A 72,089-nucleotide genomic window follows, 5' to 3' on the forward strand; every position below is an offset into this window, starting at 1 on the left:
TGAGTTGTCCCGACACACTTTCAGGCCTCACCTGCTGCCTCCCGTTCACCCACACACAGACTCAGGCTACATCCACACGAATACATTTGAAGACATCAGTCACAACGTGTCGTTTTCTTGATTCGTTAGGCCCCGATCACATCGCCCATTTCATGAAGAAAACCAACCAAATCGGCCTTGACTGGTTAATCCAACATGGGACGACGGGTTCCAGGTGTTGCCGACCCTTTTTCAATGCTAGATGCTGTCGTGCAGTTAAATTCTGCATTTTATAAGTAGTAGAAGTAGCATTTTGCCATTGGAGCCCCTTGGCTTTACAATGACCTGCCTGAGGAGATAAGGAAACAGTAATCTCTTTTAAAATCACTTCTTAAAACCTAATAAAGACTGTGTTTCATGTGATGTTGTCTTTTTACTGTTTTAGTTTATTATTGGTGTTTATCATTGTTTTAAATTAAGTGTATTTCTTAATTCTTATCGTATTGATTTGTTTTATTGTTTCATCTATTATCCTGTTTTATCAGGGTTTTAAATTTGAGCTTAGTTTGTCTTATGTTGTGCCTCACTGTGGAGCTTTCTCTTGTTTTATTGCTTTGCTTTGTCTGTCAAAGCCCTTTGCAAACTCTGTTTTTAAAAAGGTACAATATAAATAAAGTTATTGTTATTTGATGTGCAGGAAGCGAGCTATCATTGAAGCAACTAGCGACTATTCTCGTGTCTATCCGTTTCCGAAATTTTCCCCGAGCAAACACGACGGCTCAAGCACAGATTCAGGAGTTATAGGATGTGCAATGTGTTTTGTGAGCAAGTTAGTGGAGCTTTATTTGCTACACTTTCATAGAAAAATTAAAAAAAACAGGTCTACTCAACCAGATGTGGGCATATTCTGCACTACTTGATCAGCGGATTACTTTTCTGGAAAATGTCAGAGCAATGGAATGCAGCAGGAAGAAATTCTGCAACACTAACGGATCGTTCGTTGGAAATGAATATTCCAGGATTGGCAAATCACCCATCATGTTCCTCCGCTATGATGTCATGCCTTTTTGGAAGTCAATGGTTTATAACTACAGTTTAGATTGCTTGCACAGTTGTTATATCAGGCTGTCTGTCAGGTATCTTGTTCTGCATGAGACGTTCTGTTTCAAATAAGTCTTCTAAGTCTTCAGTGGGGAAGATTTTATTAAACCCCATTTAAAAAGGGGCTACTCTAGCAATTATTGATGATACTTCCAGAAAGTTGGGGGATTTGTGAGGCTGATGAAAAAACCTCAACAGCACAACATCTGTGTGTGTACTTGTTTACGCATTTCAAGCTTTTTGGGTGTTGCACTGTTATATTTAGGCAACAACGCTACGGTGACAGCCGCAGTTGGGTTTAGGAAGAACATGCAAATGGAAGCACGTGACAGTAGAATACGTGACAAATGTCACTAATGTAACTTCAGAAAACAAAACAAAAACACCATCATTATGATACATTGTTGGGAACGTAAAGGAGTGTGTTTGGGTTATCAGCATTTAAGAAACTGAATTCTTGACATCAATAGAATTATTGATGTATGTAACAATTATTAATGATTATTAATAACAACGGGGCACCACCCTGCGAACAGGGACCAATAACCAAACGATAAAACTAAGTCTCATAATTAGTGTCACTCATAATGTCAATAGTCTGCGTATGACTATACATTCAGTGACAGTGAAGGTTTTTAAGTTCAAGCACAGGCTACTACATACAGTCTTATCAAATACATATGCACAAGTAATCACAGACGACTGCTCCTTAAAGTATAACAGAGTTTATTAAATCAAAATAATAAATGATCAAATCAATTAATATTGCAACCAACAAACGATATCATACAATTTTATATGCCTAAACTAAAGAATGAATAAAATGGATGAGGGTGTATGTCTGTGTGTGTGTGTGTGTGTGTGTGTGTGTGTGGGTCTGTGGGTGAAAAGGAAGGGGAGTCTTACAGCTATTGCTAAAGACTACAAAGATGGCGGCGTCGAGTGACGCGGCCAAAAGGGGAGGGGCCTTAAGATACTACAGCTATAGACTACAAAGATGGCGGAGTCGAGTGACGCGGGCCAAAATGGCAGTGAGACTGCTGTATGTAATCACGTGTGTGTGTGAGGCCATCGATTGAACGGGGTTTCCCCCAGGGGCAGAGATAGGAGCTGTGTGTGCGTGTTACGTGAGAGGAGGAAGAAAGGGAAAAAGGAGCGAGAACTCAACGTGCATCACACTTCGGCGTGCAATGTTGTAGGGAGCCTGAGTTTGCTGGTTCTATCACGCATAAGTATACCGCTGTCGTCTTTGAACTGCTGGTAACTTATGGCGTGATAAGCCACGCACCTCAGCTCACTCACAGAGTCGAGTTAATGAAGAGAGAACTCCCACACGGAGTGGAATACAATGAATGAAAAGAATCCCCAAATAAACAGTCATAGCAGTTAATACACAAATACAGCGGAGCTTCTGTGGCCCGTAATGATTGCGTAAATACCTCCGTATAATGTGACAGTGTCTTAACACAAAACAGAATACGGGAATGCACCATAGAGCGGATTTTCTGATCCGCGAGGGATTGCGCAATGCCTCGATATCACGTGACCGTAACTTAAACACACAAAAACACGGGAATATCAACATATAAATGAATGGCCTGAATTAAACTTAAGTTAATTTAAGCTAAGCTATGCCCAGATATCAAGAATCTTACTTGTCGATGCTTCGTTGCAACGTTGGAGTGTGTTCGTGGCAAAGTGGTCCCTTTTCCTCGTCAGGAAGGGGGAGCAGGGGGAGCTTTCAGCGCGGCCTTGTAGCGGGCGCTGTGTGTCGCACGGCTTTTGCTGGTGCGGCTTCGGTCCGTTGGCGTGGCTCTGGAGCAAACGCAGGTCCGATCTGTACTCGCTGCAGGGAGGACAGTTAACTTCGGATGAGACAGCGTGTCTGCGCGTCTTACCGGGAATCGTCGGTCACGAGAGGAGCGAGGTTTCATCGGGCTCCTCTGTGCCGGTTTGTGCACAAAAAAGGGGGGAAAAGCAAAAAGCGGAGAACGGATCGCGGATGCGGATTCGTTACGCGGGCTGAGTGGAGCCTTACTCAAAGTGGAGCACTGTCTGTTTCATCCAGGCGAAATGGCTCGTGACCTGTCAGGGTTTAAGGAGGGGAGAAGGCCGTTGCTTCCTCGTGGCCTCCGTCGTGCTGGAGGGGGGAGGAGAGGCCGATGTGTCTTCATGTGTCCAGGACGAAGGTCCGGGTGAAGAGAGCGTTGTGTGCTCCCTGTTCGACGGAGGTCGAAGGGAAAAAGCAATGAGGTGTGATCTGCAGGCAGTTTTGTTGAACAGTGGTTGAACCACAGGGGTCCTGGGGTCTCTTGGCCCTCGGCCAATGAGATTGCAGCGGTGCATTCAGGTGACTTCAGGAACCATAGTTTTTTGGGGGGGGAACTACAAATCAGGATGAAACCTTTGCTTGAAAAAGTGAAGGCCTGATTCTCTTTGTTCACAGCACATGTTGAAGCCATATGGTCAGACCCCAACAATATATATATATACTGTGTGTGTATATATATATAAAGAAATGCCTTTGAAAATATGACATGTCTGGTATCTGCAAGAAGTGATAAGCAGGACTGAACTAAAGAGAGCGAACTAAAGAGAGCTGAAATGTGACTTTGTTGAAACAGACAAGGGGTTCTTTTACCTCTATGGGCAGGGACCATTTCCTCTCCCCCCTCTCCCTCCCTCCCTCCCTCCCTCATTTTAGGGTTTTATATCTTTCCTCTCCTTCCTCCCGTACTTCTCTATGCCATCTGTCTCTCGCTCGCTCGCTGTCTCTGTGTGACACATCTCTCCCGCGCTGACTCCCTCTTCAGGATTCTGGCAAAGGAACTGACAGTGTGTGTGTTTAATCCACAGGTCCTCTCTCTCTCTCTCTCTCTCTCTCTCTCTCTCTCTCTTTGTGTGTGTGTGTGTGTGTGTGTGTGTGTGTGTGTGTGTGTGTGTGTGTGTGTGTGTGTGTGTGTGTGTGTGTGTTAGCCAGAAGTCCTGTGGTCGCTGTGACTTCAAAGCTGAAACCAGAGTCTCTGCACAGTCTGCAGCTTCCCTATAAATCAGACGAACCGTACTGCAGGGGAGACGCACATACACGTATACACAGCCACAACAGAGAGCAGGGGAGAGACGAATGAGAGTGAAAGCAATAAAAAAAGAAGTGAGTAATAAAAACACTGACAGGTACACATGGAAGATGTGGAGAGAAAGGAAGATGAACTCAATGTGACCTTTCAATTTAGGGGTCAAAGTGGACTGTAATGAAATAAAGATTTTGGACCAGACGGTTTTAAAAGAGTTGAGTAACAGCAGAGGAGGGCCAGCCTTTCATTGGTTTTGCCATAGAATAAACAGGGTGTTGCCAGCCAAGCCCTAAGTGAATTTATTTTTGTAACTAGATTCTTTCTCCTGTTATATATGCAACTACGCAGTTGAATCCAATTATTTCTCTTGTGTACAGTAACCAAAGACTGAATCGTGATGTCTGGAAGGGGTTTTGCTTTTTGTTTCCTAAGATTTTATTATTTTTCTCGTAAAAGGTGATTCATGTCTTTTTCACAGCAGCTCCCTGCATCACTGTAGTTCAGACCCCATATATGGCCGTTGGACCTGGAGATGCCGTCACATGATGTACATCTCATCAAGCTTGAAACCCGCGCAGAACGTTCGGCAAACCCCCAAGTAGAAAAAAAAGAACCCCTCCGAAATTGTCTTTTGCCCTTTGCCCAGCTAGTTCTGGACAGAGGTGCACCACCGTCCTAATATAATGAAGGCGTATCTTTCAAATGATGGTTAGGTCGTTGGTCCAAAGTTAGAGTGGAGTTAGGAGACGGTATGTTAGAGTCTTACCTAGAAGAAAGATGACGCTACCATCATCGGACGGATTACAAACAAAGATGAGACTTCAGAGGAAATCAACAAACTTGCAGAGGGTTGCTCAGAGGCAAAATCTGCCGAATGCCAGTAAAACCAAGGAGCTGACGGTTGATTTTAGAAAAAAAGGAGGGGAAGACACACCCTGTCTACATCAATGGAGCTGAGGTGGAGCAAGTTGAAGGTTCTCTGAATCAGCATCACAAACAATCTGACACGGTCCTCTCACATCTCCATCCCGGTGAAGAAAGTTCATAAACGGCTGTATTTCTTAAGGAAACTTAAGACGGCAAAATTCCCGTTCCAAGTTCTTGATAACTTTTACAAAGGAGGAATAGAAAGCATCCTGACTGGAACCATTACAAATTGGCATGGGTTGTGTATGGCCCAGGACAGGAGGGCTCTACAACGCGTGATTAAAACCAAACAGAACAACTTTGGTACCCATCCATTGAGCATCAGTGATATTGGTGACAAGAGGTGCCTGCAAGGAGCTGAAAGGATATTACACTCTTCCACCCTGCACATATATTTATTTTTTGGGTTTTTTAGTGATGTTGCAAAATGAGACCACAATCTGCATTTCCGTGTTGTACAATGACAATAAAATAACCTCGTAACCTTGTCTTCACATTGAAATTTTTCTACCTTTGTAGTTGGAGTTCATCGGATCTCAACTTTTATCTGTTTTTGCCAAACAACCTTTTAAAACTCAAACACGTTGGACAAAATCTTAGCTGAAATTCTCCAGTTGTAAAACCTTTGACACTTAAAAGATAACCTTGGTGACCTAAACTAGCCCCAAACTAAGATGCTTAGTTCAGTCTTTTTGAAGCGGATTAACAATTGTTAAACTAGACGTGAGTCAGGAATAGGTTTTTCCCAATAATCTCGTGATTCTGCCCTGCTATCCTGCTCGAGGGCCAACAGTGACGGTGTAGCATCTGGTTTTTGAGTCCTCTCCAAATTTATTTTAAAAGATGAAGCTCATGCTTGTTTTTGTAGTTTGTAGATAAGAGCTAAGCTTGTTTATTTGTAGGAAATGTATGGCCATGAGCACAGCCAGTAGTCATTTGTGTAATTGGTGACCAGATCTTGAGAGTGGGGTGAACATTAAACAGTGGCACAGCCTCTCCTTTCATACTGTTATATAAATAATAAAACAACCCCAAAAACGCTTTTCTCCACCATCAACAAACTCCTCAAGCCCATGGACACCATCCCCACCTCCTTCACCACCAGCAAATGCAACTCATTTCTATCCAACGACAAAATCATTGCAATACACAACCAGCTGGCAGCCCCCTCCCCCCCTCTACCACCCCCACAAGCCCTCAACATGACTCTCCCCTACTTCCAAGCCACTCACTCTCATCCTTCAGTTCAATCACTGAAATGGACCTCTCCTCCATACTCTCCAGCATGAAGACCTCCACCTGTGCCCTTGACCCCCTCCCCTCTTCCATAGTCAAGGCCTGCCTCCCCTCACTCTCCCCTCTCATCACCAACATTATCAACTCCTCACTGTCTTCTGATCTCATACCCCTCACACTCAAGATCACTGCTGTCACCCCCGTGCTGAAAAAACCTGGTCTTGACCCCGACATCCCCAACAACTACTGGCCCATCTCCAACCTCCCCTACCTGTCCAAAGTCCTTGAGAGAGCTGTTGCATCACAACTCAAGTCCCACCTCAATCTCTATAATCTCTACGAACCCTTCCAATCCGGCTTCCGTTCAAAACACAGCACAGAAACCGCCCTACTGAAAAAATCACAAATGACATACTTCTCTCTGCTGACTCTGGCTTCCTCACCATCCTCATCCTCCTTGACCTCAGCGCCGCCTTCGACACCATCAACCACTCCATCCTCCTCTCACGTCTCCAGTACTCCCTTGGCATAACTGGCACTGCCCTCTCCTGGTTCACCTCATATCTCTCAGACCGACATCAATTCAATAAACAACTGTAAATTCTCTACCTCCCCAGTCACCCACGGTGTCCCCTAAGGTTCCGTGCTTGGTCCCCTCCTCTTCATCATTTACATCCTTCCCCTTGGACAAATCATCCGTCGTCATGGTCTCAACTTCCACTGCTACGCTGACAACACCCAACTCTACTTCTCCTCCAAGACCATCACCTCCGTCACCCACTCCACTCTCACAACCTGTCTCACTGATATAAAATCATGGATGCAACATAACTTTCTCAAACTCAACTGCAACAAATCTGAAATACTCATCGGCCCCAACTCCCTCACCCGTTCAGCCCAGCCCTTCTCCCTCAACATTGATGGCTCCATTGTCACCCCCTCCACCCAGGTCCGCACCTCGGTATCATCTTCGACCCCACCCTCTCTTTTCTACCCCACGCCGACCACATCACCAAAACTGCCTTCTTTCACCTCAGGAACATTGCACGCCTCCGACCCTCCCTGTCCTCTGCCACCACCGAAATTCTCATCCGTGCCCTCATAACCTCCAGACTCGACTACTGCAACAGCATCCTCTATGGTTCTCCTAACAAAATCCTCAATAAACTCCAATATGTTCAGAACTCTGCCGCTCGACTGCTCACTTCCACCCGCCGCTATGATCACATCACCTCCTTCGGTCCTTCGCAACCTCCACTGGCTCCCGGTCAAATACAGAATAGACTTCAAAATATTACTCACCACCTACAAAGCCCTAAACAACCTTTCAGACCTCCTCCCCCTCTACGGCCCAACCCGTTGCCTCAGGTCCGCCGGTGCAAACACTCTGAAGACCATCAGGACCAAGTGCCGGACCTGGGGTGACAGGGCCTTCTCAGCTGCTGCACCTCCCCTCGGGAACGCCCTCCCCATCCACATCCGTGAGGCTCACGATCAAACAAGCCCTCAAAACCCACCTCTTCAAACTCGCCTTCACCTGCTAACCCCTGCACCCTACCCTCCACTACATGACCCATTCCGCACAGCTTCTCCAGATATTTATTTTTTATTTTTTTTATTTTACCAAAATATTCTGTTTTTTGTTTGTTCTGTTTGTCTCTGCCCTGTAAAGCGTCATTGGGTATTTTGAAAAGCGCTATATAAAATGTATGTATTATTATTATTATTATTATAAAAGCTTCCCTTTATTTATTTATTCATTTTTAAAGAGTTGTCCCTTGGGATCTGGATCATTATTCTTACTCTGTAATAACACATTTGGGAACAGCCCAGCACATGGCTCTGAAGGAGCCGGTAGCATTGCAGTTGGCGCTTGTAAATGATGTCAGCTTGTCCAACAACCACAAAAGGGATTTTGACAGAAAAGCAGGTAAAATACTCTAATAAACTGAAGAATGTACACATTCCAGCCAGTTTTGTAAACTTTAAATTGGACAAGCATTCAGTGCATTTTGAAGAATATATGTATTGAATTTGTATTTCTGCCATCTAGGCAGCAAGCCTACATAGCTGACAACAACTTGACTGTGGAGATTTGGCTCAATCGGCCGTCCGTTATTTAAATTACGAACGACCTGACCTGGAATTTGGTTTGGACAACCTTGTCTTGGACTTGTGCAGACTAGCGGACCTCCAGCTGCCACCGTGGCTCGAACATGCAGCTCTTTAGAGTCGATTGTCTCTAACGTGGAGTTTTAAGGGCTCATTTTCTTCACACAATGCCTGAGAACCGCCGCAGTCAGCACAGCGTCACAATGGGTGGTAGATCCACATCCTCCCCTCAGCCATTAAAACAAATAGCTCTTTATCCAAGAATGTGTGTGTGTGTGTTAGAGCCTACAGGGGAGTGTGTGTCTAAGAGCAGACATGCATGTGTTTACTACTTACCTGATGATACGAGTGCACACACTCAACTGACAACATACTTATACTTAAAATGACTAAAGAGCTAACTGACATTGTTATGCCATGTCAGCGGCAAATGTTGGGATGGATGTTGGTCTGTTCACCAGTTTGGTCCAGACTTAGCCCTCTCAGCAGGCGTCCATGGTCAACAATTATGCTTCAATGCTTCACTATTATTTGGGTTTCTGAGGAAGGACCACGACAACAGTGTGTTATGATTAAAAACACAATACGCAGAAAGTAACACTCCGTAAGATGTAAATGAATAGTAAACTAAATCTGGGCAAATAGAGACACATTGAATATCTTTTACAGTCACTCGCTGTGTTTCCATTCTGTTGTCAAGCTAATTGGAAGAAAACTTTTAAACTGGAGCTAAAAAAGAAATGCTAAGAGGGCACGTTTCCATCAACTGGTTTGGAGTGAATGAACTCTGCTGTAGCGTTGTTAGGTCAGAACATATAGCCAAAGTACAGGTTTTTAAACCCGAAACAATACAAGTGTCTCTATGGCACTCCTCGGCCAGCCAAATACGGACGTTCATGGGTTGCAAAAAACACCAACCCAGCGATGGTTGTAATCCAAGATTGCCAACTCGAGGCTTCAAAACATCAGTCCACAAACCAGCAGATGACATCACGATGACTACGTGCACTTCTTATATACAATCAATGGTTTACACCCAATAAGGCTACTTTTGATTAAAATGGGCCGGGTGTAGAGTTGGGCTGGTAGATGCAATTTGTGCTGCTTTTGTGGGCATTTGGCTGGGTCTGAAAGTACTGAGAAAACAATATTACCAAACAACCAATGACTTTATGGTTAAACAGATTTATATTTTTGACATGTTTCATTCAATCGTTCCCTTGACGTCATCATCCCTGACATGGGAATTTGTATTTGGTCGTCTAACTGCACCCTTTGTGGGTTGCGATAGCCTATTTATCTGACATTTTATCTTCAGTTATTGGATGCAAATCTGAAGCTTTGTAGCTTATGATGTTTTCTATTGCACTGTACTGCTTTTATGTTTTCACACAGCGTTCTGGCAAGGTTGTCATTGGGGCTGTCTTTTATTGAATTGGGCTGGTTTAAGGTTGTGGTTGGGCTGGACTGCTCTGTGACCTACTTGTTCAGGGTTAGGAAGAGATCATGGCTTAGGTTAAACTTAACCCTTTCTGGCAGAAAGCCCTGAAAGCGACTATGTATTCGCGTTAGATATTCGCCACGTCAGAATTTATTCCATTTAAAGCAACAACTATTTTTCCACAAAGGCAAAAAAACACTTCAAGTGAATGTAAAAACTTTGTTTCTCACAATTGAGGAAGTTTAGATGAATTTTGCTGTTTTATGTCCAGTTTTTTTTTTAATGCGATGCTTCAAAATGCAAATAAAAAGATGGGAATAGAAATCCAGCTCATGAGACTATATTCTCATGGTATATTACTTCTGTTTATAACGCTACATGTGATACATCCAATACTGTAAATACACTACATTGTGTGGAACTATATTCATACAGATGCAGGCATGGACAGAAGTAAACGCGTCGCAGATGGACCTAGACGACAAAGCGAATACAGACTTGGATGTTGACGAACATCTGCAAAATCAAATTGACATCTGCAGACACGATCGCTTGCAAGGAAGAAGCGGACGCAGAGATACAGGAAACAGAAGGAGACAGCGTGAGATAGAGAGAGGGATGCAGAGCAGGAATGAAGAAAAACAGAAAGACAGAGAGAGGAAGAGAAACAGAGGGAGGGAGAGAGTGTGTGAGGGTTACCGCAACCATGCCACTGAGTGGTGTTTACATGGTACCACACCACTGGCTTTGAACCGCAGACGTGGCACCGCTCAGTGTGTGTGTGTGTGTGTGGCTGCAAGCGTATTCTCAGTTACTGAAAGGCCGACCGCATGCATGCCTGTGGGACGAGATTCAATATGTAAACCTGTGATTTTACGATGCAAACTTAGTTTCAATGAAATCCCCGACTAATTCAGTTTAGCTGACAGGTGAAATGTGAACCAAAATCCTTTGTACGCCCGTGCCAATACCCATTGAATGACACAATTATGGATTCCTTTACTTTTTTCTTTAACGGTATTTACTTATAGGTTGCAATTTTGACTGCCTCAGTAAACGCTAAACTCACATTCTTACACTCCACGCAGTAGGATAGCTGATCGTGTTTCAAAACTGTACATGTCAGAGTTAAGAGGTCTAGCTGAAAGGCTTTATAACAAACAAAACAAAGAGACAAAAATACAACCCTGGACACTGTGATAATTGCAGGCTAGTTGCATGTTGCAAAGGGTCTGCATGCATGAGGTTTGCGTGTATGAGTGCTCAAAGTCAGATTCACCGAGCTCCCTTAACTGCACAGGCTTCACGAGAAACACTCTTTTTGACTTGATGAATGCCACCTGTTCATGAGGAGGTGCACATTTGGCGAGAATAAATATTGTCCTGCATTGGGCTACCTGATCCACTTTTTGTTGGTGGCCAAGTTACTTTCACGGACGGGAGAAGACATTCCTGTCGTAAATCAGCAGATGAAAACGGAACAGATTTAGCAGTGTCAGCAGTGGTCTGTACATGACTCCTCAAATGGCTCATTTTATGGGAAAATGCTGAAATAAAAGAAAATCTGCTAATGCCACGGATTATTCTAAGTCACTCTTACGCACCACTTAGAAACAAATCCGTTCACTAGAGATGTTCTTGCATGAATCTGTGTGACGCTGTGTGGCATTCATTTTCCGACGTGTCAAATTGTGCAATGCATGGTGAATCATATTGCCACATTGTCAATAATTGCAAGTACAGAGCGTCTTCTTTGCCAACGTCCATGATGCCTTCTAGAGCCACTGTTATAGACTGACGAACACATTTCATAGTATATGTCTGTTATATGTCCTTATTTGCCGATTTGAGATGAAAATCTCTTCTCTGCTGCAGGCGTAGTCACTGATTTAAATACTCAGTGAAATAAAAAATTACATTTTCCTCATTTTAAATCATGTGTCTCTATGTTAGTTTACTTGTCTCTAAAATACATGAAACGGATTCAAATGTTTGATGACTCGTCCTCCACTCAGGGCGTTCGAAATACAATCGTCCAATCAAATGAGACTTAGGGCTTGGCTGGCAACACCCTGTTTATTCTATGGCAAAAATGTATTTATGAACTTATTTCCAAATCAATGTAGCTGAGTTCTCATTCATTCAATCGAAACTATGCCAATTTCATCTGCATGTACTGCAGTGACAGGGAGTCACATTTTCCTTTTCATTTCTCCCTCGTCCTCCTGATCTGACAACAGGTGAGGGAGGCGTGTGTGTTTGTGTGTGTGTGTGTGTGTGTGAGTGTTTGTGTGTGTGTGTGTGGAGCCAACAGTCCTCCAGCTCGATATCGCACGAAACTCTAAGCCCGCCCACGTTTTGCTGGTCCAATCAAATTAGAAGAATTTGATTGAAAACCTTCCTATAACAGCTCAAATATTCCATTTACACAGCGCAAATAATGCTCTAACTTCCGTTCCACTGGGACTTACCTTGTCCATAGTTTGGAGTGTAACTGTAAGGAGAGAGAAAGGATAAAGAGGAGACAAAGGTACCTTGCAGAGGGAGCAAGAGGGTTGGAGGTGGGTGGAGGGATGCTAACAAGGGACGGGGATTGGAAAGAGAAACATAAGTGTGGTGCAGAAAGAGCCGGGCACCGGGGCAAGAAAAGGTTATGAGAGTGAGAAATTCTGTGAAGAAAAAAAAAAAGTTAGAGAGAGACCATATGAAAGTAAGGTTAGTGGGCAGGAAAGGGTGGAGGAGAGACGAGTGAAACCAGATAGAGAGCGAGACAGGAAGGAAAAGGAGGGTTAGCTGAAGAGTGAGCTGCCAGCGAGCGGGAGAAGGAGAAAGAGAGGGAGGAATAAAGGAAGAGAGGAAAGTGCTGGCTTTGGAGGGGAGGGGGGCACCGGAGAAGGTAGAGGCGGTGGGGGGGGGTTTCTTCAGCTGCTTTTTTTTGTTTTTTAGTAAAGCAGTTGAAAGTAATTGGTTCCTGATGTGAAGCTGAGCTTAGTTCTCCAAATAAAAGGCCTTTCTGTCAGCTGTAATGGCTTTTTTATGCTCCGGTGGGGGGCGGGGGGTCTACATTAGCATCCTAGCTCAGTCACGACCTGCTTTGAATTACTAGGTACGCAAAAAAAAAATCCAAATGCACCAACTGACTCGGGCCCCGATCGGCATCAGAGGTCAGAGACAGGTTTGAAAGAGAAGTTTCTGTGACAGCAGCATCGAATCTACTGGAGGCAGGATAAGAACCCTGAAGCTGTGCAGCAGTGTGCATGACTGCTGAGCATTTTCACTTCACAGCAGCATCCAAGCACACAGCTAACAGACAACCAAGTCTTAACTGACAGCATGTTGTCACATTACTGCACACTTTATCACTAATTAGAGGTGGTGTGTAATTTGTTGGGAAATTAGCTTCCTCACTTTCTCGCAGAGAGTTGGGTGCACAGATGGATAACACTCCGAGAAAGGCTAAAGGTAATAAGAGCACTTCCCAAAACTATTCCTAAAAAAAAGGCTGGAAACTGCTGACTTTGTGCTGATGCAAGTTCAAGGAAGAGGACAAAGATACAGTTTTAAATTCAACTACGTTACCGGGGACAATCACACACACAGACACACACACCTACACACACACACACACACACACACACACACACCCACACACACACACACACACACACACACACACACACACACAGACCCTGATGGGAGTCTGAGCCACTACAAACACCAGACCTCACTGACCTCACAGACTCAATAACAAACAGCTGTCACATAAGAGCCCTATGGTGTGTGTGTGTGTGTGTGTGCGTGTGTGTGTGTGTGTGTGTGTGTGTGTGCATTTACGTACATACTTACTTGCCTGATTGCTTCTTTTTTCCGTGTGAGTGACTGTGTGATTGTGTGTTTGCTTACCTGGTTGCATGACAGCATTCATTTGAGTGTGTGTGTGCGGGTGCGTGTGTGTGTGCGTGTGGGTGCGTACACAAGTTACACACGTGATGGAGTAGGGCCTCAAAGTCTGCGCATGGTGTGCGTGGTTTCTTTAAACACGGGGAAAACCTGCTAAAACTAAGCGATAGACTCTTTTCCCGTTGGCAGTGAGCCAGCAGGAGACTGTTATAGAGGCCTCGTATGCACGACTTTGTAAGCGAGCTGCGACGTGTTTACTGAAGTTTCCAGGAATGGCGGAGTCCGCGGAAGTTCATTTTTGTTGCACGATAAGATAATATATATCATTTTATAAAGATGAACTGATTTTTTCTTTGTAATCTCATAATAGGTGTGTGGAAAATATTGATATTCCCCAATGACCTTATCTTTTTCCCTCTGTCATCGAGCCTTTTGTATTTCCCACGGGGCGTTACACGCTCGCTAGCTCGCTACATTGTAAGCCTCTGTGACTTGCAGCGTGGACGTTGACGGCATGCGTCCATGTTGCGGCGATGTTCTCGCGACTTGAACCACTTCAACGCCGACCACATTACGTACATGACTTCCCACTTTGTAACCATGAGCTCCATTGAGTCTCTTTTAAACCAGAGTTTGTGATTGCTGTAGCAGTGCAGAGACGAACCAAGACGTCTTTGACGAGATTCATTTTGGTTCCGTCGCCTTCGAATGAAGTGTGTTTCGGTGATCGGCGAGGTAAAATGATTGACCGGAGACTGGCGGCTTTGAGAACTACATATAGATTGTATGTTTCGTATGTTAATGAATTATATAAATTATCCTCACATAGCATCACGCTGTTGGACAGTGAAAAGCTAGCTGCGTAACTGCCAAACATCTTATTAAGCTGTCATGTTGAGTGGCTAAGTGAAGGCTATGAGTTACCTTAAGAGCTCTCTTGGAAACAGTGTTCCAGTGTATGTGTCTTGGGCTTTTATTGTGAAGGCTAAAACGGAAGTAGAGGGAGAGAAAAAAAAAGGTTCTCCGCACGTGTGTGAAAAATAAATAAAGTTGTTGCCATCTTGGTGCAGACTACGGAGCCCTGTGTGATTATTGTATCAGTATTATAATAGGCGCAACATAAGTCTTGGCTACATTAACATTATATTTGAATCTGACTCAACTCAACCGGACGTTGCGAAATTCCTTTTTTTCACAATGACAGCCTGGCAATGATGTCAACAGTGTCCTTTTCAGACCCAGTGATTGCAGGGGAGGCTGTATACCAGTACACAAGAGTCCATTACAAAAAGGATACTTCATCACTAGAAGCCCATTAGCCTGCGTCACCAGCTGAGACAAAGCAGGTCACCATGGCTAATCTGTCATCTCCATCTCATAGGTCTTCCCCGCTCTGACCAACAACTGAGAGCGATGCTGACTGGAACACACGCAGGCACTGTGACAAAGTCAGTCTTACTGTCATCGTGTGCATCCGGTCCGCGTAATCTGAGACCGTCGGATAGTAACGGTGACAAAATAAAGTCTCTGAGCCAGAGGAGCAACGTGAGGAAGAAGAGAGGAAAGGTCGAAGTTCAGAGAGGTTTACTACATTTGGCAAAAAGGGGTTTCAAACATTTTTGATATACTTTTATTCATCAATAAAAAGGGGCAAAGTCTCCTCCTATGGACAGGGAGTCCTCTCTGTCAACACTTGTAAACTATCCATTTTGTTGCTTAGCACCAAAATGAATGAAGAACAATAAAGTTCTGCGGAAACTGCGCATTGAGCAATAGACCGTAGTTAATTTCGGTCCGTGACTTTCTTTCTCATCATTGTCGTGTTGCATGCATATGGAGGTTTTGTTCTTTCGTATCCAAGCTTATATCTACATCAACAAGATCTCATAATCACCTCTTTTCACGCACCTCGCTAAGAGTTTTGTTTATTTTGTGATGTAATTCGTCTCCCTGCTCCCAGGCTGTTTATGTAGCCTTTTCTCCCCACCCCCCACCCCCTTTCTACTTTTTTCTTCCATTTCCTCTATCTCACCCGACCTAACCCCTCGGCCCCTTTCACTCTCTGGCTCCACTGCTGAAATTGAGCTGTGCTTTCGAAAAAGCCCTGTGCCTCCTTCTCCCTTCTCTCTAGCTGTCATACGTCCAAAACCTCTATCGAATTCAAACCTCCGATCGTCTGATCCTCTCTCACCACTGACGTGGCGGCGATTGTCTGTCGGGCTGATCCTTACCTCCTTTGAAAACGCTGAAAGATCTAGAAGGAGTTTTGTATTGCGAGACAGAGCTGGGGTTGTGGCACTGCAGTCCGTGATCAAGAAGAGGTCCTTTGTTTGCTTAAATACACAAATTCAAAGCTTCAAGCCTCCCTTATCTACATGACTAAATGTCACATGGACACAAACATGGAGTTTGCTCCAGGCAAATACAACATTTCTCTCCCAGCGGCTTACAGTGTTGAACAGCTCCGCCAAATTACAATATATATTCTTTTTAATTTGTCATATTTAATAAAACAGACTGGCCACTCGAGTGAGGCTGTACTTAGCTCAATGCTAATGCAAGCATGCTAACATGCTCACAATACTAACAGGCTGATGTGAAGCGGGTATACTATTAGTTTAGCATGTTAGCATGCTAATGTGCTAATTAGCACTAAACACAAACGTCGGATTGAAATATCATTCGTTTTGCAGGTATTTTTTTTTTTGCCTTTCTGTGTAAAATATCTTTAAAAAAACTACTTCAAACAACCTTGCAGGTAGTTAGGGTGCAGAGAAAACACCCAGGCCGGATATTTACTAGTTTTGACAATTTTTTTTAACAGTTTCCAAACTGATTTTGAAAAGTTTTTCTTTCTTACTATATAACATCCTCATCAAAGAGCAACTGGGCAAATGCTGAACAAATGGTACGTGAATTTCCCTAAACAGACTCCTGATTAACATACAAATGTTGTATTATGCGTTTGCTTTCTATAGCACTATTTATTTTACTGCATATCATTTGATGGTTAGATGCAGAAAAAAATGTCCAAGTAAAAAACAGGAAAAGTGATCAGAATGCAAGCCCGGAGATACACAGTTGTGTAGTCTCTGGTCTTCCCTTCCCTTCCTACACTTAAGTTGGTTTGTTTATACGAACACTTCAGTAAATACTACCAGATGGAGCACAAGCCTGGGGGTGTGACCAATTAAAAACAAGATTTGTGGATTGTGCTTACTTAAACTACCTGGTGAAGCAAAAATTAATGTTTTCTGAGTTTGTCACACCACAAAAATAAATGTGTTATTAATCACCCAGCTAAATTGTGTTAGATCCTGGGATACTTCTGGCCCGATACGGGGCTACTTACTGACTCAGCTCTCTATTAAAAGATTGTCGAGCTGGTGTTCTGGCGAGGGAACTCGCCTGGCTCTTCTAACTGCCGTTACTCCCAACGTCTACCCTGCTTCCTCCGGTCTGATCGCTCTCGGCCGAGAGACCAGTCCTGACCCCGGGCGCTCCCACCAGTCGCGTCGGTTATGGCAGCTTCCCTCTTATGGATCCGTGCTCTTGGTAAATGCCAGGTTAGGTTTTAACGGCTAGGATTACTTCTTTCTAAAACCGTAAGGGATTGTTAAGTGGATTCGGTCTCTAGGATAACCTTTCAGAACTCAGTTGTTAGACATACAATGGATTTAACTTTTTACTGCCACGAGGAACTTTTTACTACTTGAGCAAATAAATGCACTTGAGAAATTTACTTTAAATGCAGATTAGATATTTATTGCAGGTTATATTTAGTTAGTTTGCAAGGGTTAAGCTACAGCTCACATAAAATGTCACTACACTTGATTCGTTACTTTAATTTTCTTCTTCGATTATACTCATTAGTTTTAGATGCCGAGACGGCTCGGTTGGAGCTGGATCTTCAAAGGTGCGATGAAAAGGTTCTTTTGGAGGCGTTAGGAGCGAAGGTCTGGCCGGACCCTCAGTCCTCCTGCTCCGCAGCAGAGTCCGTTCAACAGTCTTCAAAACTCAGTACAAAGTCTTTCTAGGGCTGCTGCGTCTTCTCCGTTGTCCAGTTGTTAGGCGCGAGCAGTGGGGAGAGGTAATTGCTCTGCGCGTGTCTGGGTGTTCAACATCTGTTGCACTTCACCTTTTCCTACACTCACACATTTCTAACACAGATTAGTTATCCTAATCACAGTTACAGTTTTTATAATCAGTTACAGTTGTTAATCACTTTACTTAGTACACATTTGCTTATAAAATGATTATTGATCTCATCCTTCATCATTATTGTGCTTTGTGTCTTTTCTTCTCAACCATCATTATTTCCCCATCCCTTGAAGCAAACACCCTGCTTACTTCCTCTTTCTCCGTACTTTCTACACTCAGACTGCACTATACTCAGATACACTTATTATTATTATCAGGTTTACATTTGTTAAATCACTCTATGTATTAAATATTTGTTATGTAACGATCATACACTTTATCTTTCGATTACACTTTAACTATTGATTTCTGAGTATATGCTTTATGCTTTTTATATCCTGACCTTCCCCTGATCGTGTATGCATGTTTTCGAGGAAGCTCTCGTGAGGTCAACTCTTCTCGACAATTGGAATGATTGAAAAATTGGTAGTATATAAAATTTGGTTTCAACATCGTGAAAAAAAACCTCTGCTTAGAAATGCTGGGGGGCGTGTCCTCTGCAGGCTCTGAAACCACAGCCAATCATGGGTGAGGGTTGATTCCAAATGTGCACGGTTCAGCCCTACGCTAACTTGAATGGGCATAACAGGAGACAGACTGCCCACTGATGCGGTGGCCAACTGGGATTTGTAACTGTAGGCCAGATGGCCAGGACACAACTGCTAGTTAGCAAACAGTAGGCTGTGTCAAGTAAGTGTTGTACCTGGCGATTGAGTAGAACCACTGATGCCATGTCTTCTAGTTTGTCTAATTGGCTCCAGTGTGTCGCCACAATTGACCTACAGCACAGTATTGACCCAATCCTAGCTCAGTTACAACAAAAGATATGGTCCAAACCTCACCAAGGCTGAAAAAACTGTGACGGGAACCACGTGCAAGGACCTTGCCGATAACCCTCTGAGCTTTTACCCTCCCGCACAGATATTTTGACGGGCACAAGTGACATGACAAAAGTCTCGCATTTGTGTCAAAAAAATTCTACAACGAACACTTTGTGCATCATAGCGACATGAAAAAGGCAACAGGAGATGCACATGGCAGAGATATTATATCAAAAAGGTGATGTAGTGATCTCTAATATGGTAAGTGGCTGTGCCTGGAAAGTGGTTGCTTAAAAGTATGTTTTGGTTGAAGTCACACGATAAGATCTTCAAAGTAGATCATTAACAAGTAGCATATATACAAACAAACAGCCGTCTGCCAGCGGCCATGTAAGCCTGAGTCTCCCCTTCGTACAGTAGGTGGGATTCTCCTTTGGCCAACCGGTAGATGTTTGCTTTCCATTGTGGGACACCACGGTTTAAATTTGGTCTGTCAGACTCCTGTGAAATAGAGGAGCTTCTATCACAACAAGAGCACAAATGCATCATGGCGGTTGTGAAAGTATTTTGGACAAACTCAAAGCAAACAGATTTCCCCAATGCTGGTTTTCTGTGTGGTTCCTCTCATTCCTGTCCTGTTTTGGAGTCCGCCCGCCTCTACAAGTGAAGACGAACCACGAGGTTGCGTGGGAATCAGCCCCTATGAATATCAGTGTGGGTGGCAGAGAAACCAGATACTGAAGTCTGGCTAAATTCTATGGTTGTAATAGAGATGTGAGTGATTTTTAGATCATCAGCACTTTACATGTCAGACTCTGCGTTGAACACCCACCAATCCAACTCGCCGCTTGGTCAGTGCCCCTGAGGCCTCTGATACCGAGCTACTGAGGGTCCTTTTAGGAGGCTTTCAACTGACTACAATGTAAACCCATCAGACCAACTGATGTAGTATGAACAGAGAGAAAGACTGCGTATGATGGACGGGTCAAACAAACACAGGACTTTCAACCAGGTGACCGCTGTTTGTGTCCCGTGTGAAATCAAGTCAACGTAATGAAGTATTTTACCTTACTTCTGTTACATAACGTCATACTTAACTTGCACCAGTTCCGTGACAAGCGTACTTGTTTTACGTAACAAATGAGGAATACAATATGTCTTTGAATCCCTCAGTGTGGGGTCGCTCTCTCTTTTTTTTACTCTGCTTCACTCCACCCCTCTCTCTCTCTCTCTCTTCCTGTCTCTCTCTTAACAAGTTGCTGAAAAAAGAAATGTGTTTCCAATTAGGCACTGAGGGGAAAAAGAACAACTGTCGACTACAAATGCCTCAAGAAATGTCTCGGGGAAAGAGGGCATATACATCATGAGATGTCATTTATTTCCTATGATGAGTGGGAGGAAACATGAATGGGTGGACTAAATGCACTTGTAAGTTTCACCTGTCTTCTATGTTGGGAACTTAAAAATCCACCAGTTTCAGGAAAGCATCTGGTGTTTTTTATTATTAGTTTGCTGTGAAATGCTGTAACATCTTTTGAAAAAAAAGCTTTCTAGGAGCAAAATAAGATGTCCAGCAAATTTCAATGCCACTCTTCATTCATTAGTATTACTTGCTGTGTGTTTGTGTGCATGTGAGTGAGAGAGTGACGTCACGTGCAGACAAAGGTCTTCTACTATAGAGTGTGTGTGGCAGTCGGTCAGAGAGAGAGAGAGAGAGAGAGAGAGAGAGAGAGAGAGAGAGAGAGAGAGAGAGAGAGAGAGAGAGAGAGAGAGAGAGAGAGAGAGAGAGAGAGAGAGAGAGAGAGAGAGAGCTTGAGCTTGGCGGACCCACCGAGCCAGCGCAGAGAGGCACGGAGACGCAGCAGAGAGCATCAAGGCGACTTCATCTGGGAACGAATCAATAAAACAAGTTGGAAAAACAGGGATACACGGAGGAAAACAACAACAAAAAAGCACATCGGAAGAGGTATTTTCTGCACGGACATAAAATGAAAGGGTTACCTGGCTGCATTTTGGATTTGGAGTCTTTTATTGCACCGCTGCGACTTTGACACAAGAGTTGCGCAGTCTCTCTCGGAGTTGTCTGTTGGGCAGGACTTTCAGGCAACACTAAATCAAACTTGAGTTGGACCTCAAGGAACATTGGAAAGGAAGACACAGTAAGTATTTCACCGCATAATCCTCATTGAACGAATCTTTATAAATTAGCAAAAAACGTTTTTTCTTTTTTATCTGGCACTTGAAGCGCGTCTTCTCACGCACGCACGGACGTGTGGGCATCTTTACATAATCAAAAGTATACCTGCCACGTAGACGCGGCTAGAAAGCGATCGGTTGAGATAAAAAAAAGGCTTCGATGGCATGAGGAGATGACTGAAAATGCGCCGTGTGCACCGTTATATCGACGGGGAGACGCTCGGTTGTGCGCGCGTCTGGAAAGAAGGACTTGATTGCGCCAGAGCTGGGCGCCTTTATTGAAGAATATTTGTAGAAGGGAGTGAGCGGATAAAAAAAAAGAAATGAAAAAAACAAGTTCGGACATCTGTTTGGATTTTCCACGCTGATCTGATGTTAAGAGAATGCGTTTGGAATTTTTTTGTTTGTGTGTGTGTTTTCTTCATTGAACGTTTTCATCTCTCCGTAACCCCATTCCGAAAAAAAAAGAGTTATCCACAAACCAGCACCAGTAGTTCTCCAACAGGAACTGCACGTCAGCACGTGTAGGTGTAGGTAATTGCTCAAACATGATGAAGAGGCCAGCAGCGGACTGATGGTCCTTAATTTCTTGCGGGCGTTGGCATCTTCCCAAAGTATACGCCTTGATGCTGTCTACCACCGGCAGGAGTCGATGCACCGCGCTGTGCTCTGGCCTCGTAACACAACAACACTTTCATGAACTGCATTGACTTCACTTCTCGCTGAACTCTGTCAAAAGATGGCAAAATGTGATTCAGGGTTTCGGTCCTGCCACTAAAGGTCTGACTCTCAAGCAGACAGGCAACGTTAACCCGCCTCACCTGCCACCAGGATGGAGGTGAACAATGTGTGTTGTGTGCTCATTCTTCTGCAGTGACAGATTATATCAAGACATCATATCGTCAGAATGTTAATATTTCAACGACTACCATTACTGATCATTCCTGCCTTCTCTGGCCGGGTGCTTCCTGTTGTTCTTGCAGGAGTAGAGTCACAGAATGTCCTGCATATAGTATTTATTCATTCACACATGGTACATATGAAGAGGATTATCAGCAGAGCATTTACAGGAATGTGCATTGCTGCAGAGTGCAGGGTGTGAAATGAAATCGAAGCTGTGCATCCTGGATAATGAAGCACATTCAGAGGCCACTAAAGCTTAGACTCTTAACTGAAGATCGGCATCTTTAACACATTTTTTTTTTTGCCCAACAAGTAATAGTCGATGAAGCTGTCCCAACATTTTGTCCCAAAGCAGAATATCTCAATAACTGCCGGCCAGGCTGCTGTGAAACTCTGTATCTGTGTCCCCAGAGGATGATTGTTTAACTTCTCGTGCGACTCTTGACATTTCATTCAGAGCCGGTCAGCATCATGACTCGGCCAGCGACGTAGTCTGTTAGAACATAACAAATGATTAACATGCAGTTTGTGTTCATTTGTCACGTTCAGAGGACGGATTTGAATACTTTTGGTGACTCCTTGACCTTTTCCCTCCAGTTCCATCAGCGTTTAGTAGCGAGATAAGAGAAGGCCTCTGTACATTTAGGTCATGAGCTTTCATTTGCTCCCGCTTTTATGAAAAACTAATTGGTGGATCATGCTAAATTTTCTCTGGACGGTCTTTATCTCCATATATTTGGTGGTCCTATAGCTTTTCCTTTTCACCTACATTAGAACACACACCCATGCAGCAATGTTTCTAATTCATTAGGTTTTCTTAACTGACTGTAAAAAAAACAAAAACTAAAGCGGCCATATGCTCCCTGCATGCTGTCCTTGCCCTTTGATGGAACCCAATTAAGGCTGATCTGAGGCTCAAATGGTTCGCGTTAGTGTGTGTCTGTGAGTGTGTTTATTTGTGTATTCCCAAGAGATGGTGAGAAGACTGTTTACCTCCCACCCACCGCCACAGACCTCAGGGGGTCTTTGATGGTAAAGTGGAGGGTGAGAAGCATTCACACTTCTGTAGATCGGCTTTGAAGCTGTTTTTAATTATGGAACCCACATTCTCCAAGTCACATTTGTTGACTTAATACTTTGCGATACTTTCCTGGTAAAAATATGGGAACTTTTTTGAACTTTCACCCTCTGAGGAATCTCCTGTATATGCTGACTTTAAACCAGCCGGTGACACATCCAACAGCAGTCAGGAGGTGAGATAAGGCCACTAGAGCAAAGGGTCTTCAGCATTTCCAGCCCTATGCTGAAAATAAGACAATTTGGCCTTTGGACATGAGGAATAATTATTACTTGTTATCGCTAAATTGCTCAGAAATAGGGCTGCAGCACTCTAGTGTCCTGACCTATTTGTTTATTGAACCGAGGCCAGTTCTGTTGCTTGCGGATCTCAATTTGGTCATTCTTGGTTGAAAAAAAGAAAAGAGAAGAACATCTTGTGCGATTTAAAGAGAATGTGGAGTCATCAAACGTTCTTTAGATGGATGGGTTTCGGACACGTGACAAATAAGCTTCAATTCTCTTAGCAAAATAAGCAAAATAAGCTAACAACATTACCTTTTACCTTTCTTTTTAGTTTGGAACAGCTTTCAGATAGCAAGACAAATGAAAATAAAAAAGTTTCTTTTTTCTGAATGCCTTTGCATAGAGAGTAATCTGCAAGAGATAATGGCTTGAGAAAGGTTAAGCTCCTGTCCTCCTCCTGAAGACCTCTCACTGGTTAATCATACTATGTCACCCTGGATGTGACACACCAGCCCTCAAAATATGGGGACGGGATGGTTCTCGGGAGCTCAGTGGTTTCCTTAGTAACCAGGGAGGCAGCGCCGGCTATTAGTCCCGGTCGATCGATTTGACAGGATTGCAAAAACCCACTCATCCGAAAGTCGTTCCGCAACTTGTGAGATGCTGAAAAGCTTTAAAAACGGGGATAAGCTGATGCTTCTGACATCTGACCTTCTCGTTCAAACTAAACAACCCCCCGTCCCCGTCCCCTGCAAAGATGACTGTTTTATGTTTCCCCGCATGAGCTCTGACATCCGTCAAAAAGAGAGGGTCCTTAAAACATCTGTGTTGTGATTACCAAAGGCACGATCCCTCCTCCCCCTCCTCCTCGTCCACGGACCTGCATTCCACCCATTCTTTCTCCCAACGTCCAGATTGTTTCCACATTCATGCAGGTAACAAGAGTCACCATTTGTTTTTGAGCCACTGTGGCGGGAAGGAAATTCCCCTCCAGGTCGTGTGAGCAAGGAAATGATTTGAGAGAATGAGAGTTCCAACAGCTAAAAGAATATTCAAGATCCAGAGACTAGTTAGACGGATTTGATGAGCGTCCTTATACATGTTGTTGTGGCGCTTCTCAGTGCAACCATTGCCTTCTAATCTATTAAGCCCATTAAGCACCTTTGTTATGGGAATTGTGGGAAGGAGGTTGCAGATGTTTCTTCGTCAGTTTCTCCTCCAGCTTGTGTGTGACTCTGTGGTCAGACTGCCACTTCTTCTTCAACCGCTGATTACGATCGAGACAGCGATCAACACTTGCGGTTGCACCCAAAGCTCTGGTCCTGATCACGCCTTTGGGGTCTGCGGTGACATGGGGACTTGTTGGGGAAACACATCAGCTGCATTCAAAAACAGTAAGAACAGTGATGCTAAAAACCTACTTCGAAGTTCCGAGTGTGTCCCACTCATGCTTGACACTTTTTGTTTACAATATTGCAAAATGTTCTGTGGTGTCAAATAGCTCTGGGTGGTCAGCGGCAACTAATGCGTGGCGGTCTTTGTTTTTAATAATTCACATTGGGTTTGAATATCAGATCAGAGCGGACATTGTTGTGGATTAGAAAGTGAAATACTTGCATTAATGTGTGTATAGTGCTGAGACGTTCAGTCAAGTATCTACTAAAATATGGCTCTGTGGGTGAGCAGAGTGGCTTCCAAGTACTAGAGAGCATCCTGGCCATCAGAGACTTGCTGCTGCTTCTGCTTATTAAAAAGGAGATGTAAATGTTTTCTTCAAACTCATCTGTTATTTCGTCCTTTTACCAGCTAAAACTGTGGTTTTCACAGGAAGCCATACTTGTCAGTTTGAAGCCGTCACTGCCATTGTGTCCCATGTGAAACAAAAAGTCAACACTGTCTTATTTGTTCAGGTCAGTCACGTGACTCGTTAGTCATTCGTCTGGTGGTTTTACTTCCTAAGCCTAATTTCCTGTGACGACGGGAATTAATTTTTTACATAACGTCATGTGACATAACGGCTCAACCACTACCACCCACCAGCGGACTGTCTTGCTTTTTAAACGTTTAAACGTTTGAAACGCTTTTTATGTCCATTATTCTGAGTGTCTAATAATGACCCGGATGGGTTTACATTGGAGTTAGTTGAAAGCCCGGTGCGTCTCAATCAGATGCTACGGGGCGCCTTGTGCTCGGTATCAAGACTCCGTCGGGCACTGCCCAAGCTCGTTTTTTTGACGCCCTGGCAGTGACGCCAGGCTACCTTCAGGGTATTTAACATATCCAGATGACTCGGGGGGGAAATGAAGACGAACACTAGAAAAATATAAAAAGATGATGAGACAAAGTCAAACAGAGACCCCATGAGAGAAAGGCAGGCATGCACATACCTGCTTGCCCACAGGCTAGTAGTGGTACACAAGTTTGTTTCTAAGGTCTCAGCGTACCTGTCAAGAACCATTTCCCCCCCGCACACTCATGCTTACTGTACACACTGCTGCGCTGTCATCATAGTGGGAGCTGCCAGATACTCACCCAGAGCTAAGTTTACCACAAAGTGTGCTCACTGGGAAATGTAGGCGACTCACATTGTATCTTGAGACGGAACGATGACTGTATTACAAAATATGTCCTGCACTCTAAATTGTCACATACTGAGAAGCAGATAAATACACCGATTTTGCATTCCCATGCAAGCTAGACAGTTGGATATTGGTCAGAGTGTTAGGGTGCGGATATTGGTCAGTTCTAATCGGCTGTCGGTCACGCCACGATCCGGGCGGACCGTGACGCTCAACATCTCGAGGGCACAATGATGCAATTTCAGAGGCTCGTGCTGGCGGGCACCGGGCCGCGTCGACTTGTGAAAGACACATGCGATGGCCTTTGTGGAGACATGAATCACATTAATTCATCCCTCTTCATCCCGTCTCAATTCTTTGCTGTGTGTGTGTGTGTGAGGGCAATGAGGGTTAGTCATGGAAAAAACAGAAAGAGGAACCAAAATCTGCAAGAATGAGGAAATTATTTTTGATCTGAAAGATATTACTCTAACTCCGACAGAAGGTTCTGTAAATCACCGTGCCAGCGCAGACTCGGTGGTCAGAGGTCAAGGTCGCTGTCACTTCAAAAAACACATTTTTGGCCATAACTCAAGAATGGATTTGCCAATTATGACAATTTCCCACAAATGTCTGATAGGATAAAATGAGGAGGATATGAGATTTCGGACAGACTGTAACCAGCAAGTTGACTGGTTCAACCGTGTTCTCTTTTGAAGCACTCAGTAACTATTGTTTTCAAAGTATAATAAAGAAAAGCTTGCTCTCGGCCTTCAGCCATGGTCTTCAGTGACACATGTACAGTTGGACTGAGGTCAGGTGGCTGGCTTGGCCGGTCAAGAACATTCCACTGCTTGGCCATAGAAACTCCTTGGCTGTCTTTGTCTGTGTGTTTGAAACAACTCTCCTGCTGCTGCTTTGTTCCATGTTTAAAAGGGCCACAAGTCACTCAACATGGGAATGAAGGCCCAGCACTTAAACCTTGTAATCATTGGTTGATTCAAAATGCAACGTGCTGAAATGGAGCCCAAACAATAGGAATACAGAATGTCACTTTCCAAATGCCTATACAGATCGCCCTGTGTTTCTTCCCACCCGTGTCATTGTTTCACAGTCTTTGCATGGAAGATTGAAGTAATAATCATTTGATCACTTCAGAGAACTCAGCGATGAATTCGAAGAATGCTGAAATCCCTGCAGACCGCACTGACGCAATCCCATATTGCATCTGAGCTGCGGGTGATGTCATCCGTGGAATCTGTCTCCAAATAGTGTGATTTCATAAGAGGATGACTGAACACACCCAACAATAAACTACAGAGAGACCTAACACACATGGTGGAGGCTGTCTCTCGTGAGGCAGGCATTGCTTAATATCTGGAGATGTTTTGTTATCGTATTAAAACCAATACAACTGTAAATGCATTAATGTCTCGTACAATATCTTTCTGTATCAGAGTAAGTGTTGGAACTACAGATTGTACTGCGTGTTTGCAGTTCAGAGCGCCATACGCTGTATGTACACCACTTCACATCTAAACTGAGGGCTTTTCAAGGATTGATGTCATGCTTGTATGTTTTGTTTTTTTCTTTCCTGTTCCTGCCATTTAGCTGCTTTAGCGTAACATGTGGAACAGATCTTAGCAGAAATACCGTTAAGCAAAGCAGCTTATTAGATGGACATGTACAATATGAATGGTTGTGCTATACACACTGCTGCCCCACAGATAATAACCCATGAGTTGGATTTCGGTTGTCACTAGGCTTTCCCAAGCTATGATCCCTGGAAGAATTTATAGGCAAATTTAAAAGGCATTTTTAGAAGTTATTTATGATTCTGGCCTTTATCTAGAAATAAAATATTGCTTTCAGACAAACCAGAAGCCAATGTGAAAGCCACTCAGCCCATCTCTACGGAGCTGTGTGTAATTTAGCACGTTAACTGCTTCTCCCTGTGGAAGAAATGCCACTCAACCTCCGGCAGCGTGGCTTCCCTAGTATCATCACTTGAAGTGCACAACAAGCTGTCAAGTTCAAATATGTTTTCTTCTTGATTTAGTTGCCGTTTCTGCGTAAATATTCTCGATGGATTCCTCTAATTATCTTCGAATCATGCTGAGTCAGGTCAAACGTAGCATCTGAAAGGACTCACTGCTCCATGTATAGTGGACTCTATGGTGAGTTCAGTCTGAATGTAACGTGAGAATTACTATACCCGGTATAGCCGACTGACAGTAGGCCTATGCATCGTGAAAAGCAGTGGACAACGATGGTCACTAACCAGGCACTAGACCATCATGCACGGCTTAATGAAAAATGGCAGACAGACCGGAAAATTATTTATTTAATGTGAGCAGAGCATCACAACATTGTTTTACTGTTTATACTTTGTACTTATTCATTTGGGAAAGTATATTTATTGCAGAGACATTGACAATTGGCACGGCAATTCCATCTTGCCCTTTCACAATAAAAGCTCCAGACAGACAGGATGCGCTGCATCGGAACTCAGATTCACTTCGAGAATTTCGCTGAGAGGCGACTCAATAAAATAGCGTAAGATATGTATGAATTTACAAAAATGCACATCAGCATTTATTACGGTTGCCCCACCAGCCGATCTTGATCTGGCACGTTTTAATTGCGCAAAAGCAATGAAGCAATTAACGACGCAGATTGACCCAAGTAGTGTCTAAAATGAAGAATCACTTTAAGAGTATTGAATGAATGAATGATTTCAGACGCAGCCCCCACCCAGCTTGTAGTACAAGACTCTCTCGAATCAAGTAAATTGTGGTCTAGTTCAGGGGTTCTTAACCTTTTTGACCTCGGGGCCCAACTTTTCAAGTACAAAGTGTCCCGGGGCACACTCTGACTATATGCATCAAAAGTGTCAGACAACCTGTAGGTCATACAGAAACAGAGCAGTGGGCCTTTGGAGTCAGTAAAAATGTAAGATTTTTGTCCGCATAAAATAAAAAAGTATCTTTCAGTATAAATAACTGCCGGTGGCTGTATCTGTACAGGTAAAGGACAGTATAGGGCTGTAACTACACTATCAGTGAACAACTGCCTCAAATTTGAAGAAGATTGGACAAAGTATGACCATTCTACAGAGTTTCTTCCATGAAGAGATCCAGGCGGAGCTCTAAAAGGACATTTGGAGACCCAAATGGACACATGGTAACCACATGATATTCTGACACACTAAAGGTGTTTCTCCCTTTATATTTTGATATTATATTATTTTCCTTTTATTTTTAGCCTTTGCAAATTGCAAAAAGTATGTATATATGGTCAAAGACATGGTGTGTGAGTAGCAGACTTGCTGTGCTTAATGGCTGCGACCGAGCGCACAAACGAGACTGAGAATAGCTCAGTTACGCAAATGTTGGTTGACGGCTTACGGAAGAGGAGGATAAGGTTTGTACTATAAGTACTAGCGTTTTCTGAAGGCAGTAGCTCCATGGTAACATCCGCTAGCACGTTGTCGGGTCTGTAATGTGTCTTTTTCCGTCTAAATGCTGCAAGATACAACTTGCAGCGGTTATGGCGACTTTGGACAGTGTGTGTGTGGGCTCCTTTTGTGGAGGAACATAAGAAATGAAAGAAAATCGATGATTTATTTACAAAGATGAGGATTTTGGGCATGCTGGGATACCAAACACGGACATGTTTTGTGACGTATTTGCGCAAACAAGCCGTAGGAACGGAAGGGGAGGGGATCGAGGATGCCGGTGTTGAACAGGCAAAACCCTTGTTAAATAAATGAGATGATACAATGTGATGATCACAAAGACATTTATTATCATGTGTATGTAAACCTGCATACACAACAAGAAGCCCAACAGGCTTTCCCACGAGCGTTGGATGTTTCGTCGCTTGGTGTCGCTTTATTTCTGAAGGCTTCAGTGCTTCGTTTGATAGCATTAGCTCACATTCCACACACTGAGCACTCGGCTCTGCCTCGTTGCCTCCGTTCACAAAGCCGTACTTAAGAAAGTCAGGGTTGTACTTGCGCACACATTTAGACTTTTGGGGGGTATGGCACCACTGTCGTCTTCATTTTTTCTTTTTAATAACTTATCCATAACTTTCGCTACAGGCTAGCGGCTAGCTGAGTGTCTTCTTCTGCTTATTGCAGCTTGTTAAACAACTGACTGACGCATTACCGCCACCAGGTGGTGGGAAGATATATTGTAACTGAGCGTCTCATGGACAACAGTAATATCTCTGGTGTCTTCAATTGATAACCTATGCGGTCCCGCGGCCCTCGCGGCCCACAGGTGCAAAACTGAAAGTTTTTCGCGGCCCTCTAGGTGGCGCTCGCGGCCCAATCATCATAACCCTATGGTTAAGAATCACTGGTCTAGTTGGTCTTGTTTGTGAGTCAATTCATGTTTTATTCCAGTCAAATATGGTCTCATTCAGAACACTGATCTCATTCTATTTTATTTTAGTCCTCGTCATCACATTTAACAAGCGTGTGCCAGTTTGGGGCCCCGTGAGCTGAGATGGAAGTGCTCGAGTGGTCGGAGAGGTATCATCCACTGACGAGCCGTGAATCAGCCCGTCACGGCCGCAGTCACACATGACTCAACACCAGCTCTCAATCCGGCCCTTGTCCCGAGCCCCACCGCTCCACAGCAAATGTTTGAGACTGTGTGAGGGTGTGCGTGGTTTGTGTGCACTCGCCCATAATGTTAAAGAGACAGTTGGAGAATGAAAGCCCGTGTATGGTGTGTGTTCGTGAGGGTTTGTGCGCATTCTGGGTAGTATAAGTCCTGTTTCTCTGCTTTCTCTGGTGGGAGTGTGGAAACAATGGGAACATTGTGTGGGTAGTTGGCAGAGGGGGAGTAGGGGGGATGTTGAGGAGGAGGAGGAGGAGGAGGAGGAGTGAGGTAGAGAGGAGGAGGCAGGAGAGGAAAGCTGAGCAAAAGAGAGGTGATAGTGGATGAGTTGGAGGGAGGCAGGGAGGAGAAATAAAGAGGAAAAGAGTTAAGAGAAGAGGAAAGGAAGGAGGAGGAGAGGTGAGGGAAAAGGAGGACAATTATGAGTAGCTAGGAAAGGGAGAGAATAGAAGCGTTGAGAGGTGAGGGGCAAGGATTTCAGATGAAACAGTGAGAGGAGAAAAGGAATGGGAAGGGAGAAAAAGGAGGAAATCTCCAGTGTGAAGATGTTGAAGCAGATCTTATTTGGAATGGAGGACAAGTGAGGGAGACGGAAGAAGTATGGAACGTTTTAAGTCCTCTCAGTTCCACTTGTCATTCGTATAATACCCATGTTGCCACAACAGCGCCAAGTGGGATCAGCAACTCGTACCAATTTACAGTATTGATATTTTATAAAAATTTGCTTTACAATACTAAAATACAGACACTAACATATAACTTTGGCCTACTTTATGACATACTTTGATCTGAAGCCTACAATAAATGACACATACTTAGTACCTCTGAGAAGTTACATGCGAGAGACTTACTTTTAGCTGAGAAGATAACTGTTTAGCCGGTGCGATCATATCCTTTTCAGGTGCTTTGTCATCCAGCCTTTAACTTCAGAGAACATCAAAAGACACATTTATGAAAAATTGTGGGCTGAAAGGCTTGTAAACATGTATTTGCATTTTTAAAATGTTCTTTCATACCGTCTGGGGGGTCCTGGACCTTATGTATTGGCAAATAAGCTAAACTTCACTTTCAGATCAAACCTCCATCATTCATAACTCATTCACATCAAAGTCTGGTTTGACAAATGCTGCACAGCTGAACTCTGCAGTTTGATTGATTTATTTTATACGCTAGAAATAGTTTTACATCTTTAAAAATCACCATCATTATGCCCCAGATGTGAACAGTGGAATCATTGTTCAATATGATGATTTATGCATATCTGTAATAACTCTTAGATGGTTCGTGACTTTTTTATGTAAATGAATAATTCAGACAGAGCCAGAAACCCCAGAGCCAATAAAGCCTTCTGATGAACTGCAGGGATCATTCTTGGGTTATAAAACATTAGCATTTTTTGCCTGAACTTTAACATCCAAATCAGCTTCATATGAGCATATTTTCTAAATGTTCTCTCTGCACAGGAATAATCTGTCAAACATGTAATTCAGCCGTGTTCCCCATAAAGCTTTATTCCTCTCAGGACTGTATTAACAACAGCAACCAGAAGGTTGGATGATGGATTGTTGAGAAACTGGAAGCAGACTTGTGTTTGGTTACTGACTGGACCCAGCCAGCTTATCTCAGTACGTGTTAGACCAACGATAACTCAAACTCAAAGAGAAACTCACATGCGGAGTACCCACCACGCTTATTATATTGACCAATGACGCCAGAGGAGGGTCGCTCACAACGGTGAGAAATCTGAATTCAAGACAAAACGTTGATGGCCACGTGGCCTTCATCATTGTCACAACTGTACAGTGCAGATGCCTCTTAAAAAGCAAGAACACAGGTGATCCTGCTTTAGGTAATTCACATTACACCTACTGCAGCAAGGTAATCAGATATTTACATGACAACCGACCGGCATTTAACACGAGACCAGGGTGGAAGTTGGAACTTGCTAATCCATGACTTCTCCTCACATATCTAATAAACACCAATTCATATAACATCGTCAAATGTTTAGAGCAATATCTCAAAAAGGTCTTACAACCTACGACACACAAAGGACATTCAGACCCACAGTACAGTCAATATTAAAACATATTTTTAAGTGGCAGTAAGTATAAACTAAATGAAAAGAGGAATAGATACAATTGAAGATGCTTGATAACAATGTTTGCAATAGTGAGAGCAATGGCTTGAGTGATAGGACACGGGCCACTGTTGATCTTAGATTGAGGCTCAATGGAAAATATACAGAAAGTATTGAATGCTGGATCAACAATGGATATTTTTGCCTCAGGCTGTAAGCAACAACTCCTCCACATTAGAGCAAATTGTAAGTCACGTATAACTGCCTTTTGGAACAAAACATAGAGGCGCTTTCTGATCTGGCGCCACTATCGGCAGGATGACATCGCTTGTCTGTGCCTTCGAAAAAAACGGTACAAATGTGTTTCATGACGTGACCGCATCTCTGCGGTCAAGGTTTGGTTAGGTCTAAGCACAAACACTTGGTTAGGGTTTAGGGAGAGATCATAGTTTGGGTTAAAATAGATACTTTGTTAGCAGTTTGTCGTTTGTTTGCGACACCTAGCAGTAGGGCTGGGCGATATGGCCTAAAAAAAAAATCTCCGATTTTTTTACAAAAAATCCGATTCACGATTTAAATCGATTTTTTTCCCCCACAAATTTTGCAGATGACAGAAGCTGTTGAAAACAATTTTTTATTTTATTTTGTGATGATTTTCCCTCGTAGGTTGATAAAAAATAAAGTGCAAACAAAACCTGAACATTGTAGAAAGGTGCCTGTAGTATACAAAAAGTATTTGGTCACTCTTTTGTTTCCCTGAATCATTTAAATATAAAATTAAATTAAACATAACATTAAATGGCATTAAATAGTAGCCTTCCATTGTAAACAACTGTGCAAATGTAACTTTTTACAGTAAGCTTTTCTAACTGAATACACTGATACAAACACAGCATGAAATAAAATGTATGTGACCCTTTAACATTCACATTTTCAAAAGTGCAACATCTGATCTAACATCAACATAACATATTTTGCACAGTAAATAAGTGCATGTAAACAAAATCAAGTGCATTCACAACATAACCAACAGTATTAAACAGTAGTGCATGTTTTTTCTAAATATTTTTTGCCAGGAAGACAGCGTCGCTTGTGCTCCCGCGGTCCTGCTCCCTCCTCAGGGTGCAACGCTTCTCCCACTCGGCGGCATGCCTCTGTTTGAGGCTGTTTGTTCTGTGTCAGATGACACGAACCCGAACCATTTCCAGACCACCGAAGACACATTCTTCCCTCTCTTAAGAACGAGAGCTTCACTGCTGGCCGCCATTGTTTTCGTTTGTAAACAATGCGCGCGCACTCAACTACGGGAACCCAACGGGGGGGGAGGGTGGGGGCGATTTTCTCGATTTTCAATAAAACACATCGCCTTAAAGCACACATTCGAATTAATCGATTAAATCGATTTATCGCCCAGCCCTACCTAGCAGTGAGGTTACAGGTTTAGCCAAGTCTGTAGGAGAGCTACAGTAGCTGACACAAAATCACAAATGACTTTCTCAGGAGTGAGTGTTTGTGTGTGTGTGTGAGTGTGTGTTTGTTTGCAACAGACGCTGGGTGGGTCGTGAAAAAGGGAAATATTGTCCGTTCTGGGCTGCTGTATAAAAATGGCGGCCGGTTCCGTAAAGAGGACCCGCTCTGTATAAACAGCTCTTTCTAAGGTAACGAAAACACAACAATTCTTACTTACATGTAAGAAAACATACTTAATGTTATGTTTCATTGATACCAATAGATCTCTTTAATAAATGCTGCACACTGTTCCTTCAGTATATTTGTGGCCTCCTCAGCACCGCTGTAAGGCCCAAATTTCCATGTGTATCATAATCTAAAAGTGTGTGTGTTTAGATTGGGGGCACGTTATGAATATACAGATGCAGCCCTGATGCTTGAGTTATGACCTCACTTGTGTGGATTGCAGGGTGGTCCTTTCATAGCCAGTTAGACACACACACACACACACACACTTTCTTTTCTCTCTCCGTCCACAGAGCCAGACTTTATCACACATTACTAACAAGCATGAAGAGAGTGTGTCGACACACACTCAGGAACAGCGAGCGTTTTGTTCTCTGTCTTTAAAACCCGGGGTTCAACATATTGTACACACACACTCCCGCTCAAACATACACACACACACACGCACGCACAGACACACAAACACACGAAAATGCTTCAACAACTTAGTCATTCAAACTCTTTTACAGTGCACATATACGTACACACCCAGGTGCAGGAACACAGAATTCCAAAATCCCCTTTTTCCATGTCCTCTTTCTTGCTCAATATTTCCCTTTTTCACGACCCACCCAGCGTCTGTTGCAAACAAACACACACACACTCACACACACACACACACACACAGACACACACACACACACACACACACACACACACACACACACAAACACACACACAATGACAGGATCTTTCTCTGCAGGCTCCGAGGGTCTGATGAAAGTGTTGGGAATGTGTACTGAGAGGCCACTGACACTTCCTCCACTTTCTAGTACTAACGGCTGGCCTCAAGCACCTAAGCCCCGGAGGCTGCTCCCTCCAGACGTCCAGGCCATCAACCGCAGATGACAAGCAGAATGAATGGGCTTTCATCCGCAGGGGGGGGGGGGTTATTGTCGAAGAGTCTCCCTCGCCGTGGATCTATCCTGTCACTCAGCGCCTCTTGGTGCTCGGCTTTCTCTGGATAAAAAGCGACGTTTAAAAAGCTGAGAATTACATCATGTATCTAAGGAAATCACAAACTCACCGCAGACACCAAAGGGGAACAACGGACCAAACAGTGTTATGTGTTATGTGTTATGTGTTAACACTTATGTGGTCGGTCTCACAGGAAGGTAAATGAAGAGAGACGTGTTTCAACAAATAACACCGGCCTTTGACGCAGAACTTCTAATACTCGTCCTTTCATTAGTCGTCCCCCAGCCTCCTCTCCATTCGTCTCCGTCTTACTTCCACACACACGCGCACACGCTCTCCCCTACTATAGCCCTGAGGTCTTGTTTCCGGTCCGGGGTGCATGAGACAGAATAGCTAGCATCTGTGTGGGTCTGGAGCTAATTACACACACACACACACATACACACACACACACACATGTTCCTGTGAGCATTGCTTATGTGCGTGTGAGTCGACTCTAAGCGTCACGTTGCCGCTCAGTTTTCTAAGTTTCCTCTGATGCGCTTTTTCTTTTCTTTTTTTAAAGCAGGAACACTTGTAAAAGTCAACCAGATGGAAAAAACCCAAAAAACATACATGGCAGCTTCATATCACACAGGGGTTTATTCACACTCACACAGGGGTTTATTCACACAGCAAACATAAACACACACAGCTGCACACACATAGCGGGCGAGCACGCAGACGCACACACATCACACTTGCGACTGCAGACAATAGGAGTTTTGTTTCTAACAATCGTTTTTTTGCTCTTATAAAGCTGTTCACCTCTTAACGATTCTGTTTTTCTGTTTGTGAAACGCTCACCACACACACGCCACACACACGACCACTAATGATGTCCAGTCTAAATCTAAGGGGGGGGGGGGTGTCCTAAACCCATGTGAATATATAGTTTGAATGTTATTTCTCAAAAACCTTTATCATGCTTTAAATGGTAGCTAAAGAACACTTTTTTTACCATATTATGGCGATTTGGATGTATTGGTTGATGATTCCGACATGTGATCAAGAATAAAAATGCAAATTATTGAGCGGGCGTGACCTTTGCAATTCAGATGCACAAATGTTCTCACTTTCTTCTTCTTTTTTTTAAGTAATTCTGGAATAATAAGACTCACAGACGTTGCTCACTTCAATCTATCTTTTGTGATCTTCAAACAAGCAGAAAGAAATCTAGAAATCTAGCCCTTCCGTGGTGTTTTTAATCCCTGGGTATTGTCTTGAGATGGTGAGCAGTGTTACAGAGCAGTGCATGTGAACAATAAACCTCGCTTTTTTAAAATAAAATGATCAGTGCCTCTACATATATACCAACAGATACACACATAAATCATTGCTAACATATCTAATTCATTTTCTCCCTTCAGAAAGCACCACTGCCACCATGGACAATGAACAGTGCTACTACAACGAGACCATCACCTTCTTCTACAACCACAGCGGCAAGTACCTTGCCACCGAATGGGACACCGTCAGCAGGCTGGTGATGGGCCTGGGCATCACCGTGTGCATCTTCATCATGCTCGCCAACCTCCTGGTGATGATTGCCATCTACGTCAACAGGAGATTCCACTTTCCCATCTACTACCTGATGGCCAACCTGGCGGCTGCTGATTTCTTTGCCGGACTGGCCTACTTCTACTTGATGTTCAACACGGGGCCGAACACCAGGCACCTGACCGTGTCCACGTGGCTGCTGCGCCAGGGCTTGATCGACACCAGCCTGACGGCGTCCGTGGCCAACCTGCTCGCCATCGCCATCGAGCGCCACATCACCGTGTTCCGCATGCAGCTGCACACGCGCATGAGCAACCGCCGCGTGGTGGTGGTGATCGTCATAATCTGGACCATGTCCATCGTCATGGGGGCCATCCCCAGCGTGGGCTGGAACTGCATCTGTAGTCTCGAGCACTGCTCCAACATGGCGCCGCTTTACAGCAACTCCTACCTGACCTTCTGGGCGTTGTTTAACCTCGTGACGTTCGCTGTGATGGTGACGCTCTATGCCCACATCTTTGTCTATGTGCGCCAGAGGACCATGAGGATGTCGCGGCACAGCTCCGGGCCACGGCGCAACCGAGATACCATGATGTCTCTGCTGAAAACCGTGGTGATTGTGTTGGGTAAGGAAGAGATACAGTCTGTCTTTCTGCCTGTCTATCCATTTATCTCCATGTATCTAGTTATCTGCTCCATTTATACTGCATCAATGTATATCTAGCAAGCTACATCTACTGTGTATATCCAGTGATATATCTCTGTAGCAGTGAATGCAACATTTGAAGTCATCAGCTACACGGGGTGGGCAAATGTTTTGGCTTGGGGGCCACATTGAATTTTGAAATTTGACAGACGGGCCGGGCCAGTAGCAGATGAATGGAGTGTTCGTGTGAACTAATATGAATTACAAGTAAAAGCCATGACCTAAAAAGTAACTTGCATTTAATTTTAGTGGGAACAGTGTTGTTGGTCACCCTTTTTAACCAGTGCGTCAACGTTTGGTGTCAGTTTTGGTTGTGGCAATTCTCAGAACAGATCTGAGGTGTTCACAGCTCTTCAGTTAACTGGGATCTTACACGGTATTTTTTTTATTCCATAACCCAGGGGTGTCAAACTCATTTTCACTCTGGGGCCACATCATCATCACGGTCGCCCTCAAAGGGCCGGTTGTAAATGTAAGACGGTGTAAATGTAACTACTCCTAACATATTTAGTTTAGTTTCCCGGGATATCTGTGACTTCCACAACACCTACTAAGCAGAAATAGAGGTTATTTTTTTCCCATGGTTAATGGCGGACAGTTGACGGCTTTCAGGGGGATAAGCCCCGCCCCCTCTCCGGCGTGTCCAGTGCGAATGAACACAAATAGCCCCCGGCGAGACCGGCGGCGCGAATGGCTCAACTCAACTTTCCTTTTTATATTCAAACATCTCCGCGACTTATTGAGTGGCGTAATAATTGCGCGATTTGTAAGGCCCTAATTTTTGTAAAAAAATAATTTAAAAAAAATTTAAATCTTTTTTTTTTCTGGCGGATTCGCGGGCCACATAAAATGACGTGGCGGGCCGGATTCGGCCCGTGGGCCGTACTTTGCCCACGCCTGAGCTACACAGTAGCAGAACAATGAATCTGTTGATAGCTCTATCTGTGAGGCTGCATCATTCAGCACAAACACAAGTGTCTGCCTTGCACGACTGTAGGCCTCAAATACATCATCTCAGCCAACCCGGTCCCCTGACGAAACCCGTTCATGTGATTGTAAACGAGCAATTTCACGAAAAACGGTTGTTGCGTTTCATTTTTCTGAGACCAAAGGCGACCGTGAGCATCTGTAGCTGAGCAGCTTGGTGCAGTATATCTCAGGTGCAAGAGGTGAAACATTGCTGCCGTAGCACGTTGACAGATGTGGTTTGTTGACTGACATTGTACAAGATATGGTTTCCCTCTGTTTTTTCACCGTAATCAAAATCACTTTCTTTGTTTCACGATGAAAGTGAAAGTGGAGATGAAACGCCCACTTCTGCAAATTGGGTGGGGAAATACTTACAAACATTTCGTTTAGAGGAAGGTGAGAAAAGAGCCTCCAGATCGTCTTCATGGCATCACCATACAAGCCTTTAAATGTCTTGGCTTTACCCCAGACTACACTGCACTGAACATGTCTAATGTATACAGTACAGGGCATTTTAGTTTTATCTCAGTCAAAGAAAATGTAACCATTTTAGTATAGTTTTAGTGACTGAAAACTGTTGGTGTTTTCATCTTTGTTCATCATCAGATTATATTGAACATTTCACTCAATGTAGAAAACATCAGCGCCAAAATGTGCCAAACTATCACCTTCTTTCTATCCCCCAAGCCCTGTTGTTGACATAGATATGTTTAATTTAGGTAAGTTAGCATTACTAATTTAATAGTAGACAGTGCTCGTCGTCTGCTGTCGCTAGCCAACTGCAGCTCCGGAGACTGACCTTCAGTTAGCGGCTAACTTCATTTTGGTCACGTTTTATTTTTCAAACTACAATTTCTTTTTGTCAACAAAATTGCGGATTGATATAGTCACAGTTTGTGTTTCATGATGTTGCCGTCGTCTTGTCATCGTCTCGGCTTAGTCATGGAAAATAAGATAGTTGCGTCGACAAAGTCTACGACTAAATATGTCCGTCAACAAACACTAATTGCTCCATTTGAGAAGGTTTGTCATTAACTGGGACAGATGCGATGCTGTGATAAATGGGGTATATCAGGAAAAACGTTTTGCACAAACATTTGTCTGTCTGGAGTGCCTACCACCCCACAAACTGTGAAATAAGACAATCCATTCCGTTTTTTCACCAACATCCGATCAGGAAACGTGATTCAACAAGCCATTCACATTTTGTTCCCCTTCCTATGTCACATGCAGGCTCATTAGAATATACCGGCCCTTATCTGAATATTTTCACTTAAAAACTATACCTGTGGACCATTTATTGTTTTCTCGCAAGCCAATCAGAGCAGACTAGGCTTTTTCATGAAGGGTTCTTAAAGAGACAGACACTCAAATGGAGCGTTTCAGACAGAGGGTGAATGCGGATATATTAAGATCGACAGTTTGAGACAAATCAAGTGTTTTTTTTGAATGTTCAAGCATGTCAACATGTTCTAGTAGAGACCCCAAATACAAGTATGCACCTGAAGATGATCATGACATGTCCCCTTTAAGGTTACTATCAGATTTCTGCTGAATGCAAACTGATAACTGGTAAAACTGATGCTCATCGGCCTGCTAGTATCTTGCATCATTTACAGATATTATGATGGTATTTTTACGAGCCTGCCAATGCATGTCAGCAATTGTGAAATATTCACAGCTAATCCGCCCATCTACAGCTGATAAGAGCATTATCAGTTAGATTCACTGTTGTGGGGCAATATAATATATATATATAGCACAACTCCCTCAGATAAAAAAATACTTCTGAAAATAAGAAGCAAATTGTAATAATCTGGAATTGTCCTTCAATGTAATACTGTATGCTCCAGTTGTGTGGTGGTTGTAAACACATACATGCAGTGACAATGCTCTCTTCTGAAGCAGCAGCGCCTGTTTTACTTTCGCGCTAAGCTGTGCATGCAGTCTGACAGTTTTATGTCTCCCCAATCAGTCGAGGAACTTGGCCAACTTTGCAAGACTTTAGGCCTCTTCAGTGGTGTGTAATGAATAGAGGCATTGCTGGTTGTTTTTTAGTTTTTTTACGTTACAGCACAGAAGCAGACTGACTAACTCAGTCGTTGAAGAGTGAATTGTGGGAAAGAGACTTCTTACTGCCTGGAAGCCAGGATGTGTTGGTCCCAGACAAAACAAACCAAAGGATTCCGTGTGATTTGTCTCTTACGTGCTGTGTTATCTCATCCTGTTGCCTCTGTTGTCTTTAAGTCAAAGCCGTGGACAGCAGCAGTCTGCAGTATGTTTAAAATGGGAGGACATACATTTTCTGCTGCATGGAGATGCTTTGTTTGTTTCTGTGTCTCATCTGCAGACATGTCCATGCCTTCCAATGGCTATAAGGTATGAGGTGCTAGATGTGAAGTAAATTACTGTAATTAGGATGTTAGTGGATTACGTTCATCGGTTTGAAAGCCATCCTGTCATTGCAGCTGCTCCTCACTTATGTCGTCAGTTTTTTATTCACCACTACAGAGAGAAGTCTGAGTCCAATAACACTTAATAATACCCCCCCAAAAAAATAATAAACTATAAATAGATGACATGCTCAAGGTAACTACATCTCGAAACAGCAGTGGATTCCTTTGAAATTAAACTAAATATGTAAGGCCCTCTTTCTGGAGTTGCTCAATACGAGGTTCTCCCAGTAAAGGACCGGCCTGGGGTCAAGATGTGACTGTCGAAGCTTTAATCTCGAGGTGGATCTGGAATCGGCAGGATGCAACATACTGAAGGAGAAGTGAAATCACATACTCTGCTGCTATTTGGCCCTGAAAGGTTGTAGCCGACTGCTGCGATTTAAGGAAAGTTCAACTAAACTAAGTAAAACAAATAATACGTAGGGAAAACACGTAATTTCAAAATAACTCATTTTTGGACACAAACAGTGGTCTCCTGTGTGAAAGTCCAGTGTTTGTTTGACCCTCCCCACGCCATATGTTTTTCTTTGTGGGTCTTTATACAACGCCATTTTCTCTGACTGTCTAATAATGACGCGGGTGGGTTTCCACTGTAGTACAAGCAGCAGAAAGCCCGGTGAGTGTTTTTGATGCCCTGGGAATGAGAACGGGCTGTTTAGGCTTAGGCTGCACTGCAAAGGCATGTTTAAGTGATCGTCTGGCTCTGGTATGAACAGTTTTACTTCAGTTCAATAGTAATAAATCTCAGCATTATTAATTTGAATCCTTACTGTTTCGAATTCCCGGAAAAAAATGAAATCTTTCTTTTTACCGATGCCAAACCCTCACTGGGAAAGTAGGTCTTTTGAGCAAGGGTGTGATGTGCTTTGGTTCAGTCTGAAATCCACTGCTGTTTCTGAGTGAGCTCATTTTTGAGCACAGAGGAGAGAAAATAACAGTTTTTCTTTTTTCTTGTGCAGATAGAAGGGTACATTTGAACAAAAAAACATCTCTCTTTGCCTCTTTGTCTTACACTGTCCAAAGTTAATAAAAAAAAGGTAACTATGTCTCCAGCGGGGTTAAAGTTGCCTGTGAGTATGGGTTCAGCCTTTGCTGCTTGATGAGGAAGTAAAACCCCACAGCAATTCCCCGTCCAGCGTCTCCCAGCTTCCCAGCTGCCGACCACATGATGATAAGTGCTCCCCTGCTGCCTGCTGTCCTCTGTCCACTTGTCCCTTTCAGGATGCTGCAAAACCAGCCATGGGTGATTTATTTTCCTGGAAAGACAGGAAAGTTGGTTACACGCACTTGCACGCATTCATAAGCGCAGCACAAGCATGTATACACAGAGACTCTCCCACACTCACATAAACCCCACAGGCTCGATAAAGAACAGTGGCACACAGGGATGGCTCCATTCACATAAAGTCAACTGATGGGAAACTGAACCAGAATCTGGCTTGTTGACAAAAAAAAGTTGTTTTTCCAAAGACAATAGAGATAGGGAAACACACTCACTGAAATCAAATATACACATGTACAAACACAAAGTGAAGGTGCTTTTTCAAGAAAACCCCACAGGGTACCTTTAAAGGCTTTTTCTTTTTTCAGAAAGAGAATTCCGCTACAAAATCACATTGTAGATGTAACTTACACACACGAAAGCCACACAAAGGTGAGATTCATGCTTTTAAATGTTTCCGTTTTATGATGGAAAAGGCTATGAGGATGTTTAGTTAATACGTTTTAAATTGGCCAGGCCAATATATCAGCAGACATCAGCTTTATTACAGATGTAGCCTACTATACCTTTAATCAAACAACAACCAAATGTAGTCAAATGATACTGATCTGGTGACTGACAGTCTTGCTGGTCCATTCAGCTACTGGTGCTTCTCTGCTTGAAATAAATAAAAAATAAAAAATGTTTGAATGACACCAGCAGAGATTCTCCACATCACTCATCAATGAGTCGACTGCATTGTCGAATCAACCGTAACCCTTGTTCCCTGTGTGTCAGGTGCTGGCTCACACAGTCTGTCTGTGAATGATTTGATTATGTCAAAGCCCATGGTGCTGTACGCGCCCGCATCGTCAGACAGCGCGGAGCGCCAACACATACCATCATCCCAACACATGCACACAGATGCCACACCGCTGACTGAAACCCACAATGTATAACCAATCAATGTTATATAGAGCACACCGATTTTTCATGGCTAGATTTCAAAATTGACACCCACACACATTTCATGCAGAGCTGACGGCAACCCTCCAATCCGGCGTCAGCGTGGAAAACGTGACTGGCTCGCGATGTCACCTGTTTTCTGTGGGTTTGTGTGAAGCACTTAAGGCAACAATGCAAGCTTTTCTAGTCGCTCACAACGGCAGCATCTGTCCGCATGAGTCCTGTTCCTGCAGAGCCAGTTGTTCATTTCTGGCAAGTTCCGCTCAAATATCTATACAGTGTCATCAAACGACTACCACACACCAAGTTTGCTTGGATTTGTAGGCCTGCAATTAACAACTGAAAGGTCTCAAGTATAGTCAACTGTGAGCCAGATTACAGTTTTTCTCAATTGCTAAGACACATTTCTTGAAACGGTCCCCCATTCTCTCAAAACTGTAAACACAAAACCTCATCTTCAAGCACTATTTACAAAACCTCTGAATCCTCTTGCAAAATGAAACTTTCGCCTCAAAACAGTTTTACCTGTGCTCAAAATCAAACACTGCTCTCAAATCATAAACAAAGTGATCAAAATAACATACACCATCAAGCAGTCAGTAAACAATACACCAATGAATAGAAAACACATTGTTCAAAACATATAGTTCTCAGGGAGAAGTCGATTTTTAATCTCAAAACAAATTTCATATGAACGAAAACATGTTCTATTACAGTCGCTCAAAATTGAACAGAAATTACGACTGTGTTTTGCTCTTTGCAATTTATTTTGTTCTTCCTCCTCCTTGTACCCCTATTTGTACAGTACTGTACCCTGCATCTCACAAACGTGTCCTTTGTCTCTGTGATACTGTAATTCTTGTTCTTTGTTGATATGAACCTGCAGCCAGTCAAAATCTATTGAGCAGTCAGTGCTGTGACTGTAACAAATAGAAAGCACGATGTTCAAGGCCATACAATTTGTTTACGTATTGTACATTATACAGCCTACAATGCACTGTAGGCCTACTGCAGTATACAATACTACAGTAAAAGGGACAAAAATCAAAGGAGTCAACATGTCATCAATGTGCTTCCTCTTGTCTTTGGGCTGGGTCAGGCCAGAGCACTTCGTCGACATCACCTTCAACCACCTGTTTGCTCTCTAAACTGGCTAATATTGGTTGTGTCACATCATTTGATACAAGTGAAATCAATTTTGAGTGATTGTGTTTAATCAATGACATGTGTTCTCTATTTGTATTTGATTGTTGCCACTTGTGTTTACCAGTATGGATGACATGTGCATGAGAGTGCAGAATGTGTTTTGAGACTGAGAATGTGTTTAGAGTTTTGCTGAAAAGTCTAAGTGAGATCTGCAAATTGTGTTTTACCATGTGACACAGTTTAAGGTATTGACAACAGACTGCACAATTAGCTAAATGAGTTCAGGCAACTGAGAACTTTGTTCAGCCAATGGGTTTTAGTGTTTTAGCAATTGAGAAATACTGTAACAGACCATTAACCAGCAGCAATGGGAAGGAATTAGTTTTGGGGCAAAATAGAGTCGATTGGAAAATAAGAAAACATCTGCGTTCATAGACTGAAGCCAAAATTTCGTATTAGCTAAGCTAAAACGCTAAAACAGTTATAGGACTGGACTGGTATCATTTTATATATTCAAGTACTAAAGGTGATGCTTTAAATCAGATGCTATTTTAGAAAATTAGACTCAGAATTTGGTGGCTGTGGCTCGTCACTGCTGCTGACCAACAGCCCTGCAGATATGTCCCATTCTGTTTGTGCCAGCTGAGCAGAAAAGCCCTCATTATTACCGTTTCAAAGACCTCACTGTACTTCCAGTCAAAAAAACGCGTTTCTTGACCCATTAGATCACCGTGACAACACCATCACCAGACTCCCATCTCTAGTGTCCACCACAAGCCTCTTTATCAACAATTGTAAACACTCAGCTGCTGAATGGGAACATCTACTGTATCTATCCCCCAGTGTGTGTGTGTGTGTGTGTGTGTGTGTGTGTGTGTGTGTGTGTGTGTGTGTGTGTGTGTGTGTGTGTGTGTGTGTGTGTGTGTGTGTGTGTGTGTGTGTGTGTGTGTGTGTGTGCGTGTGTGTGCGTGTGTGGGTGTGTGGAAGTTGGTGATGTGGGAAAGAGGGGAGAGGAAAAAGAAATCCCTTCGTGGACAAATGGAAAGCCACCGGGCCATTTCAGAATAATGGCTCCGATCTTGTTTTTTTAAATATTGGTCGGGGTGGGGAAATATGATCGAGGGATGAACAAATTGAGACGGACATGGATGGGCGTAGAGAGGAAGACAGGTTGCAGAAAGAAAGGGGTGAAGTGCTTAAGAAAGGAGAGATAAGTTAATGAAAGAGAGAGAGAGAGAGTGGGGGAGGAGAGGAGAGGGACAGGAAACCAGCGAGAGAAAGAGAGATTAATGGGAAGAAAGGCGATGAGACACACAGAGAGCAGTAATTCAATATTGGAGGTTTATCAATATTTGAACATTAGTGGAAACTTAAGCCGATGTGAAGACGCGCGATAGGAAGGTGTGAGGATCCCAGATAGCAGAATTTGAAGCCGCACGAATCCATCAGCACAATGCTGTGTTCACACTACACGCGACACAGCAACAGGCCAGTAGTAATTTTCAATGGAAGCCAATGACATGGTCGCACAAGGGCGTGGCGTGGCGCGCTGCAAAGCCAGTCCCAACCTTTTTTTCCAATGCTCCAACGACGTGATGAAGCGTCAGTCATTCAATTCAATTTCATTTCTCCCTGTTCCATTATCCAGTTTTGGGTGCAACGATGCCTCGTGAAGTTCTGACAAAACGACTTGCAAGACTAGCACCTCCCCCTTTGATCGCCTCTGATGTACGTCGCTCAAATCGTCAAAGTTAGCAAGCTACGATTGGAGGAGGTTCCAGAACATTTAGTCTCCCCAACAAGTCCTATATTGAGACGACAAAATGTGTGTTTGCCCATGCGTGTTGGGGTTAAAACTTTGTTAAAGTTAGGGAAACATTGTGGTGACAGGTTTAGATACGACTGCTTGATTATGATAGTACATACTTGGTTAAGTTCAGGAAACAATTGTGGTCATAATTGTGGTCATGCTTTAAAAATAACCAGCGTATGTCAGCTGTCGACAGTGTGTTCTGTGGAAACCACCTCACCGATACCCAACCCCCACCTCGCCCCCAAACTCACTCATAGAAGACACTCTTAAAGCAAGTGTAGTTGGCTAATGTAACTTTGACAAAGCTGGACAACATAATGTTCATTACCTCTCTTGTTTCTGTTTGTTTTTAAACTGATGCAAGCAATAAACCAAAAACGTGTAATTTCTCGTTAAAGGACCAAACATTCAAAAGCACCAGAATGATCCTTTAAGCCATTTGACCTTGTGTTCATGGAATTCTGCAGCGCATTACATGTGACTGAGGACAGCGGAACAAGCTGCTGTAGACAGTAACGCTGGTGAGCAACATCATAAACCTCTTAATGAGGTATTTCTCCCTGCAAGAAACACGACACGTCGGCCATTAGAGCCAAGCCTCTCGTAACAAACACCGAGTTAGATGTGGAAAGAGATCCACATCTCCTAATCTGCCGGAGGAAGTGACAGGAAAATACCAATATCATCGCTCGGAAAAAACAACAACTTTGTAATTCGCTGAGCATTACAATCACTGAGTGCTTTCTCAACACCGTCATAACGTTTTCAGGTCAAGTTTGAGAGCTCCTCCGTCCGTCTTTGAGCCATGTGTAGTTATGTAAGTGAGTGTTCGCGTGTGTGTTTCTCCACATATGAGTATTTATCTGTGGCTTTTGCATGTGTGTGTGTGTGTGTGTGTGTGTGTGTGTGCGTGTATTTGTAGGAGTGTGGAGTGCCGTAGTCTGGTCTCTATTATTTCCTTATTTTTGTTCCCATAGCCCTCTGTTCTCTCTCTTATGGAAGCCTATTTCTGCCAGAACCAAAAAGAAAGGAAACAAAAGCACGACAGCTTTAATAAAAAAAAGTATTCCTGGTAAAAAAGAAAGAAGAAGAAAACCAGGTGGTCGAAATAAGAAAATAAGGACATGGCTTTCAACAAGGTCACATCACAACAGGGCTGAAGATGATCCTTTAAATGTCACATACGGCCTCAGGCAGGAAGCGATATAACAACAAATGTATTTGTAAGCAGCTGGATGTTCTGAGAGGTTGAGACCATCCATCTCAAGGAAACACAAGTTTTAAATTTGAAAAACTTAGAATTATTATACGTTTTAGAGTAATTATAATGATTGGATTATTAAAGAAAGACCATTGATCCCATTTAAAGACGATAAAACATGTGGATGATATTGGTTGTGTTCAGCTTCTGTGTGGAGTGTTTACTCCGCTTAAATTTATTTCACCGTACAGCAACTGCTACAGTTCTTCCTCTCACAGGCTTTTTGTTTTTTAATTCTTGGGCATGTGTCAGAGTATTTGCACACGGCATAAGGGCTGCCCTTATATGGTGTTCAGGGGGTGTTACCTATGCTAACGATAAGCAAACGGCCACGTGTGTGATCAAGGGGGATTCATCATTCACACCTGGGGAAGAGCCGATACGAACTTTTGGTGCGTCTGGAGTTGACTTCTCTTATCTTGTCTCTAATTAAGAGAAAATATCTGATAAATTGAAGAGGATGTTGCTGCATGAGGCCCAATATGTCACATCAAACACTGTTGCGACGGTAACACCCATACATACACGCCTTGGGAAGTGTCAAAGTGGTTTTCCATACATTTCCAAATCTTTCCAGGCCTGATGTGCCGGAGCCGTGTTTATTTACTCTCCTCCACTGACTTTCCATTTCTCTCGTCTCTTTTCCCTCCATGTGGCATTTCCAAGTACTGAATCACTTGGGCCAAAATATCTGTTTGTTCCTACCGTCAACAAAAACGACCCTCTGTGGGGGTAACCCTGCCCTATGTGGTAAACCGTGCACGTATTTAGTTTGGGCATAAGTAAAAGGGGCAGTTTTTGAGATGAAGGGTGTCACACAAGCAACCGTATACCCCTGGATCCAGAGAGGAAATGAAAGGATTCGAGGGGTGAAACCTCTCCGGTCATAGCTTCACACAAAGACTGTTTTCTTTCTCACTCTAAGGGGGGGGCAAATATCCTGTAAATATACATGGTTCGCTCTCCATTTAAAACAGAACAACTCATGTGAAAGAAGCAGCAGGTTTTTTCACTCGGACAACAATATAGGATGTGGTTCGGGTCGATTTCAGAAGCAGGCTGTGTGTTTCCATCTGCACTAAATCAAAATGAGACTGACACTAAAAGCCGGAAACGTGGTCCATTAATAAACCATCATCGTGCTTGCCACCATTAATAAACCATCATCGTGCTTGTCAGAAGTATTTGTCTTGTTTTCCTTTTTTCCTTTTTAAGTTCTGTGCTGTTTTTATTTTCTGTGCGAATCCCGTTCAGAGAAAGATGTTTCACTTCCTGACATCTAGCTCAGATAGTTTCTCTGCCGAAACGTTTGAGAAATTTATCAAACTCTGGAGAGTCTGCTTGCATAGTTGAGAAGTGAGGTCAATCCTTCGCTGCAGCTGCTGCCTGCAAAACACTAACAGATAACAGGCCTCCCTGTCAATATCGTCTCTGCCCCCCCCCCGTCTCTGCTCGCCCTATTTATTTCTCATCAAGACTCTTTGCCTTACTGCTTGCCCTACAGTTGTCCCGTAGTTGTGACAAATAGCATCTGTCGACTGGATTCACAATACTTGAACTCCACATTCATGAGTGATGAGTCAGTTACACCCCCCCCCCCCCCCTCGACTTTGCGAAACCCGTCTCATCAGAGGAATGATGATGCATTGTGCTCACCCAAATGAGGTGAGGAGGTTGTAGATTTGGTAATGGAATACTGGAGATCTGGTTGCAACAATGAGGTCGAGGTCAGACATTTATGTTTCTGTAGATGTTTTAGATTAAGAGAGGGATAATGGTGGCTGATTTCCTGAGAAATTACGAATCCCCCCCCCCCCCCATCTTTTTACTATGAACCTGACGTTTTTTTTGCCTAAACGTTACTGAACTTAAACCATTACAAGATTATTATCTTTTTAATGATGTTTGAAAAGCCCTTACAAATGATGTCTGACGCCTATTTACTGTAGTTAAAAAATAATACTCCCCCCCCCCCCCCACCCCCGCCCCATTAGATGACCACCATGCATTTGAGTACAATTATGACTTAGAAATCTGGCTTTTAGTGTTATTGTTTTGCTTTTGAGGCTCTATAACCGGTAACCTAATGTACCCGCAAAAACAAAGTAATTGAAAACACTGTACAACAAAAGTACTTTGTAGTCAAAAAGTGTCGTTAAAAAGTTTTAGATATGGTTACAAGGTGACATGGGTGGTTTCCTCCTCTAGACTGATGGTGCGGTTCCTAAGTGATGGTGATATGGTTGTAGAGTGGTTGTCAACACTATAGCTCCCAGGCAGAGTGGCTTCAGCTCCTATTCTGTAAATGTTAAGATCCCATCAGTGGTCGTGTTGTGGGATACATTTTCAAAATCTTCTGCTTCTTTACTTTTTTGTGGTTCAGTAGAGGGAGAGGAAAGACAAGGAGTTGCCTGGTTCACACCCATTACTCACTTTCATGAAGTGAAAACACATGGTGAAAGGGTTAAAGTTCTATAAAGAATACTCTGCTTTATGGTGTATTGTGCTCTAAATGGACCATAATTTAACAAACAAACATCATGCTGTATTGAAGAAAACCTAAACTATAGATTGAGACCATAAACTCATGTTTAAAATGCTTACTGAGGGAATGAATAAACTGAGAAGTAGAGTCATTTTCTCATAGACTTCTATACAATCAGAGGAGTCGCCCCCTGATGGACATTAGTAAGAATGCAGGTTTAAGATGCAGGCTTTTCAGAACTGTTTTCCCATTTAAAGTAACAAAAGCAACCTTCAGAACAGAGCTGTCTTTTATATCTATATTCCTGAACAGTTTTCCTCAGCACCAATTCCAACCTCTGCTTTGTGTTTCCTCAGGTGCGTTCATCGTCTGCTGGACTCCCGGCCTGGTCATCCTCCTCCTCGACGTCTTCTGCGTCAACTGCAACGTCCTCACCTATGAGAAGTTCTTCCTGCTACTCGCCGAGTTCAACTCGGCCATGAACCCCATCATCTACTCCTACCGCGACAAGGAGATGAGCGCCACCTTCAGGCAGATCCTGTGCTGCCAGCGGCAGGAGAACGTCAACGGGACGGTGGCGGAGGGTTCCGACCGGTCGGCATCGTCCACCAACCACACGGTGCTGAGCGGTGGAGCGCACCACCACCACCACCACAACAACGAACACTCGGTGGTATAAAAAGGAAGGGCTGGACATCGCAGGGGATTAATCCAGCCGCTTGAAGGAAGTTAATCTGTGTTGGAGATACTGACTGAGAGAAGGTGAACGGGAAGGCTTGAGGGGGACTGCGAACATGAAACGAACTAAAGACAGTAAGGTGATGACTCGGAGAATGAAGATTAGACAGATGAGTTGATGACGAGCTGGATGAGATCGCAGCGAACAAGAGGATGGCGTCTACGAGGACTCTGATAGGCTGTTAGTATTTCTGCTTAGTTGTTTATTAATTGTTTTGAATATGTTGTCACGGACAACGCTGGTATGAACTATTTAAAAGTAATCTGTGAAATGAAGGTAATGCCAGTACTCCAGTGTTCTTTAACTTTGTATCCTGTAATTTCAGACTTCTTCCCCTCGAGCCCCATTCTTAAGACAGATCTTGTTACATCATACAGACCTTTTACATTCAGATAGCATTACACTACCATTGGGGTGTTACTCCACATCCATTGGAGGACTCTTTTCCAACACTATTCTTTCTTTTTTCCTTCATGTTTGGGAAAGACCTTACATTTTGAGAAACACAAAAGGCTGATTTTTTTTTCTCGATAGTATTTGGATCCATTTCTAGGGTTTTGACCTTTCCAGAAGGCAGGCGTCAAAGTGAACCATTTATGGGACATCCTGCTGATGCTCATAAGATAAGTGAATATATCAATATATTGACATGTTTGACATGTTTAGCGACTTACCAAAAATGACCATTATGGAGTTTTTAAGTCACCAGAGCTGTTATTTATCTCTGCAGCAGATTCCTCAATCATCTTTCAATGGCAAGTGACCTTAGACCAAAACTCATCATTCCACTGATCCCCATCTCCCACTGATAAGGCTTCAGTGAATCCAGTTTCTTCTTTTCGTCCAACTTAAATACATGAGGCGTCCAGGATCTGTTGTTTGTTCCCTCTGAGGAATTAGAGACAAGTTGTTCCAGGGATCTCACTAAAAAGGGGGAGGATGTTTGCGGTTTTAGATCAGGCTCTGTGCCACGGTGTCATGTGGAGACACGGTGAAGGTCATCTCTGCCGAGCGTTAGCAGACTTCGGGTCATGACATGAAATGTGCCGAGTTGTCTGCCTCTCGTGGTTTTGCGAGGCGTCTCCACGAGGCTGACTGAGGAAAAAGTGAATGTGAAAGTAGAGTTTGATGTTTACTCGTTGTGAGAGGTGGCAAGATGGGCCGTCACGTCTTCTTATAGCAGGGACATGAAGATACAATTGGTGCCTACCTGAATTTGTACTTGACAAACTCAACTTTGCCATGAATGAGACAGTTTTGACTGCAAACACTTGTGTCACGACAGTCCATATAGTTATATATGACAGTAATATCTCAGGCTGGACCAAAGAGCTCGACTGACCCACAGGCCAATTGCATTGCCATACATAAAGCCACAGTGCTAGCTTGGCCAATAAAAATCCAGTTTGCAATCATGAAAAACGTCCGTTTGTGAATTTCCTAATTTTCACGAAGTTCGCTCCTACAGTACCACAGTACCCTGCTTTAAAAACACTCACAGGAAAGTGTGTAAATATTGCTCCTGTTACCAGAAACTGAATGTCATGTACACATTTGTTTTTTCTGCGACAGTGTTATTGGTGATATGAAGTAATACAGATGTCCATCCAAAATAATATATGACGTTTTGTTAATGTCACTACACAAGATGGTTGAAGGTATGATGTTTTGTTAGATTTTTTTTGTGAACCAGTCCTTATTTGGAAAAGCTGCAGATACAAATAATCCAAACCTTTTTCTGTACCCCTGCCTCTGTCTGCTCACTGTCCCTCCTCGTGGCATCTTAAACAGAGGGACATGCCATGCGTCCTATTGATTTAAAGGTGCAGTGTGTAGGATTTAGCTCCACCTAGCGGTGAAGCTGCAGACTGTAACTGACTGAAACTTCTCCCCTTGGACCAAGCGTGTAGGGGAAATTCAGTGGCCCGGCGCGAAAACGTGAACGCGCAAAATTACTTTATCTAGAGCCAGTGATTGGTCAACAAAACCCTGAGATACACTTCCGTAGATCCTCCAAACGCTACACGCTGTGACTGTAAGGTGGCACATATTATAGATTGGACTCATGCGTATCCGGGTGACAGGCATAAAGTGGGGTTCTGATCATGTTGGTGTTTACAGCAACAACTTTATGGACTTTTATACCACAACACAACATTAAGCAATTTGGTCGTCTTATTCTTTTCAAAGGGGCACTGACAACAATGACGTCTCACAGTTTACTCTTAAGATAATACGCTTGTTAAATAATATCTTATTGCCTCACGTGCACTCCTCCACTGTCTGTTATTAACTTGAGATTCAACTGAAGTCAGCCAGCCTAGCGACGCTGTGATGTACGTTGTTGAAAATGACCAGCTGAATTTCGTCGTGACTCAACTCAAAACACATTTTGGCCAAAATACACAGACAAAATACACAGTCCAAACGAGCGAACAGCCAGATGTTTTCCAGGAAGCAAGATGTTTGTCAGGGATTTAAGCTGCAGCTGAAATGAAGTCAGCTGGTATTTTTGTGCCTATCAGAGTTGGTCAAAATGTCGCCCTGTTTATGAGTCAACTTAAGTTCTTTTATCCAGAATTATGATTCTATTGTTCACTGTTGGCCTTTTTAATCGACAAGTTGTGCCTTTCCACTTAAAAAAAAGAAAAAGAAACAAACTCAAAAATTCTCAGGCAACAATGTTAGATATTTTCTTCTTAGACAATTCAACCGAATTCCTTTAGTTTTGCCTTTGAGCTGGTGTATCCTTTACTCCTTTTAACTTCACAACAGGCCTCAATAGACTAACAATTAATCGACTAAACATTGTATCGTTGACCAAACTTTGTCAGTCTTCGGCTCTGGATCCAACCCTGCATATTTGACATTAACTGTAACCATTTTTCGAACAAAATAATGCTTCAGGTTATATCGCAAACCAACTAAACTGTCTGTCTTTGTATGCCTCTGTTTACCAGTGTGTCATTATTGTGTACACTGTTGTAAGTATATGTGTACAGTATGTATGTATATAAAATATATTATTCAAAGTTAATCACCAAAGGGAAAGCATTTTTGTGTTTGTAAATTTAAGTGTGTTATAATCTGTCCAAACGTACTGTAGGATTTTGTTCATGGTTATAATGTCATGAGCTCTTTTGTGTTGTGAGCCTAATTAAAGCATTTCCTGTCGACCATTACGGTTATTAACTTGTTTGTGACCCAGAACTAGATATCTATGTGTGCAGTGCCTTCCAGTCCTCCTCCAGAAAGAGTAACTTAAAACCAGGCTCAGAAGCAGTGTTTCACAGCCCTCTCTGGTTTAAAGTGTGCCTCTTTGCACCTGTAACCACACCCATCAGTGATGTCACAGTGTCCTAGAGTACGCTTGTACATCACCGCAGCAATGTGGGAAGTTTAACCAGTGGCGGTGAGCGAATACAAGATCTTCCGGTGGTTTTAACCTACTCTTTAATTGCGTGTTGTTTTACAATTGCCTTAAAGTACAACAAAGATTAATGTCAGTGTTACTTTTACAGAAAGTATAGTGCACGGTTTCTACTTTTATTTTCACAGCATGACTACAAACTCATGAATACAGATGGTTTTGTTTTTAGTGTGATGTGATAAAAAAAAAAAAATCCAATGACTGAAAATTTAAAGTGATTTTTTTGTCTTTTCGTTTAACATCATTCTTTAGGGCAACGTTCCCTGGCGGCATATTTTGCATGTCAAAACACTTTCACCCATTGATTTCCATGTAAGTCCATAGCATATTATGCATGTCAGGGTAGGACAATGTCCTTTTCCCAGCTTCAACATGTGTGACCTTTCCTGAAAAACAGTTTTATCACATAAGCTCCCCAGGTTAGCACATTCCTGTCATCATATCCTGACTACTTCTGTCTGAATGTCCAATGTTTGCTATGGGCGGTGTGTGTTGCACTCGATAAATGTTGTCATTTTCAGACCAAAAACTGTTCACCCCAAAGTGTATTCAAAGAATGGCGATCTGTACGTTATCAGGAACAACCGTCGGGGTCTTCCTGTCTAAAAGTCTGTTCTTCCAAAGTGACACGTTGCTTTTAAATGTTTTTTTGTTGCCAAGCCTCAGATTAAACACACCGTGTACCAGTAGTTTGTAGAAAGTGTGACACAGACGTAAACGTGATTTCCATACAATCTATACTGTACGGGCCAATATCAATGAATGTCCACCCAGAGTCATAGTGTTGATATCCCAGCAACAATAAAAACATGAGAAAAGTCTGAATTATTGTCTTGTGTTGTTTTAAGGCTTTCCCTACGACAATGCCACTCATGTCATTGACATTATACCAATGTTTTTTAAAGGTTGTACTTTATCTGACACGTTTAGCCTTGCTATCGTTGCTACTCTCTGTTATCCACTGCTGTTTTTGTTTCTATGACATCCGGGAAGTCAGTAAACGGGGGAGCATGCAGAGTCACAGACAGACAGTAATGATAATGTATGCTTCACAGCATGTGGTTTCTTTTTGGGCTAGACCTAATAATCCATAGACCTCGAGGCTGTCCACACGTTTTCGACAGCCCTGACTGTTAGCAGAGGTCCGTGTGATTCCGATGAAGCTGATTCGGATGTTGTAAGGCGGACACATTCGTTCCCAGCGTGGTTCGCATGGTTGCTCGCTTGAACCGGTTTGCCAGAGAACATCAGTGCTTTGTCAATTGGAGAGGAATGAAGGCCGAGAAACCCCCAGAGACAAGATGTCGTACATTTACACTTGAATATATTATGAAAGGTTGTAGAGCTAGTTTGTGTGCTCATGAACATCTTCTCCGCAAAACCTAGTTTGTCTAGGTTGTCATTTGTGATTGGTTGTCGATCTGAAGAGGGCGGGTCTTACCTGATAAGAGCCTGTCGGAGGGCGTGCTGAGGAGCGCAACTTTTGTTTGTTGAAACCATGACGGACAGGGGATGATCACCCTCACCCCTGAAGGATTTTGGTTTATTTTCTGTCCGTGTTTATTCATTGACTCTAAATTAAGTGACATCTAGGCGAGCTCCACTGGGTTTCATCTGAGGACCGCATCTTTTTTTTAGCACACGTGATGGTGTGGTAGAAGATGACCAGCCATAATGCTTAGTGCTAATCAAATCCACTGGAGCTCATCATTTTCCCCATTACCGTGCCGTGTGTGCCGTGACATTTTGTTGTGTGGAAACATCTTCCTCCCACTCACACATGTATATCAATCAGTCATTCATAAAGCATCTTTGAAGCAAATCAAATGATACGCAAAAATACTAAAACGGAGAGAAGATGAGGAGACTAATGGACACCCAATTAAGTTAAGAAAAATTAATAAAATCTTGTGAGGTGAGGCTACTTCATTCTATCTTTATATCATGCCAATGAATGACCAAAAACACCACAGGTATATGAATGCGTGATGACGCTTTTGTGATGAAACTTCACACATAATCCCGCTGCTCTTGAACAGCCTTTCGTCGCAGAAAAAAAAATAAAGCAAGCGAAACAAAACCGACACGAAGAAAAGGAAAAAGCAAAACAAGACAAATGAATTCCGTTCTGAAAACTTGACATTTGAAAGTGAATTGCAGAATGTGGACTGCGTACATTTAGCACACGCTACATGCAGGACTGCACTATGTGTGTATGTCAGTGGCGGGCCGTGCATTTTATACCTGGGCCTTCACTGCTGTCTTACCACCTAATAACCTCATGATGGCGCCACAGCTACGGTTATTTGTTTCTAGGGGTGTAACATCACGTATTAGTTTTAAACCGTTCAGTACAAGGCTTAGAAACCGAAAAATAATACTGGTGCATTTGGAAAATGCAGAAGCTTAAATTGTGGTAAATATAACGTTTTCGGTGGACACCGGTCTGTCTGTTTAGTTTCCGGGGTCAGCGTCTGACCCCGGAAACTAAACAACACGCACAAACTCACGCTACATTCTCCCCGCAGCGTTTAGCTGTTCCTACTGATTCCAACAGGGCGAAGCAATCGCCACACAATCCCCATTTCTCCAGACCATCATTCTTGTTTGTAAAAGAAAACAGCCCAAACTGATTAAATGATCCGGACCCGAACCCCACGCAGGACGGGATGCTTCGCAATTAACGGACAATGCATCTGGTCAAACTCGATGTAATTAACACAATGACAAGAGCGAACTCACAAGAACCGTCACACATTTGCACAACAAAGCATGACAAAACAATCCAGACGCTCACATTAAAGAGCAAGGGCCATTCAAATATTATTTACATCAGGGAACAATATATAATATACATATCTGATATCCATAAACGACACGATAGGCAAAATGAACACACTGCAGATATAAAGAAAACAAAAGCTTACCAAATGCTGTTCTATTTAAATACAAAGTCCATCCTCCTCTTTGTTTACAAAGAGGTCAATAACTCGGCTGTGCAGTACATCCGTGCGTTTCAGTTCCAGCTAGAGGTCCTTTTCAGTATTCCTATTCTTCTTAACTTTTTCAATGTGGAGCTCCGTTTCCCTGCGAACTTGTTCGTTGATCTTGAGATCCACTCGGGTCCTTCCAAACGTTGTTAAGAGCACGTAGCTTGCAAGTGTCCCGCCGTACTTTGGTGTCGTGTAGCGGCTTTGCTCAGGCAGCTTAATGTCCTTCTTGAGAAAGGCGTTCCCAGTAACTCCGCCACTAAATCAGCTTCTCGTCCTTCCGCCATTTGATGTTAAAAAAACAAAGCTCAGTAAAAAAAACTAAACATGCCATCATTTCTTCCATATCTTTCCACTTGAACTCTGAGTGCTAACAACCTCAGTTCTGCTAGCAAGCACAAGTTTCACTTTCGTCACATGCTCGCCCACTGACCAATCACAGCACACTCTGCACCTAGCGGGAAAGCTACAGATGAACACTGCGCTGCACATAATGCTGACGTCATTATAGGCCGCTAGCGGCCGCTGACACGTCAAAGAATACGCCCAACACGTCAAACTAAAGATCTGATTGGTTGAACACTATGACAATCAACAATATCGTCCCCATTCACTTTAATCTGCACTGGCGGCAGAGACACTGAGGTGAGATCTGAGAGCAACTGAGGAAGACAGTAGCTGTGCAATGAGAAAATAAGATAATGGGAAAAATATTTTTATAAATTATAATACATGTAGTGCATTTAAGAAAAATTATTAAATTATAAAATAAATTATAATTTTATTTTATTTTTTTAATATAAATAGCTTTGTGATTCTGTTTAGGCCAGCAGAGAAGGCCTTGCAGGCCCTGACGCCCGCCACTGGTGTATGTTGAACACTACTCTTAAGAGTGGCCAGTGCCACTAATGTTGCATGTGACACGAATGAAGCAGCAGTCCCAGCGACAGCAGCAAAATGTTTTTAAATGGAAGAATGTTCTGTGTGCGTGTGTGAAACACACACTGCTGTGTTTATTGTTCCACAGCTTCGAAGCACTAGCCTCCAGCTGACTGATATATGTCTCCCCACTTCCTGTTGCTCCACCAAACGGGCCAATCGGAGCCGGCGGGGCCACACGGGAAGTTCCTGTGTGCCGTCGCTGAGTGAAGGGGGGGATATCACATCTTCATCACAATGTCAATACAGACACTTTCCGTGGTTTGGTGACAGACAAATGCGTCCCCTACTGTGTGTGTGGCAGATAAGGTTAATGACTTTGAATGGATAGAATCAGCACCCGGCAAAATGTAATGGAGCATTGGAAAAGTCAACAAGACGCTAAAAAAAAGCTGAGCCTGAACATCCAGGAACCGCAGAGCTGCTGTTGAAACATTCAGGAGAATCCAACAGCCGACCTTCCTCTGGAGCATTATTAAATGTCTCCCCTACAAAGATGTACTAAACCAGTCATGACAAAACAGGAAGCCGTTTTATTTTTTATTTTTTAATGGAAGCAAGAATCTCGGGGTCCCCGAGCATCAAGAGCTGCTTCTGCAAGTTGACAGGAAGGTCAGAGAGTCCGTTCAGATAAACCTCTTGTTTTGCAGAAGGGGACACCGGCTCATTGGCGGTGAATGCGTGTTCCCCTCCCCGGTATCCGCAGCTGTCGCTTCGCGATGCATTTCGACGAACAGGCAGAGCAAACAGCGACAAGGAGAAGAAGGAACTGACTGCAGCTACAGATAAGAAAGGGAAACAGTGGCGATGGGGAGCGGAGGAAAGGAGGGACGGAGGGGGAAGATGGAGGTAAAACTGAAGAGAGGAGGACGATGGGGAAAGAACGGGTGAAATGAGGCAATGCTGTATCACAAGTGTTGTGAAGGTCGTTGAGACTGGCCCCATTGCAGGACGGGCCCTCCTTACTTACTGCTGCAGGTTTGGCGCCCAAACTAGCCGTTACATAGAGACTTGACATTGGACAACATCAGCATACACATTACCCAGCAATCATTCATGCATGTAATAATAATAATAATAATAATATTAATGCATTTATTTTGACGAGGGCTTTAAAGGGTACTCAAAAGCACTTTACATGGTAAAAACAACATAAACAAAGCATATACATGACATTATAACAGTTGTAAACAGCATTTACATTTCTGTTTTCATTTTTATACGTGACAAAAATACCAAAGGAAATAAGAAAATGTTAATTTTATTTAACGTTTATTCATTTTTTTAGTAGTTTATGTACAAAAAAAAATCATTTCAAGGTCAACCCCATTTTACAGACTGCCGTTTATTATTATTTTTCATTATTTTTCTGTCGAAGCACTTCAAGTAAATTCACCAGTGTCATTTTGTGTCGCGTTCAATTTGGATGAGCTCTTGACAAGTAAATACTTGCTGTTCCGAACCATTGTTGGTGACCTTTGAGGGAATGGCGAAACCTGGAAAGTACTACTGTAACAAGCTGAAGCAAAATGCCGGTGCAGCACCTCACTGCTTCTTCATTAACCATTGAAAATTGAGCATTTGATTGATCAAATCATTTTGGTTGTAATGCACATGTATTCAGAAGAAGTCTGTTACTGATGCACTCGCTTCATAAACTATGACGCAGTAGCTGCATGCGTCATGTTGGTGTTGGCATCGGTGAATGTGGCTTCTCATGTTAATTTGGCCTCGAAGTTTAATTCTGCGGTTACTGAGATAAAACAAAGTAGTAAATACATCGAGTGAATAAAGAGACAATGCATATGAAGACAACAAGGATAGAAAGAAGAGACAGGGAAGAAGGAGTGAAGGAACGAGTAAATATGGTGCAGACAGAGAAATCAGTAGGAGGAAAGCGAGGAGAGGGGGAAGTGGGAGTGAGACGGTCTGCTCCAAAGTTTAGATCAAGGAGAAGAGGGATGACCAGTCCAAGGCCAAACTCCATGCTGCCTCCTTTAAACAGTTTACTTTGGGAATCACAAACGCACACACACGCACACGCACACACACTCACACGCAGGACGATGTCCTCCATAGAAACTCACACACTGGGAAGCGCATTCACAAAAGGTCCTCAGAAATTCACAGTAAAAATGACTCACGTATGGCAAAGCTTCAAGTCACCCCTCTGATCCCTCTCGTGGCAAGTAGAAACACTGCAGCATCCACATGGTGAAATGCTTTCCCCCCATCAGGTGTGTGTGTGTGTTTGTGGGGGGGGGGGGGGGGGCTGTTATGGAACATGTGTCAGGGGGGGCTCATGATTAAATAAACAGAGGGAAAGAGGCTTTAGAAGCAGAGACAAGTTGAGGGTCAGAGAAAAAAATAAATCTGTGTCTTTTCAGTCGTACTAGTCATGAATTTCTATGTTAAAATCAACATAGTCAGTTCTCCGTTACCTGCGATTCTTCAGGTCGGTCTCCTTTCATGCCTCAGTCCCACTGTTTGTGAGATCGGTGGCCTTCAAATAACACTGAGGAGGATTCAGGGCACGTGTCATTTGCTGTGGGTACGTCTGCGGATGTGTTTTTTTTTTACTGCTGTTCCGCACTCTTACCATGAAGCCACACCGGACACAGCAGCCCGGGTGGGGCTACCGCCTGCCGTTTATTTTCAACGAGGTGCAGCGAACCGCTTGAGCTGAGCACGAGAGGACTGGTGGGTGATGGACGGCCCCGTCCATTCGTCTGCCCATTCTTTTAGAGAAATCCAGACATCTCCAAATGATTCAACAATGTCAAGTAGCACTGTGACAACATTTAAGTCACATCATCAACCGTGTATCCAGTTTTCAACGATTGGTTTTGGTTCTGGTAAGATGTGAGCACAGGGGGTGCAGGCACCTTTTGTGCACAAAAAAGAATGTGATCTTGTATTTTACCAGATCTCAAACGTGTGTGGTTATTATGTTTTATTTGCAAGCAATACAAAGAAATGTCATACTTTACAAACCTGCATCTTTATGACATGTAGCACACAAAAAAAATGAAAATGTAACATCACACCATATTGAAAAAGAAATCCATTCATCTGAAAGGCATTTTACCACAAGATAAAAATGTTCTGTCACCGGATATTATTAAACAAAACATAAGGAACCATTATGTAAGAAATGTGTCTCGAATACACAATTAAAATGAGCAAAGTTTGATGGGTAGGAGAGAGTTTCTGTCTTTGTGAGAGCCAATTAAAGATTTTACTCTTTCAGAACGAGGATATTTTTGAACTCAAGAGGACATTTTGCCCGTTCTTCACTCGCAAAAAGAGTCTATTTTAAGGCACGGGAACGAACCTAGTCAATGAGTTTCTGCCAAATTATAATTAGGCCAAATGTGTGTGTGTGTGTCTGCGCTGCTGTGTGAGACTTACGGCCGATGAGGACGCTGGTTGGAAGAAATCATTCATTAACTTCTCTCCTGTAATGTACTCGTTATGTCAAACAATTTTAAATGAGCTCACACCAAAAAAAAAGACAAAGATCGACAACATGAAAAAGGAAACAAGTAAAACGAGAATGCCCCAAAAAAGGAATAGTGACCTGTCTATAAAAAACAATCAACAGCAATGGTTTAAAGTGATTGTGTGCCACTTTGGAAATTTGCTAGAGGCGACGTTAACAACAAAGGTCTTGTCACGTCCCATTCTCCTCCTGACCCCAATGTTTGGAAGTCAGACCATTTGTAACAGCTTAATGGTTCAAAACGATTTGAAAACAATTCCACATGCAATGGGTGAAGCGTGATGTTTGAGTGCATTTGTATCTGAAATGGTTATGTTTGTACTTGCATGGTTATTGGCTTTGAGTCTTTAAAGGTTAAGGCTCTGGGGTTCGTACAGAGATGGATATGTGCTCGATGCGCAGGAGTAAAAGTACCCTGAATTGAAGAAGAAAGCTATATGCAAATGCCTCAAATATGAGAGGTGTATATGATGCAATAACATTTGATAAAGGTGCCAGTTTGGGTCTCCTGAAAAGAAAAAGCTGGGCAAAGAGAACTGATTGGGTAATTCATTGGAAGTCATTGGACGAATGCTCATGCTCAAGTCCCAGGGTTCATTTAGAATATGTTTTCAGACACCAAATCACTTCATAAGTCAATGGGCGAACGTTTGTTTCTCCCAGGTTAGCAGTCAGCCTCAGCGTCAGCGCTGCAGCTTAGCGTGCTTTGGTGAATCCGCTCCAGTATCCGATGTATGCTGCTGAAGCTGGGCCTATCTGATGAGTGTGTGCTCCAACAAAGCCTCATCAGGTTATATAGCTCCAAGGGGCAGTTCTCGGGGCAGGCGAGGATGTGACCGTCCCTCACGTAGTAGATGACCTCCTCGTGGCCCATGCCGTAGTACGGCTGCATCCCATTGGCGAAGATCTCCCACAGCACCACGCCGTAGGCCCACACGTCCGATTCGGTGGTGTAGCGGTTGTAGAATATGGACTCCGGGGGCATCCAGCGGATGGGGATTGCGTCGTTCTCGTTGGCTTTGTAGTAGTCGGCCGAGTAGATGTTCCTTGAGAGGCCGAAGTCTGCGATCTTCACCACCATGTCCTCCCCGACCAGGCAGTTGCGGGTGGCGAGGTCGCGGTGCACGAACTTGCGCTCCGACAGGTAGGCCATTCCCGCCGCGATCTGCTTGGAGATGGACAGCTGCTCGGCGCAGGAGAGAAGCCCCGCCTCCAGCTCGGAAGAGAAGCTGCGGCCAGACAGGCTGGCGCGGCTGAGCGTGCGCACCGACTGGGAGGGCGATCGGCGACGCAGGAACTCGTTGAGGTCGCCGTGGGCCATGTACTCGAACATCAGGCACATGGGTTTGCCCACCGCACACACGCCTGGGAGGGGGGGGGGAGAAAAAAGCATAGAGGAGATCTTATTTCCATCATCTGAAGTGCGTTTTTTTCCTTCTACAGCGCCACACAATGAGCTCATTCACTGTAAAAGGTAAATAAATATTCAGCCGAGACATAAACACAGACGACTATAACGTGCACGCGCCCACAAATAAACTTGCGCATAGAGGATGTACACTCTTACATTAGGAGAACAGTCATGTAAACACAGTATGTTTCTAAAATAGCCTTGTGTTAAAGACGAGATGTAACATTTGAGGTGGTGCAGATTATGGCTGCTCTTATTCTTCTTCTTCTGCTCTCAGATGTAGTTTCAGATACAAATAACTTTTTTGGGGGGTTTCCGTATTCAGCATTATGCAATTGGCATTGACAGCTTCCACAACCGGACCTGTTTGCATTCCTAGTGTGGGAGAGAAAGTGTTTTCAGACATCATTCCTTGACTGATAAATGAGCGGATTTATTTCCATCAAATATGGTGGACATACAAACTCTCCTTAACCGTGACTATGACTTGAAGTGACAGATCCTTAAAGTAATGGTGGTGGAAGCACATTGGAGTCTTCCAGCACGGGCAGAGCTTTGCGCTCGCCGAATTCATTCCTGACTACTTATTTACTTTTGCCTCTGTGGAAGAGAGGTCGTCTGCTTGTTTATTCATGCATTCCTGTAAATGCTTTTTTCTTGTTTTCAATGTGCACCGTTTAGAGGAATTAGAGCACGCACACTGTCAAGACTGTGCAGAGCCCCGGCAGCCCTGCAGAAGTTGCAGATGTGCCATTCATGGTGACTCTGCATTCACAACACGAACTTCAGATTTTAAGTGCTTTATGGCTCTGTGGGGAAAATCACAAATCACTGCCAGCAAGAAAATAAATACCCCCCAGAAACCAGACTGAAGTTTCAGTTTTTCTTTCCTTAGCCAACTTTTAGTTTGAGGCCTTGCAGATCGGGATCTGCAAGGCCTCAGTGTTCTTTCCGACGCAGCCCATGATTAGGCCACTTTATGTGGTGGGAGACTTGAAATGCACTTGGCCACAATGATAATATAGATTTAGTGCACTTGACAGACTTCTGTTTCAGTGTGGAACATGAATTTGAAACCTCACTGACCAGCCAGTAGCTCAGTCATCTCAAAGTCTCTTAAACTTTGTTCAAACCCACATAGAGCAAAAAAAAAAGTTCCACAGAAATACCAGATATGTCAGGCTGGTGTTTAGGGAGAGGTGTATAACATCAAGAAGCTTCAACACACACATCGGAACAAGGTGATGCAGAATATGATTCAGTCAAACACTTTAGAATACGGCAATTTTCCCAGCCTTGGATATTGTCGTTCTGTAGAGGTCAAACAAGCATCAACACACACATACTTGGTATTTGGATATTTTTTTCCTGCTACGTCCAAGTGAGCACAAGAGCTGCAACAACAACAACATGCTCACATGGAAGCTTTAGCGAGAGGAGGTCACGCTCAGTGGGTTCATGTCCCGCGGGTCACAGAGTGGGACAGTTCCCCAGAGAGCGAACTCCCTCTCCTGTGTGTGTGTGTGTGTGTGTCCACAAACAGCAGCAGCCTCAGCTGAAGGTCACTAGCTAGCTGCATGCTCAAAATGTTTCACTCCATCGCTAAATATACAGAACACAGAGGCACATGCGACAAAATGATGACACTCAGCATCTCTAATTCTGCCTTTATATTTTTACACATGATTTGCGCTGTATTATTAGTCCTGGGGGGTAATCAGAGGTTAACGAAATAATTTGATTAACTCCGGTTTCATGTGCACCGGAGACTTCGGCGTCACTCTCAGGATGAGTCGTCCGAAATTAATGTCACTCCAAAACAGAAAACGCATCATACTGTCGTTTGATCAATTCCTGGGGGGGTTATTTTCGGCAGTGTTGACTTCAAATATTTCTCGACCACTGGAGCCGTAAAATGGACCAAAGTAAACAAACTTCACTCATTGGCCAACGGCCCTGTTTACTCACAGACACTGACAAATGGAGTAGTTATATCTCTAAATGTCTTCCGGGGAGTTTATCTGGATGCGAGCAGTTCGTATTGGATTAGATATAGGCTGCATTAGTGGAGATAAACTTTAACAGAGGACTTTTGTTTTACTCAGGCCAACAAATGCACATTAGCTGTCAAGCAGCACTTGTTTCCTGGCAAACAGTCCTATATATCTCCAGTGGGTTTTACCGACTGATTCATAGTCTATTTCCTGGGCTGTTGTTTTGACTGAGAATGGTGTGCAGAGAAGGAGCCAATCCCAGTCAGTGTGGGCATGAAGTGTGCAGCCCATACAGGTGACACAGGTGATGGCTTGATCACTGAATGGTGCAATAATCCATTGGTACGCTTTGAGTACGTTGACTGGACATGTATAAAACTGGTTCTGAAACCATTTGCCTCTGGCTTTTGTTTTATATTTGCACTTTCCCTATATCTCACGGGCAAACCAGCAATTCTACAATGAGAAATCCAGATGTGCAGCCTCTTTCTTTTGCTGGTTTCGTACATCCACACGCAAACATGCAGTACATAGACACTGACCTAGGAGTCGTACGATGTTCGGGTGGTCAAACTGAGCCATTAGCGCCGCCTCCCGCTGGAAGTCGTTCTGCATGTCCGCTGAGGCTTCCTCCTTCAGCATCTTTACAGCCACCATCGTGAAAGACTCCACCGGCAGCAGGCCTGGTGCTCTGAAAACAAAACAAAAACATTCAAGCGCAGATAATGGACGCATGCAAATGCTAAGGTAGTTCACCTAGTACAGAATAGGAGATGACGTATTGATTGGAGCTGTTGCTTCTTCAGTAGCCATCTGCATGTGAGTGAAGAGTTCTAGTGTCGGCCATTTTGTTACAAATGCTTTCACCAGATTTCTGTACGCATGTGTCTTTTGAGTCTGCTAAAAAGCAGCAACTGTATTAGAGCTGTGCATTGTAAATGCCAGTTACTTATACATTCACACACACACACACACATATGGAAACACTCAGTCGCTGTCACATATACACTCACACATCCATTGGGAAACTACAGATTGAAGCCCATCTGTCTGGGAAGATATTTACTCCTCGGGTCTATTTATGTCTCTGCATGTATGTTGTGTGTGTGTGCGTGCGCATGTGTGTCTGTGTTCATGTTTGCATGAACATCCACAACATAACGCATGTGCTGCCTGTGCGTTTATACGATTGTGTATCTGTACTCTTGAGTGCATGGTCGCACAGGATATAGCCTGTATGTGCACATTTGTTACACGTTTCTGGTCAATGCATGCAAGTATGAGTGTGTTTGTGTGTTTTTGTGGTTCTGTCCTCTTGTCTTTATAGACAAAGTTTGAGTTTGAGAACCTCAGGGTGAGGATGTGGTTGGAATGTGAAGACGTTTTGATCAGTCATCACTTCCTACAGGAGGTGTTAAAGGGCCAAGACTTTGGAAGTTTTAGAATTAGTGCGAGGTTTGTACGTTAAGGTTGGGTATCTAGCTGTAGAAATTAGAGTCACAGGTGTTCAGTCGGGAATATATTGCACCAATGCCCTCACATGTATAGTTATCCAAATATGTGTGTATGGGAGAGTGTGTCAAGTTCTCAGGTGTGTCTATATACGGCACCATTCCAGTTTCATTAAGAGATTACCAGATAGCCTGAAGGACGTCTCCCAGATCTGCATGGCTACATGCAGGTGCTACTGTGAAAATGCCATCAACTGCTAGACTACTGTGCTAACTGTACTGCCGCGATATATCTCTGTTGTTCTCCACCTAATGGCATTGTGCAACATCATGGACAGAAGGTCATAGTTCTCAAATGCAGTCTATAGCATAAAGTATGCACGAAAAATAAAAGAATAACCTTTGGTGAGATGTCATGGAAGTGTCAATGCTGTTTAACAGTGGTTCAACCTCAAGCCTGATAGATTTATGACATTTCAGAAATGCAACGACTGTATGACCCAGGTGGAATTTGGTCGGATCATAGGGATCAGTTTAAGACTTCGGTGTCTTGCTGTGAACGGTGTGGACTGAAAGGGACACCTGTAACAGCTCCCCTTGTGAGTTTGTGAATGACGCAGCAGCTCTCAGAATGACCAGTGGCCTTGTTAGGCCACACAGGTCCTGTTCTCTTCCTCTGCCTGAGTAAGGTCCTCATTCCTGTTAGCCCCTGACGGCAATTATGATATTACACGGCAATGTTATATACTAGTCTAAGTAATGGAATATTGCCAGAAAATGTCCTTCTTTGTACAGTCTCTCACATTTTAGGTGGAAGGCTCTTCAACCTCTCCCTCTCTCTCCTTATCAATTTCTAACTCCATTCCTTCTTTCCTTCTTTTATTGCCCTTTTGGATAGATAGCTATTGTGTACATCTACTTCCCCTTTCCTCCCCTTCTCACCTTGCTTGGAAAACCCGTCCAAAGGCTCCTTCTCCAATATCTCTAACATATTGTATATTATTCCGGGGATACTCGAGGGCCAGCAGCTTTGAGTTCAGCAGCAGCGGAACCCTCTGGTACATGGGGTTGGGGTGGAGTCGATCCAACAGGAGCTCCGATGGAAGAGCGCTCAGAGTCGGGGTCTCCATCGCTCTGCGGAGGGAAAGAGGGAGTGAGGGATAGAAAGGTTGGACACACGGATATATAAAGTACCGCGCATCTCGTCTATATCTCACCTCTTCTGGTTTCTCCACTGCTTCCTCCGTCTGTGGCAGGCGAGGATGCAGATGATCAGGAAGACTGCAGCTGCAAACGCAATCAGGATGATGACGATGACGGACATAGAGTAAGCCGGAGACGATGCTGTGGGAGGAGGACGAGTGGTGTGACGAGGGCCTGGCGACTCTGGCTTCATCACTAAAAAAACAGACGGTTAAAATGAAGGTGCTGGGCTGTGAATGTGCTCTTGAAACTTTATCTTGATTGTAAATGAAAAAACAATCTGCATTTACTCATTTGTTGGTGGGCTGGTGAGCTAATCTACAGTTGCATGTTAGCTGCTAACTGGTGAAATAGAATCCTATACATTCTCTTTGATGGGTGAGTTTTCTGGTGACAAAGCCAAGAATTGGAACAGAACAGAGGACGGACAAAGACAGTACCTTCTATGCTTTTCTCCCCACACTGGGGCACAGCGCAGTACTCCCAGCGGATGTTGGGATTTGAGGTGTAACACCAGGGCTTGTCGCTGATTCCCCCTGGGTTCCGACAGTAGTTGTCTGAGTTCTTCAACTCTGGAATCACGTGGACAGACAGGCGATGCTGGTGAGGAACCTACAGAATGGTATAGTGGAGAAAATCAACGAGCAGAAGAGCTTTGTTGACCTCGTCAGAACCAAGCAATAAGCAATGTGCAGTATAGAACCAGCTATAATGGGAACAAGGAACCCTTCCAGATCAGATGGAAGAGGATTACAGGTGCAACGCAACCAACACACACCCCACCCTTTTCACCAGTCCTGTGTTGTTCCAGGAAGCACAGCCCGACATGTCCATGAGGTAGAAGTATGAATGGACGGGGTGTAGACCACGCCACGTCCACACATATTCCACCGCTCAAACAGAGGTCCCCTCTACCAGAGGCCACATGCTTCCAACCGCTCTTCCCGTCCGCGATGCATCTGTGAGCACTGTGACGTCTCATGTCACTCGTTCCTGTGTCATTCCCATCAACGGGTGTTGTGGGAACCTCCAGTAGTGTAGATCGTTTTCTACCCAGGGGGAATGGTAACCACTTGCAGTTTGTTCTTCGTGGCATCCAAGCGGAGGCTGGCAAACCATCTATGCAGGCGCTGCACGTGCAGCAGCCCCAGCGGCACCACGAGATGGGCGGCTGCCATGAACTGCAGCACCTGCATGACGGCCAACTTTGTCACTGTCGCACCCCATTTGCCAACTGCCCGCTACAGGGCCTCTTCATCTGTGTTCCGACAAAGTGATCCGGTTCAGTTAAGTCAGAAATTTCTTGCTGTCAGTTTTTCCCTGCAATGATCAAGAGCTGTTTCAGGATTATTTCAATGTACAGAGTTTTTCAAGGACTGCCTGACTCTTCTTCAAAGACTAAGATGGCCGTTCAAATAATTGAACCCATTTTTCAAGGCACCGTTTAGGGTCTACAGTAAGGTTACAGTTTAATAACTGCAGAGGGTGTAACGTACTAGTGAGGGACAGTATAGTATAGTATAGTAATGTGTAAAGCAAACTGCTCACAGGGTTGACTATTAGTACCAGGAATGTTAAAAACAACATGTCCAAATGACAAGGTAGGTCATTTGTCATTGCCATCCAAAACAATCCATACTGTATGAGCATTTCCTGCTCCGGCACACTGGCTGCTTCGTACGTCAATGTTGCCAAAATCTTCTTGGTTAATTAAAATCACTCGGTTTATGTCAAGGAAAAACTGTGGACATGGTTAGAAGAAACCGACATTCACTCTTTGTATGAAATGGGATCTGACAGCAGCCTTAAGCGTCAAATCATCCACCAATTTTCTACCTGAGGAGGTTTCATGGCACTTTAACAATGTCACGCTACTTGAGCTTTTGGTTTTTGGGAGAACCGTCTTTATTCTAACGACCACAAGGTCCATTAATGGGGGATAACAAAATATTTAGGTCACATTCAGGTTAGATAAAAAGACTTCATTAATGTACGTAGAAAAGTGATGAATAAAAATAAATCACCTATGTATAACGTCATTGTAGGTGTAATATTAAACTGATGATGAATACCACCCTAACAGTGACTCAAGTGCCATGTCTTGCTTTTTTTTCATTTAATGGTGGGGTTCTCAGCAGTCTGACTGAATCAAAGTTTTGCTGCAGTATTTCTCCATGACTCAGCACAAAATAGGGCACTACTCAGCCCGTGCACACTACAGCGTTCATATGTGTTGAGTATGTGCTGACCATAAATGTGATTTTACTACGGAGGGCAACATGTGACCTGTGGAACATAAGAGTTTTTAGCTAATTTCCTCCAGGACTCATATGTGAAGAATATTTTTTGGAGATAAACCTTAGCTGAATTTCAGGAGCAGGGCCACACCTCCACGGGGCCACTTCCGGCCACACCCTACAAATACCCACGGCCACCATAGCTCAGCCTGCTACGCCTTTCGCACCAAACCGTAAGGCTGCTACGCCTTCAGAAAAGAAGAAGGCTGCTACGCCATTCGCACCAAAGTGCAAGAACGCCCCGCAGCACCGCAAAACAACGAACAGAAAAGGAAAATAAACCCCTTACCTCGCCAGCATGGACCTGCTACTAACCGGGCCTTCCGATGACGACGAACCGTTCGCCTCCCCAGCCGCCACCCGCACAGCCCGGGGCCGCACTCCACCGAGGCAGGGCTTCCAGACGCCACCGATCGCCTCCGAGAGCGCCCCGGCGGCCCAACGCAGCCGAACCCGCCGACCAGCCACATCCATCGACCAGAATCCCTCCCTCCGGGAAATCCGCCAGTACGGGGACCCAGACCGACCGTCATCTTCCAGCGAACCAAGTCCCACCCCGGCACGCCTCCGTAGCAGTCGGCGATCCGCTGCCCCCGAACGCGGGCAACAGACGCGGAAGTCTCCCCCTTCCTCCTCCGCTCGCTCCGGACGCAGCGCTCGGGGACAAACCTCCGACAGCCCGGCTTCCGGCGACTCCAGCCTCCCAGTACGCCGCGCTCGAAGCCACCGCCACGGCGCTCGCGCCCTGACCGCATCCCCCAGCGGAACCAACCCGCCCAGGATCGCCGCCTGGACCATAGCGCGCCTGTTAACGGAGCTGCAGGAGAGTGGGATCCCCCACAAGCACCGCGGCAAGAAAGCAACTCCTCGCAGCCGCCATGACACCTCGCCACGCAGCGACTGACTCTCCAGCAACAACACACGGCGCGCAGTCAGTGACGCAATCACGCACCACCAAGCCCCGCCCCGCCGGCCTCGACGTTCCAGGTTGCCAGGTTCACAGCGTCCCCCTCCACCCCCACAAGGAAAGAGAGAAGAAAGGGAAAAGAGAGTCGACGCAACAAAGCACACCATGCCAACTCCTCCAAACCTTCCCAAAGTCACGTCAGGCACCAGGTAAGTCCTGGCACCGGGTTGCCAGGTTCCCTCTCCTCTGTCCCCCTCTTTAAGTCCGGACACCGGGTTGCCAGGTTCCCTTTCCTCTGTCCCCTAATGCCGCTTTCCTACTACGCATACTCTGCCACCAGGCGATTCCTGGCACCGGGCTGCCAGGTCTTCTGGCCCCGTCCCCCTCTTTAAGTCCTGGCACCGGGTTGCCAGGTTCCCTTTCCGCTGTCCCCTAATGCCGCTTTCCTACTTCGCATACTCTTCCCACTAGGCGGATTCCTGGCACCAGGGTTGCCAGGTCCTCTTGCCTCTGTCCCCCTCTTTTAGTCCTGGCACCGGGCTGCCAGGCTCCCTCTCCCCCGTCCCCCTCCCCTATCCCGCTTTTCCTACTACGCACACTCTTCCCACTAGGCGGATTCCTGGCACCAGGGTTGCCAGGTCTTCTTGCCTCTGTCCCCCCCTAAGTCCTGGCACCGGGTTGCCAGGTTCCCTCTCCTCTGTCCCCCTCCCCTATTCCGCTTTTCCTACTAGGCATATTCCTGGCACCGGGCTGCCAGGTCTTCTTGCCTCTGTCCCCCCCTAAGTCCTGGCACCGGGTTGCCAGGTTCCCTCTCCTCTGTCCCCCTCCCCCATTCCGCTTTTCCTACCATGCAGATACCAAGCAACAACGAAACGCAGCAACGCAGCCACGGAGTGCAATGACGCAGCCATGCAACGACTCAGCCATGCTACGCAACGCTAGAACGCAGCAGCCACGCATCGCAGCCACTGACCGCAGCCACGCAACAATGCAGCAACCGAACGCAGCAGGCAACGGGACGCAGCAACAGGAACAGAATGTAGCAACGGAACGTAGCAACGCAGCCACTGAACGCAGCAACGAATCGCAGCAACGCAACAACGCAGCAACGGACCGCAGCAACGCAGCAACAACGAAACGCAGCAACGCAGCCACGGAGTGCAATGACGCAGCCATGCAACGACTCAGCCATGCTACGCAACGCTAGAACGCAGCAGCCACGCATCGCAGCCACTGACCGCAGCCACGCAACAATGCAGCAACCGAACGCAGCAGGCAACGGGACGCAGCAACAGGAACAGAACGCAGCAACGGAACGTAGCAATGCAGCCACTGAACGCAGCAACTAATCGCAGCAACGCAACAACGCAGCAACGGACCGCAGCAACGGACCGCAGCAATGCAGCCACGGAGTGCAATGACGCAGCCACGGAACGACTCAGCCATGCCACGTAACGCAGCAACGCCGGAATGGAACGGAACGCAGCAACGCCGGAACGGAATGCAGCAACGGCAGAACGCAGCAGCCACGCATTGCAACGACGGAACACAGCAATGCAGCGCAACAACGT

General features: G+C 44.1%; 2 protein-coding genes across 2 annotated transcripts in view; one reads left to right on the top strand and one right to left on the bottom strand.

The window, feature by feature from the left end:
* The first annotated feature begins 20,603 nt into the window (after window positions 1–20,603).
* On the top strand, window positions 20,604–54,627 carry lpar1 (lysophosphatidic acid receptor 1). Its single transcript, XM_079290157.1, has 3 exons — window positions 20,604–20,950; window positions 36,523–37,278; window positions 50,012–54,627. Exons 2-3 carry the CDS (start codon window positions 36,540–36,542, stop codon window positions 50,332–50,334), a joined length of 1,062 nt encoding a protein of 353 aa, XP_079146283.1. The 5' UTR covers window positions 20,604–20,950; window positions 36,523–36,539; the 3' UTR covers window positions 50,335–54,627.
* Window positions 54,628–60,717: 6,090 nt separating this feature from the next.
* musk (muscle, skeletal, receptor tyrosine kinase) overlaps window positions 60,718–72,089 on the bottom strand; it is an 80,058-nt gene continuing 68,686 nt past the window's right edge. Inside the window, exons 12-16 of the mRNA XM_079289448.1 lie at window positions 67,755–67,926; window positions 67,329–67,509; window positions 67,054–67,245; window positions 65,203–65,351; window positions 60,718–62,620 (exon numbers count right to left, since the gene is read on the bottom strand). Of these exons, the coding sequence (XP_079145574.1) occupies window positions 61,920–62,620; window positions 65,203–65,351; window positions 67,054–67,245; window positions 67,329–67,509; window positions 67,755–67,926 (1,395 nt within the window). The 3' untranslated portion in view covers window positions 60,718–61,919. The remainder of the gene's footprint in view (window positions 62,621–65,202; window positions 65,352–67,053; window positions 67,246–67,328; window positions 67,510–67,754; window positions 67,927–72,089) is intronic.

The sequence above is a fragment of the Melanostigma gelatinosum genome (assembly GCF_949748355.1).
Source record: "Melanostigma gelatinosum genome assembly, chromosome: 18".
Taxonomy (NCBI): domain Eukaryota; kingdom Metazoa; phylum Chordata; class Actinopteri; order Perciformes; family Zoarcidae; genus Melanostigma; species Melanostigma gelatinosum.

Excerpts from the sequence above, each read along its gene's own strand:
- lpar1 (XM_079290157.1), top strand. The coding sequence starts at position 36,540 with ATGGACAATGAACAGTGCTACTACAACGAGACCATCACCTTCTTCTAC. Across the intron at positions 37,279-50,011 it reads AACCGTGGTGATTGTGTTGG|GTGCGTTCATCGTCTGCTGG; the intron begins GTAAGGAAGAGA and ends GTGTTTCCTCAG.